This window comes from Muntiacus reevesi, chromosome 4 (genome assembly GCF_963930625.1).
Source record: "Muntiacus reevesi chromosome 4, mMunRee1.1, whole genome shotgun sequence".
NCBI lineage: Eukaryota > Metazoa > Chordata > Mammalia > Artiodactyla > Cervidae > Muntiacus > Muntiacus reevesi.
In genome coordinates this window covers 122770998-122842273 of record NC_089252.1, presented here as the reverse complement: position 1 = coordinate 122842273, position 71276 = coordinate 122770998, and the positions used below count along the sequence as shown (strand labels likewise).

General features: G+C 37.3%; 2 protein-coding genes across 2 annotated transcripts; both read right to left on the bottom strand.

Moving 5' to 3' along the window:
* Positions 1-1209: 1209 nt before the first annotated feature.
* GLIPR1L2 (GLIPR1 like 2) lies at positions 1210-33499 on the bottom strand. Its single transcript, XM_065935055.1, has 6 exons — positions 33269-33499; positions 22496-22741; positions 20572-20675; positions 9343-9428; positions 1630-1656; positions 1210-1547 (listed from the first exon to the last, which is right to left on the bottom strand). The coding sequence occupies exons 1-6, from the start codon at positions 33497-33499 to the stop codon at positions 1210-1212; spliced, it is 1032 nt and encodes a 343-aa protein (XP_065791127.1).
* An 8395-nt stretch (positions 33500-41894) lies between these two features.
* On the bottom strand, positions 41895-70858 carry GLIPR1L1 (GLIPR1 like 1). Its single transcript, XM_065932231.1, has 6 exons — positions 70682-70858; positions 56055-56300; positions 54921-55021; positions 48824-48909; positions 42071-42097; positions 41895-41983 (listed from the first exon to the last, which is right to left on the bottom strand). The coding sequence occupies exons 1-6, from the start codon at positions 70856-70858 to the stop codon at positions 41895-41897; spliced, it is 726 nt and encodes a 241-aa protein (XP_065788303.1).
* Positions 70859-71276: the final 418 nt, after the last annotated feature.

Genomic DNA, 71276 nt, shown 5'->3' with positions numbered 1-71276 from the left:
GCTTTTTTGTATAATTCTCAAGTTCCATTTAAGAACAGGTTTTTAATATAATGGGCTTCCCTTGTGGCTCAGCTGGTAAAGAATCCGCCTGCAATGTTGGATATCTGGGTTTGATTCCTGGGTTGGGAAGATCCCCTGCAGAAGGGAAAGGGTACACACTCCCCTATCCTGGCCTGGAGAATTCCATGGACTGTGTAGTCTGTGGGGTCACAAAGAGTGGGACATGACTGAGCAACTTTCAGTTTCACTTTTAATATAATACAGTTAGTAAGTAAAAAGTTTACACCATTTGATATATTTTGCTTATTTTAGGTATTTTTACTCAGTTCATTTATTAGTACTACAAGTGGTAAGTAATTAATTTATATTACTAACTTATGAACTTTTACTATATATAATAAGTAGATAACTATTATAAAAATTATTTTATTTTTAACTTAAATTTGGAAGCAACCAGATTGCTCTGTTACAACTAAACTTTTGACATTTATTAGCCCTTGGTGTCAACAAATTATATAGTCTAGTAAAGAATTACAGTAAAGCTTTTGAAATACTGAGCATGAAGTAGAAATAATAAAGTTGTCTGCTAACAGCATGTACAAATACCACTTACACCAATCTAAACACATATACTACAGAGATAAATAATGGTATTAGACGTCTTGATAACACATGTAAAGTATCACCACCATCATCACCACCATGAGTAATAATTATGATAGGAGTGATAAAAACAGCAAAATCAAAAATTATCAAATGGCTGTCCTGAACTTGGAATGGTCCTAAACACATTACATGTATAATCTGGCTTAATACTTGAGAAATTTCTTAACCCATTTAAAAAATATTTAAAATACAGAGACAGAAACATATTTAGAAAGTAGAAATTTCATCTTTTATCAGAATAATACAGTGAAAGCTTAAGATTAATTAGACTGGTCAAATTTTTGTTTAGCGTTTCTGTCACCATGTCTTTACTTGTTCTTAGTGTGCAGGAACTTGGTTTATAGTGCTTATTACAAAATACATTTTTTTTTTTTCAAATTTAAGTTTTTTCAATAAATATAGGAAAGAGAAGGGAATAAAAGGTATTACAGCAGTGGTTTGTGCATATTATTTTTTGTTAAAGCTCAGTGGGTTTTTTCCCCAGGGCTTTTTATTTTTTGTCTTTTGTTATATTACAGTTCTATCCTATGAGAGTGGTAAGTCTTATCCCTCCTCTTTTTCCTCCTCCTCCTCCTCTTCCTCTTCTTCCCTCTCCTCTCCGCCCCCCTCCTCCTCCCCCTCCTCTTCTTCCTCCTCTTCCTCCTCCTCCTCCTCCTCCACCTCCTTCTCTTTCTTTCCCCCCTCTTTTGCTGACCCAGTTTCCACAGGGGTAAAAACCATCTCTTCTTCCACTAATATATTTGGAAAATAAGACTGTATTATCAAGACAATTGTGGCACTGAGTGAAAAACACAGCAGTCTCACAAATAAAACCAACAAGCACAGTGGGTCACACACAATTGGCCGGGGTACTTCCCATCTTGGATACCAGTATCGGTAATCTGTAAATAAAGAAGCAATTGAAAGCTGAATTTCACATGAAGTAGTTAAATCGTTCAAGAAATAAAGGACAACAATACATACATATGGCTTGGTCACGATCTGCATTGCCTAGAAAGAAAAAGAAAGTTCACAAACAATTATATAAAATTTCTTCTTTTTCTAGAATATAAGATACTATCCCCAACAATAATAATGTTATTCTTCTAGTTTTCACACCTTCATCTTTAATGTCCCCCCTTCAACCAGTAGCCACTTGTAAGGTACAACATATTTCTTTCAGCAGATTCTCCTGGTCTGCTAGAGAAAGCATGGAAGTATAGGAAGAAGAGGTATGGATTCCAGTACTTATTCTGTTTCTTAATCATGCTGTTAACTTATATAAACACCTTCACTTCTGCTTTCCAAAGATTTTTTCCAGCTTCAACATTCTAGAATTCCATCACATCCTTTTTAAAATATGAAGTACAGTTAATTTAATATTGTGTTAGCTTATTTTTAATCTCTCTTCTCCCCACACCCCCCAAGATCATTCAAAATTAGTCCTCTGAATCTATTTATTTCCCTCATTTAATTCTTATTTTCAGAAGCTTTTGGTTGCTCTTCATCTCATAGATGGCAAGGTTAGCTATAGAGCCTGGTACTCCTTGTTTTTGCTATCTAGACCAATGCTATCACAATATGTTTCAGGAAATAAATTTCCATCCCTTTGCTCATTTGGGCACAGAAGTTCAAACAATCACTCCCAGATTCCACTAGGAAGGAGGCTGGAAAGATAAATGCAGTTTCACCCATAGATACCTTAATGTCAACCAGGGCTTTGTCTTGCAATGATGTAAATCTTAGAGGAAAATTTACAAATCACTCCTCAGGCACCTTGGAGATGAACTGAAACCATCTGTTGGATTTCTTTTTTTTTTTTTTTTTATGGTATTTGTTTTTCATTTATTTCTTTGGCTGTGTTGGGTCTTAGTTGCAGCATGTGGGATCTACTTCCCTGACCAGGGAACGAACCCTGGGCCCCCTGCATTGGGAGCATGGAGCCTTAGCCACTGGACCACCAGGGAAGTCCCTGGATTTCTGAAGCTATGTTAGCCTTCTGTTTTGGTATTATTTATCACTTCATCTTTTATGAAATAATTTCTATTTTAGAAAATCTTTCACTGGGACTTGCCTCGCAGTCCAGTGGTTAAGACTCCGCGCTCTACATTGCAAGGGCTGAAGGTTCGATCCCTGGTAGGGCAGCATGTAAGACGTCACATGCTATACAGTGTGGCCAAAACACAAAAAATCTTTGACAGTACAGTCAGTCTGTATTTTCTCTACTTCCTTTTGTTGGAAAGTGAAAGTCAAAGCCACTCAGTCGTATTTTGCCACTCTTTGTGACTCCATGGACTAAATACAGTCCATGGAATTCTCTAGGCCAGAATACTGGGGTGGGTAGCCTTTCCCTTTCCCAGGGGATCTTCCCAACCCAGGGATCGAGCCCAGGTCTTCCGCATAGCAGACAGATTCTTTACCAGCTCAGCCCAAGAAAACTGGAGTGGGTAGCCTATCCCTTCTTCATGGGATCTTCCGGACCCAGGAATTGAACCAGGGTTTCCTGCATTGCAGGCGGATTCCTTACTAACTGAGCTATGAGGGAAGCCCTTTGGTGTATGTGTATTTATTTATTGCTTATTTTGAGCAATGATGCAATCAGGACATTTCTTTGTATCTTTAGTTTTCATCACTAATTTTCATTGATTACATTCTTCTTTTACTTTTGTACTTGATTTAAATACACTTAAATTTACTAACATCGCTATTGTTTGATTTATCTTCTGTAAATAATATGCTTTGATCCCTGGCTATAAAAGATGATGAAATTAAGCGTGTTTTTTCCCTACTTCTCTCTTCTCTTCCCAAGTTTTATGAATTATATTATTTGTATATCACCAGATTTTATTACCCATACAGTTTGTTTTATAATTATAACCTTCAGGTTTGTTTTAATCTTTGTCTATCAATTAAGTTTCAGTGCTTGGGGATAGTTCTTTCAATGCAGTGTTTTGCTTTACCATTTATCTTTTTTGGTGAAAGCCATTCTCTAGTAGTTTATTGAAGTGCTTATGAGAACTATATACCACAAGCTACTGCGTGTTTCCACAGTATATGTCTATTTGCTTATACATGAAAGTTTGGGCTCTATACAGATTCTTGGTTGACACTTGTATTAAGGACAATGTAGACATCACTCCACTGACCCTTAGGTTTTACTGTTATTGTAGAGAAGTCTGAGGCTGGTCTGGATTTTTCTCCTCTCTGCAGGACTCTCAGTTGCCAGTATGGCATTACTATCACATAAGTATATCAGTCATGTCTGACTCCTTGCAACCCATGGACTGCAGCCCGCCAGGCTTCTCTGTCCATGGGATTTTCCCAGCAGAAATACTGGAGTGGGTTGCCATTTCCTCCTCCAGGGGATCTTCCCGACTGCATCTCCTGCACTGCTGGCAGAGTCTTTACTGCTAAGCCACTGGGAAAGCCCAAAAGCTTCAGGTTTGAGTATGTGAAAGACAGCACTGCTAGTGAAATTTGGACTATTTGAAAGAAGTAGAGATCATTATTCCCCAGAAGTAGCTGCTGGCCAGTGACCTAAATGGATCTGAGATTCACAGTTACCTCTACGGTAGAATGGGAAATTTATGCTTTGCTGCTGAATACCGAGACAGTTTGTGGGAGCTTTCTCAAAGATTCTTAAAAATTGCAGCAATTTTCTGGTAAGCTTTTGAGAATCACCTATTTTGGTGCCCCAGGCTAAGAGGTCTTCAGAGTCTGCTTCCCTGACATTTTAGCTATTTTCCTCTGCTTTTTCATGGCACCTTCTTTGATCTTCACTACCTGAGAGTTTATGGCATATTTCTCACTCTGAACACTGTACTGTCAGAATACTTAGGGTGGCTATTTTTTCTCTTTTCTTCAAAAAAGAGTTTGACTGTTAAACTCTCTAATAAATGATTTTACATTTTTGCTTAGATGCTTAAAGGATTCTTTTTTTCTTCTTACTTACTATGCAATGTCCAAACGGTGACTACTTTCTGTCACTTTTTCTGGCATGTAGTATATACCTTTTTTCTTTACAAGGTTTTTATTTTATTTAAAATTGAAGTATAAGTGACATAAATCATTTGCTACAACACACAACAAAATGATTTGACATTTGTATATTTTGTGACATGATCACCATAATAAGTTCAGTTTACACTCATTAGTATACATAGTTACAAAATCTTTTTTTCTTGGGAACTTTTAATATATACTCTCTTGCTGCTGCTGCTGCTAAGTCACTTCAGTCGTGTCTGACTCTGTGCGACTCCATAGACGGCAGCCCCCCAGGCTCCCCCATCCCTGGGATTCTCCAGGCAAGAACACTGGAGTGGGTTGCCATTTCCTTCTCCAATGCATGAAAGTGAAAAGTGAAAGTGAAGTCGCTCAGTCATGTCTGACTCTTAGCGACCCCATGGACTGCAGCCCACCAGGCTCCTCCGTCCATGGGATTTTCCAGGCAAGAGTACTGGAGTGGGGTGCCATTGCCTTCTCCGATATACTCTCTTAGCTACTTTCAAATATGTAATACAGTATTATAAACTATAGTCACATGATGTTCATTATTACATCCTTTTGACTTATTTATAACTGGAGGTAGAATGTTTTACTTTTGACCCCCTTCATCCATTTCATTCACTTGCCTCTGGCAACCAATAATCTATTCATATCTGCAAGCTTGGTTTTTTTCTTTGTTTTTAATTCCACATACAAGTGAGTTCATATGGTATTTGTCTTTCTCTGACTTATATCACTCAGTGTAATGCCCTCAGAGTCCATTCATATTGTCACAAGTGGCAAGTTCTCCTTTTTCATGGATAAATAATACTGCATTGTGCATATGTATCGCATTTTCTTTACCCATTTATCCACTAATGGACACTAAAGTTATTTCCATATCTTGACTAGTATAAACAATGCTTCAGTAAACATGGCAGTGTATATACCTTTTCAAATTGGTGTTTTCATTTTCTTTGGATAAATGCCTACAAGTGGAATTGCTGGATCATATGGTAGTCATAAGGCTTCCCAGGTGGTGCAGTGGTAAAGAATCTGCCTGTCAATACAGGACATGCGTGAGAAGTGGGTTCGATCCCTGGATTGGTAAAAGCCTCTGGAGTAGGAAATGGTAACCCACTCTACTATTCTTGCCTAGAAAATTCCATGGACAGGGGAGACTGGCAGGCTATAGTCCATGGGGTCACAAAGAGTCAGACATGACTGAGTGTGCATGTGTACACACACACACACACACACACACACACACACACACACACATTAGTTGTATTTTTAATTTTGGGTGAACTTCCATATTATTTTCCATAGTGGCTATCCCAATTTACATTCTATAGAATGCACATTCAAGAATTTCTATTTCTGAAGTTTTTAGTTATTTCTTTAAATATCTATGTATCTATCTATTCTCAGTTTTTAAATAAATCTAGATTTTGGTTTATTTAAATATCTATGTATCGATCTACCCCCAGTTTTTAAACAAATCTGGATTTTTATTTATTTGGTGCTTCCTTGTGGCTGGGTTAGGTTATGCATCTTTGGTAGGAATACCACCCAAGTGATTACATACTCTCCTCATTGAATTTTCTTAGGTGGGGCAGGGTTTTGTTTTTGATACTTCCTGTTGCCAGTGATATTCACTTTGATCATTTTGTTAGGTTGTGTCTGCCAGGCTCCTCCATTGTGGAGTCAGTCTTTAACCCTAATGAAGTACCTCTATGAGGAGCTACTTCCGAAGTACGCAAATAAACTGTTTCTCATACAACTTTTAATTTTTCACTTATTAATTTATATCAGTATGAATTATAGCATCCTGTTTTATCCAGTGAGTTATAATTGACTATTATTATCATTATTTTGGTGCTCAAATTGTCCAGGTTTGACCAGTAAAAGCCCTTTAAGATGGCTTCTGTGTCCTTTATGTTACATGTCTCCACCATCCGTTGAGCACTTCCTTGCTTTCAGGTAGAAAAAGATGTTTTGGGTTTATTTCATGTTTCTCCTGCCCCAGCCCTGGAATCTGACCTTTCTCCAGAGAGTCCTGGCTCCCTTTAGTGCTGACAGGAATTTAGAAACCAAGGTCTGAGTACAATTGTGCTCACTGCATCGCTCAGTCATGTCCGACTCTTTGCAACCCCATAGGCTGTAGCCCACCAGACTCTTCTGTCCATGGAATTCTTCAGGCCAGAATACTGGAGTGGGTTGCCATGCCCGAGGGGATCTTCCTCACCCAGGGATCAAACTCGCATCTCTTACATCTCCTGCACTGGCAGGCAAGTTCCTTACCACTAGCGCCACCTGGGAAGCCCCCGTTGCTTTAGGGCTGAGAGGACGCTGTTCCAAGGCTGTCTCAGGGCTAGGGAATAAATGTATATTGATACACACATATATAAATATTTACATTTATGTTTATTTATACTTATTGAAACTCTTAAGTTCCAGTAACTCTAATTCCAAATCATCACCAAAAGATTTGAGCTTGTTTTCCTCCTTTACATATTCATATGCCATCCTCTGACAGTGAGAAAATCAGCTTCGTTATCCTTAATCTATCTGCTTATTTGATCTATCCTCCAGTATGCTTCTGAGCTTCCCTGATAGCTCAGATGGTAAAGAATCCGATTGCAATACAGGAGACCTGGGTTTGATTCCAGGGTTGGGAAGATCCCCTGGAGAAGGAAATGTCTACCCACTCCAGTATTCTGGCCTGGAGCATTCCATGGACAGAAGAGTCTGGCAGGCTACAGTCCATATGGGGTCGCAAAGAGTTAGAGTTAGATAGAGACTTTCACTTTCAGTTCCCAATAAGATTCTAACCTCCCATCGCTGCTTCTGCTCCCTCTTCTTGCTTGGCCTCTGATACTCCACATCGGGGTGGTAGAGTTGCCAGATTCAGCAAATAAAAATATAGGATGCCTAGTTATATTCAAATTTCAGAAAACAACAGACATGTTTTAGTACAAGTATAGCCTATGTAATATTTGGGATAGATTTATACTAAAAATACTTTTGTTTTTCTGAAATTCAAATTTAACTGGATTCCTAGCATTTCAAATTTTTTAAATTGAAGTGCAGTTGATTTTAAAAGTTGTGCCAATCTCTGTGGTACAGTAAAGTGTCTCAGTTAAACACATATATAAATTATTTTTTATATTCTTTTCCATTATGGTTTATCACAGGATATTCAATATAGTTTCCTGTGCTATACATTGGGACCTTGTTATTTATTTATTTTAAATGTATAGCTTGCATCTACCAACCTCAAACATCCAGTCCATCTCTCTCCCTCCTCCTCTGGATGCCCAGCATTTAATCTGGGAAGCGACAGGCTGATCCTCTACTTGGATCCCTCTCCCACCCTGCTCAGACTCTGAAAGTTAGCTTTGGGCTTCTCCAACATATGGATTCCTTTCTCACCCCACTAGGGCTCTGACCCCTCCCATGCCAAGCCACCTCCCCCAACATTAAAAGCTTCCTCACCTAGTTTGGACTCTGATACCCAGTGTGAGGAGACTGCCCTCAAATGCAGAGGCCCCCTTAGCTGCTTCCTTTTTAACACTTCTCTTCAGGTCAGCCCTAGACGTGAATCTTCCCCCCTTTCTGCCTGGGCTCCCACACAGGTCCAGACCAGACCTCCAGGGATGCCTTCCCCACCTGGTCAGACTGATCCACACACACACAGGCGTCTCCCTCCCACCCCGGGCGGTCCTATCCCCACCGTGCCTGGACTGTGACACTGCGTAGTAAGCCACGCCTGCATGGAGAAGCCATGACTCTAATCTGGGGTCCCAGGCCTGATCTCAAGCAGGCATGCTCACCTCACCCTGTGAGGGCTCTAGCTTTCCACACCCCACTTAGGCTGTCTCCTCACGCCCACCGCATCATGTACGAATTCCTGGTCTTCTTGCTTAGGTGCAACATGTCTCCCTCTGTGTGGATGTCTACCTCTTTCTGACCTACCCAACAGTTTTAGGTCTGGATATTCCCAGGAAGAGAAAGAAAAAGGGAAGAGGAAGAGCAAGGTTTTGCATCTTGATTCAGATGAAGCAAGGGAAGAAATGTTACAATGGATCACTCCAGCAGGGGCATTATAGTGAAATTGTTCACTAGTTTCTTTAACACAAAAGCATAATATGCCCCTGTCTGAATTTACTCCCTACCACATTCCTGTAAGCATCTTTGGTTACATGCTTTCATATTTAGAAAAATGAAAAGGGGAAAAATTTATTAATAAAACATTTTCTAGTTTTATCTTCTGAATATTTTGGGGGAAAAACAAAAGTAAAAGGCTATTATATTAACCATTTGCTATTTTACTTCTTTTTTCTTTTTTTAAAATGTTTTAGAATATCCTATTCTTTACAGCAGTCATTCTCAAACAGGCTGCTATTTCAGGAATTAGATGCAAAGCTTTTCTTCAGAGTAAAACTGTTAGTTCTCATTCCTTCTTTCAGATATTCTAGTATGTCCTTAGGGGCAGGAGTAAGAGTTAGAGAGGGCAGAAAAGGCTGTGCAGTTTTAAAAAATCTAAAGATGTTACTGTTTGATACCACCTTTGATAATATAACAATACCTTTCTGATCTAAGGAACAATATTAACATGACAATGAAAGACTAGTGTTCACCACTTCATTTTCTTGTCATTCAATGCATTATGGAATTTTTTTCATGTTTCAGTTATTTTCTTTAGCTTACTGCATAGAAAATCTGTGCATCTGTCATAGCCGTCACATTGAGAACACATTAATCCTCGTTGATAAGGCCTTCTTGACAGACCTCCTCTACAAAAAAGCAGAAGCATCTTATTAGAAAAAGTCTCAAGTTTCATGTTATCTAAATAATATGGTTACTGGATTTTTAGTTAATTTATAAAGGTTATTTCATTTAAAAAATGGACTCAAGAAAGTACTTAAATTGGATATGTAATCTTCCCAATTTTTCTCCCTAGAAATAGTCTCTTCTGAAAGTAATTCCCATGACTCTTAAACAAAGTGTTATAATTTAAATTTGAGGGAATTTTAAAGCTTATTTCATTTTAGTTTGTAGCAAAATTTTCCTTTAAAAAGTGGATGTTACAGAATGCTTCATAACTAATTGTTTTCTGGTTGGCATAAATATACAAAAAGCTATATATGAATGATATATTAATTTTCTGGAGCATTTGCAAAATCCTGAAATGCCTATTATTCCAAAGATCCAGCTGCATGGATTATTGTGAGGTAATCATGAGAAATATATAAGTGTATAAACAAGCAAATAAAGGAAAATGGGATTTTAGAAAGTTGGTTTAATCCACTGTACAGAGCACAGGGGAGAAGTTAAAAAAATATTACATCAATTGCCCAGAGCTAAGTTAGGAAACTGCTAAGTTGCTTTAGTTGTGTCCGACTCTGCAACCCTATGGACCATAGCCTGCCAGGTTCCTCTGACCATAAGATTCTCAAGGCAAGAATACTGGAGTGGGTTGCCACTTCCTCTTCTAGGGGATCTTCCTGACCCGGGGATCGAACCCAGGTCTTCTGCGTTGCAGGCAGATTCTTTACTGTCTGAGCCACCAGGGAAGCCCAAGTTAGGATGGTGCCCTAAAATAGGTATGAATTGGGAAGCTTAGTTTAAGATATTTAGAATAAGAAGATAAATGGGGAAAAGATGTTTTTGAGTGAGGAGATGGTCATTATTTGTGGCTATTTAAACAAGGCTGTTTACTCAGTGTACAGTTGCAAGTCATGACAACAAACATTAGGCATTTAAGTCCTTGGCCATTCTGGGCCATTTAGAAGAATGGCAAACCTTGGAAATAGACATTCAAAAACTATCTGATATCCTCGAATGGCAAACTTTCGAGTCCATCAAGGATATACAGAGATCTGTTGTTACTTGCAGATCATGTATCATTCTCTAGGGCTACTCTGATAGTTCAACCAGTAAAGAATCTCCCTGCAGTGCAGGAAACCTGCGTTCAATCCCTGGTTCAGGAAGATCTCTTGGAGAACAGCATGGCAACCCACTCCAGTATTCTTGCCTGGAGAATACAGACAGAGGAGCCTGGTGGGCTCCAGTCCATGGGGTTGCAAAAGACTGTTCCACAATCAAATTATTTCAAGGAGGAAATGGATTTTGTCTGGATCCCAGCTGGAATACTAGCCATCAAGAAATCCAAGAATTGATCTAATCACCTTTACCTAATATCCTACACTACTTTTATTGTGTTAACCCCTTTTCACTGAAACAGATGCCTCCGACACAAAAGAGCTTATCCTGTTGTAAAACCACTGGGATGGGGGAACCTTTTTTCCTGTACCAATGCAGAGCTACTCGCTATAAAGACGGCCTTTAAACATCTGGAACATAGGTCAATGACCCTGTGACCATAATGTCTGATAACTCTGGCCTGGAATAACTCTGCAAAGGCAAATAAATATATAAAGAAATACGTTAATTAATCAAAATAAATAAATTCACACTGTGCTAGAATACAGTGGGCCTTCTTTTTCAAAGATAAGATTATAAAGATATTTATATTAGGTAGTCAGAAATGCCAAGCTTTCATGTTAATCTTCCCCTTGTTCTGAGTTTCTAAAAAGTTTAACCTAAAGCAGTCTGAGTCTGAATCTATAGACTATCCCAATAAACTAGAGAAAAATACAATGCAATAAGTAGCAAAGATTATCGTTTAGAGATTCTATCTGGCACCCCTTCTGTACAAGTTCACAACCGCAATTGGAATTACTAGAATGGATTAGAAGAAAACAACAGATAAGTATAATTAGCAAAGTACATTGAAATTTCATAGCTTTCCTGGCAATGCCTGAAGAAACAGATGATAGTAGAGACTTCAGACACCTGCCTTTGCTGAGAAGCAGCCCAGTGGGTCTCTGAGGCCAAGTTATGACTCTGAACGTTGTCCTCTGGACCTTTTCTTAGACTCACATCTGGTCATAGCTTTAGTTTATTGCTGCCGACAGAATATGTGTCCGTTCTTGCCTGGAAAATCCCATGGATGAAGGAACAACGGTAGGCTACAGTCCATGGGGTCGCAAAGAGTTGGACATGACTGAGTGACTTCACTTTCACTTTCCACCCAAGTTGCCTGGGTGGTCCAATGGGTAAACTATTCCTATGCCCAACTTGAAGACCATTATTCAAATTTTATAAGAGATTTACATGTTCCAGTGTGATGTAAACTTTCAACGCCTGCCACTTTCCTCATAAAGGAGGTAATCCAGCTCCATGGACTGACAATCAAGCAACTACAGCTCGTAGGTAGATTCTTCTCTTCAAAGTTCTCCATATGCAGACTCATATAGTCTGTATATTGTCCATGGAACAATGGCCAGAGTACATCAAATAGATGTTGATTTTTCTATATTATACAACCAGAATAACCAGGCCACCTATAAAAACTCCTTTCACTTTTACTCCATCCTTATAACATTGAGAAATGTCATAGTTCTGGCTTCTGATTCATATCCAGATATCTACAGGTTTCCAAGTAGACTTAAAGAGTCTATCACAATAAGCTAGAGAAAAATACAATGCAATAAGCAGCAAAGAAGATTATCTTTTAGAGATTCTATCTGGCACTCCTTCCAATTCACCTATTTGTCTTTGCCAAAAACTTCATGACTATTTCTTGGATGTATTCAAGGTCAAGGGCAAGGTCAAGGTCAAGGTCAAGGACTCTGTTCTTTCCTGCCTCAAATTATCCCTGTATGTGCAAAGCTATCTGGATTAATATCTCTTCCTGTGAAAATCAGTTGGTCTCCTCCCTTTACTTTCACATCTTGCACTTAAAGGACTAGGAACCACAAACACCATTAACGGTTCTTTGAGGCTGATATTATGTAGCTGTACCAATCCTCTCATCTTCCCCAAGATATCATCTTCCTTCTGATCAGGCCTCCTTAACTCATGTTGTTATCTAACTCACAATTTGCTTTTCAGTCAAAATTTTGCCATCATCTACAAATTTGGGATGTAGATGATTGAAGTAGCCAATAACTTGGTCTCTGTTACTGGACATCTTCACCATCATAAATCTTCCTAATGCTCCAAAACTGTCACTTTTGTAGCCACATTCTAGATCTTATAATCTCCTAAAACTTCTCTACTTCTGAACTCACGAAAATCACATATTCCACTCACTGACGGCAACCTCCTATCCTTCCAGGTTGTTAATTCATTTACTCCTGTCACACTTGTCCATTAATTACACTGGTTCCACAAGTCTACTTTCTCTCCTATTTTTCTCCCTATCCATCATGTTGTCTCTTCTCGATCCAGTCTAGATTCATCACTTTGCATACTCTTTCGCTAAAAACCTGGAACTCTCTTGCACTATTTTCCTTTACAGCCACCTGACAAAACCCCCATGTTGGGAAAAGTGAAGGAATCTTACTGTCTGCATGCTCCATCCCTGCTTCAGGGCTGCTGGGTGTTGCTGGAGGAAAATCATTAAATTAGGTAGAGAATATTTCTATCATTCTTTATTCAGCTTCCTCTCTCATTTTCCATAATAGCTATTTCAAATCTTCCCAGTCCTCAAAATTCTTGTTTCACTGTCTTCCCCTTTATTCTTAGGACATGATGTATGCTACTTCACAAAGACACATAACAGCCCTTACATTGGAACTTGAGAAGTTTTCTGTCACTAAATTAGAGAAATATACCTAGCCCTTCTTTTTTGCCTTTATGGTACAACTGAGGAATTGCTCCTCATTCTTTCTAAGGCTAATCTCTTTTAAACTCTTCTGTTTTCTTAGGGACTTGTATCTTTACATATACACTGCTTTTATTCTTCATAAAGAATTGCTTTTATTCTGTATTACAGCCTTCATGTCAATATTTAAGCATGTTCACATCTTCTCCATTTTAAAAATGAAACAAAATAAAAACAACAAACAGTTCTAAGTTCATTCCATCCTAGCACCAATTTCCTCTGCTCCACAGACACAGCTTTTCCTATGTTTACCAATGAACTTCTCTTCAGATATGATATTTTTAAGTCCTGACTTTGCTTGACCTCTTAGAATTTGAAATTATCGATAAATTCATCCTTTTAAAAATATCCTTTCCCCATGCCTTGACTGATCCCACACTCTTCTGCCTTTTCTCCTACCTGTCTGGCTCCTCTTCTTTGGTCTCCTCTCCCACTTACGTTTTACTAACCACCCTTAAATGTTGGCATGACATTCCCCACAGCCTCTTCTCTTCTCAGCCTATGCTGTCTTGCTAAGCAGCCTCATCTACTCCCATGATTTAAATTACCCTATGTATTCTAGCACTCCAAATATATGTTCTATGCCATTCCACACTCATGAGTTTCTGAACTAAATAACCACCTGCTTACTAAACATCTCAAGGTGAGTATCTCACAGCCAACCCAAAGTCATTATGTATAAAATGGAACTCATCATCTTTCCTCCCAAAAGGTTCCTTGTTCCCCTTTGCAATTAATGCCAATACCATTCGTGACTGAGTAATAAATGTGAGAATATTCTTTGACTATTTCCTCTCTTGGATTATTTAAAACAATAAACTACAAATCTTATTATTTACACCTTCTAGGAATTTCTTGAGTACTTCTCCAACCTCAACCCAGACATCCCTTGTTAACGTCTTTTTTCCCAGTCCATGATTTCATACCTGCTTTTACAGCAACTCTTTTCTATTTAAAATACAGATATTGGGTGTATTTGGTTAATGTTGTGTATTTTTTTAAATTTCTTTCCCAATGGTCTACAAGTGTTTTCAGGATAGACACAATGAAAATAATGTGGAATTCTATTGCTTAGTTATTGCTTAAATGCACCTACTACAAATGTATTTAAATAAATAAAAGATCCTGCAGGCAGATGCAACATGTCTAATAACAACCAATTTTTTTTTTCCTCCACCCTACATCTTTTCCTAGCTCTGTGAATAAAATTATCACTTAAGTTTAAATTCTAAACTTAAGTGTACCCCCCTTCAATATTTAAACTCAAGGCTAATCTAATTAAAGCTGTTTTATTTTACTTCACTGTGTTTTGCTTAGAAATGTATTATTTTAAAATTTTATTATTTTTTGATCACACCACAAGGCCTGTGGGATCTCATTTCCCTGAACAGGGACAGAACCTATGCTTTTAGCCGTGAAAGTGTGGAATCTTAACTGGAGCACCAGGGAATTCCCAGAAATGTATGAGTTATTACCTTTGAAATTGAAAATAATCACTAGGAAATGACATATGTAAATACTGCTTCAGTTCACTTTTTCTGATACATTACAAGCTATTTTAAGCTTTATATATTCTCTATAGACTCTACTCTCTATAGATTCTTTTCTTTTGCTTATTGTTTTCTTTTCTCTGATTATTATTTCTGTTCCATTTATTTTCTGTTCTTTAGGAGCACTAATTTATAGATTTTTTTTTGTTCATTTATTTTTATTAGTTGGAGGCTAATTACTTTACAATATTGTAGTGGTTATTGTCATACATTGACATGAATCAGCCATGGATTTACATGTATTCCCCATCCCGATCCCCCTCCCACTAATTTATAGATTTATCAGACTACATGGTTCCTTTCTTTTTCCATATATTTTTACTTCTATTCTCCATCTTTGTGTTATGAAAATTTTCAAGACTGTCATTGACTCATATTTTCCCTATTGCCAAATCTATTTTATTCTTCCATTCTGTACTAGCTTGCTGTTGCTACTTTAACAAATTGCCCAAACTGGGTGGTTTAAAACAATAGAAATTTGTTCTGGAGGTCTGAAGTCCAAAATCAAGGTGCTGTCAGGACTTTGCTCCCTTCAAAGGCTCACAGAGACAATTCCTTGACTCTTCCACTTCCACTTCCGGTGGCTCCAGGACTTCCTTGATTTCTGAATATATCACTCCAACCTCTCCCTCCACAGTACATTGCCTTTTTCTCTTTTGTGTGTCTAGTGCTGAATCTCCTTCTCCTTCTCTCTCTCTTTTTTTTTTTTTCTCCTTCTCTCTTATGAGGATATGAGTAATAGCATTTAGGTCCTACCTGAATAAGATAAGTGCCTCCTCTCAAGATCCTTATCTTAAACATATCTTTTGCCATATAAGGCAGTATTCACTCTTGCCATGTATTAATAAGTTAATATTCACATATTCTGTGAACTAGGACCTGGATACATCCTTTAGTGGGGGGTCACCATTCAGTCCACTACACATTCAATTTGGCTTTCTTATTTTCACTCCTACTAAGTATTTTATAAGATTGTGATGAACTGATTTTTCTACCAACTATTCTTAAGAAAGATAGCTATAACTGCCTACTTTGAGTGCATATCAAATAAACCTTGGGCTGAGGTGCCTAGTATACGAGCCAACGTAGATCCTTCATAAGTAGACTTTCCAATGTCTGTATCGAAGAAAAAATAGTTGTAAAAATTTCAAGACAAAGAAGCCTATGGGACAAATGGGTGGAAAGACGAGCAATCCTAACATCTAGTAGGTTCATCTTATCACTATAGTCATGGCACTAGTTATCTATTTTACACATAGTAATATATATATATATATATATATCAATGCTTCTCCCTCAGTTCAGCCCACTATTCTTCTCCTACTCTGTCTACAGGTCACTCCTGTTATTAAGGTTAACAAATACTATCATCTTATCAAATGGAAATGTCATCTTTCCTTCCTCATTTTTCTTTGTAATTCTTTGAGAAGTATCTCACACAGCTAACCACTTTGGACATCATGACTCATGTTCTTCATGTGGACTCCAAGCATCCTCACCAGTACGATGTTTGGTTCCCTCGTATCTTACTGGCCTCTTCACTCTCCTCTCTCAGCTCTCTTCCTTAGGTTGAAATACTGTATTACTCTAGATCTTAGTACTTAAATTAACTCACGGAACTTCCTCTTCCGTAAGGTGCTCTCATTCAGGACTGCAATTCGTTTCTATGTCAGGGCCTTTATAGCAGTAGTTTACTTCAAACCATTCCCAGAGCAAATTGCACTCATCTCACATGCCAGCAAAGTAATCCTCAAAATTCCCCAAGCTAGGCTTCAACAGGATGTGATCTGAGAACTTCTAGATGTTTAAGCTGGATTTAGAAAACGCAGAGGAACCAGAGATCGAATTGCCAGCAGCTGTTGGATCATAGGAAAAGCAGGAGAGTTCCAGGAAAACATCTACTTCTGCTTTATTGACTACACCAAAGTCTTTGACTGTGTACATCACAACAAACTGTGGAAAATTGTTCAAGAGATGAGAATATCAGACCTGACCTGCCTCCTGAGAAACCTGTATGTAGGTCAAGAAGCAACAGTTATAACCGGCCATGGAACAACAGACTGGTTCCAAATTGGGAAAGGAGTTTGTCAAGGCTGTGTATTGCCACCTGGCTTATTTAACTTACATGCAGAGTATATCACATGAAATGTCAGGCTGGGTGAAGCACCAGCTAGAATAAAAATTGCTGGGAGAAATATCAATAACCTTAGATATGCAGATGACACCACCCTTATGGCAGAAAGTAAAGAGGAACTAAAGAGCCTATTAATGAAAGTAAAATAGGAGAGTGAAAAGGCTGGCTTAAAACTCAACATTCAAAAACTAGGATTATGGCATCCAGTCCCATCATCTCATGACAAATAGATGGGGAAACAATGGAAACAGTGACAGACTTTATTTTGGGGGACTCCAAAATCACTGCAGATGGTGACTGCAGCCATGAAATTAAAAGAAGCTTACTTCTTGGAAGAAAAGCTATGACCAACCTAGACAGCAAGCATATTAAAAAGCAGAGACATTACTTTGCCGACAAAGGTCTGTATCATCAAAACTATGGTTTTTCCAGTAGTTATGTATGGATGTGAGAGTTGGACCATAAAGAAAGCTGAGTGCCAAAGAACTGATGCTTTTGGACTGTGGTGTTGGAGAAGACTCTTGAGAGTCCCTTGGACTGCAAGGAGATCCAACCAGTCCATCCTAAAGGAGATCAGTCCTGAATAATCACTGGAAGGACAGATGCTGAAGCTGAAGCTCCAATACTTTGGCCACCTGATGTGAAGAACTGACTCACTGGAAAAGACCCTGATGCTGGGAAAGATTGAAGGCAGGAGGAGAAGGGGACGACAGAGGATGAGATGGTTGGATGGCATCATCGACTCAATGGATATGAGTTTGAGCACACTCCAGGAGTTGGTGAAGGATAGGGAAGTCTGGCGTGCGGCAGTCCATGAGGTCTCAAAGATTCAGACATTAGTGAGCAGCTGAACAGAACTGAATAAAAACCAATCCACATACTAAAAGTCTAACCCAAGATACAAGTCTATCGCCTGTACCACAGAAACAGTCTCCAATTGTGCTTGTTTCTCTTTGTACCCTTGTTTTCTTATACTGCATTTTCACCATAATAGCAAGAGCAATCTTCTACTGTTTTCTTTTCAAAGGACTTCCCTTGTGGCTTGGCTGGTAAAGAATCCGCCTGCAATGTGGGAGACCTGCATTGGATCTCTGGGTTGGGAAGATCCCCTGAAGAAGGGAAAGGCTACCCACTCCAGTATTCTGGCCTGGAGAATTCGATGGACTCCATAGTCCATGAGGTCACAAAGAGTTGGATATGACTCAACAACTTTCACTTCTACTTTTCTTTTCAAATCATAGTTTGAGATCATGCCACTTACTTGCTTAAAATTTTCTCATAGTTTTGCCAATTGTGTAGAATAAACCCCCAAATCCTAACTTGGCCAATGATATCCTATTTGCTTTAGTTGTCACCTAATTTTCTACCTCTAACCATAATCATTCATTTATCAAACACGCTAAACTAATTTCAAGCTCAGAGATTTTATAGTATGTGCTCTCACTTCTACCTGAAATATTTTTTAGCCATCTCTTCATCTTTTGGCTTTCAGCTCAAAAGCCACCTCCTTTTACAGATATCCTATCTATATTCTGGAGAAGAAAATGGCAAACCACTCCAGTACTCTTGCCTGGAGAATTCCATGGACAGAGGGGCCTGGTGGGCTACAGTCTGAGTCAGACACGACTGAGCGACTAACAATATTATCTATATTCTATAGTAGTTATTCCCTATTTATTCTATGGCATATTTCATTATTTAATTAAGTATCACCTGTTTACATGTTCACTTGTAAATCTCTTCCAAGACTACAAAATAATCATGGTCAGTCTTTATTGTTCTTGTTAGTGGACAGATCAACTTTTAAAAGCTATTCCATGTAGTTGATATCATCCCAACGCTTCCATTTTGTAGGACTGAAAGAAGTCTAAAAACTTTTGCCATTACTCTACATTCCAAATTTGTTTTTCATGCCTATGTTCAAAGTCAGCAAAGCTTCCATTTAGGAAGTGGCTTTCTGAATCTAATTCGACCTACACTCACAGCTCTGTTGTTTTTCCTTTCTCAGTTCAGTTCAGTTCAGTCACTCAGTCATGTCCGACTCTTTGTGACCTCATGAATTGCAGCAGGCCAGGCCTCCCTGTCCATCACCAACTCCCAGAGTTTACTCAAACTCATGTCCATTGAGTCGGTGATGCCATCCAGCCATCTCATCCTCTGTTGTCCCCTTCTCCTCCTGCCCCCAATCCCTCCCAGCATCAGGGTCTTTCCCAATGAATCAACTCTTCGCATCAGGTGGCCAAAGTATTGGAGCTTCAGCTTCAGCATCAGTCCTTCCAATGAACACCTAGGACTGATCTCCTTTAGGATGGACTGGTTGGACTTCCTTGCTGTCCAAGGGACTCAAGAGTCTTCTCCAAAACCACAGTCTAACAGCATCAATTTTTCAGCGCTCAGCTTTCTTCACAGTCCAACTCTCACATCCATACATGACCACTGGAAAAACCATAGCCTTGACTACCTTTGTTGGCAAAGTAATGTCTCTGCTTTTTAATATGCTACCTAGGTTGGTCATAACTTTCCTTTCCAAGGAGTAAGCGTTTTTTAATTTCATGGCTGCAATTACCATCTGCAGTGATTTTGGAGCCCCCCAAAATAAAGTCTGACACTGTTTCCACTGTTTCCCCTTTCTAAGGGAATACAATCATCAATTAGCAATCATTATTCTGTTTTCCTTTCTTTTTTTGGCTCAGTCTCAGAAGTATTTTATTTATGTATTAAGAAGTTCCTTCTTAATCCTAGAATGTAGTTAACTTTTCTTGGCATGTTGATTAGGATTTTTTTTTCACTTCAATTATTCATTTTAACAACATTATTTATAGTATCCTATTGATCTGTAGGGAAACGTGAGGCTTTCTAATAAAGTTCTCCAGAAATAGAGGCTATTTTGGAAGGTAGTTATTTCCCATTATTGGAAAGTTTTTGGGTATAGGTAAATAATTACATGGCAAGTGTTAACAATTCAAGTTTCATATGGATAGCTTGACTAGAAGACTTCTGAAATACTTTTCCACCTCTGAGTTATTATGATTCCTTGTATTTATGAGACTAGCACCAATTAATAATGCAACCTCCAGAGGGTAGTCAATTAAAAGAGTCCTTCATGTCATAAAACTTAGGTGCTCTGGATGTAATTCTTACAACATACATTTCAACATATCTTATTTTCTTTTTATAAAAATTGAAATAAACAATTTTAGAAAATAATTTAAATCCTAATTAGCCTAGGTACTATGAAATAATATCAAACTTAAAACTCACTTTGGAATTAATATTTGGCTATCTACAGGTAAAATTGGTATGCCTAAATTATGACTCATTTTAGTATAGAACTACAAATATTTCAATATAAACTCTTTAATTGCTATCTTATAATTAATTCTTTTATAGTTCACAAAGACATTTAGAAGAATATGTTGAAAGCTCAGTTATATGGTGCAACCAAACTTCTAGGGAGGCTGGAATCTTTTAAAATCCCCCAATTTATTTCAATATTCTTTAAAAAATGTAAAGGAACTTACCCCGGTGCATAGTTGCATATGAAAAGTGCTGCCTGTTTAATGCGTCCAATACTTGAACATAGAGTAACAGCACAACCAACTTTGTAAGACCTGTCCCAAACAAGCTAAAATAAAATTTTCAAAGAAAACATAAATTTAATTCTAAACATTTACTCTGCCATAGTATAATCAATAGTATATTCAATACACATAGAACTTTAACCAAACCAATTCAAGGTATATGAACTATTCTTCATTTGGATGCAGGCAGAAAATTATCATGAATTTAGTTAAGCATTTATAAAACTGTAATTAGAGAAACATTTCAATAGGTTCTACCAATATTGTATTCTTAGGATAAAAAGTCTGAGGAAAAAACTGATCCAGAATAAGGAAGGAAGGATCAATTTTCAACATTTTGTTAAATCTGAGAGTTCCAGGTTATTGGCAGAGAGGAAGAGGGAAATGAGAAGAGAAAAAGCCTTGGAAGAATGGAAGTCATGAGTAGAAAGAAGAAAAAGAGGGGACAGTAAGATTATAGAAGAGAAGGAAAAGAAATACAAGAGTAGAAAGTAACTGAATGTTGCAGAATTTTTCTTTTCTTTTATTGAGGAAATTCTACTATAAAGTAAAATAAAGTCTGGGCTTTTCATTAAAAAAAATGAGTAGAAGAGCTGGTTTCTATAAAATAATTTCTTGCAAGACAGGTCTTGGAATGAAAATAGGAAAACAATTAAAGATATTCCAGAGCCAGAAAATAATTCCTGAGTGTCTTTAATTGTCCTGATACTTTTAAGTGAAGAAAGACAAACATTGTTTTGTTAACCTCTGTGGAATAGGAAGAAACCATTTGTTTTCCTTTTCTCTATAACTATTAGCAATTTTAAAAGTGTGTGACTCCAAAAGAAATAGAGCAATGCATTAAAAGAATAGAGAATAGAATGTTTGCAGCAGTTGAAGTTAACTCAAATGCAGGAGATGAAAGTGTCTAGGAAACTAGATTCAAGGAGGAAAAAATACAGAGGAGTAGGTCAGGGAGGAGACTTGGTTATTTACTCGAAGTAGTGAAGTCATATAAAGGAGTTTAGCTTTGACATGAGTAAGATAATAGAGAGCCTCAAAGAAGAAAGAATTGATCAAAAAATTTTCTGAAACATGATTCATTTGATGGAACAAAAAGACACGAGTTCAACATGAAAAAATTCCAAAATTTTAAGTTCTACATCAGAATTGACTGATTGAAAAATAATCATCTTTTAAATGAGCTTGGAAGTTAATTCAATAGTTTCTTGATTCCTGATACAAATATTTAATGAAGACCTAAATAATGTCATGCTAATGTGTTGAGAATACATGGATGAGAAGACAAGGTCCCTGCCCTTTGCATAGTATTAGATTCATACATTAATGATTATGAAAAATGTAATATATAAAATAATAAATGTATGCACAGGAAATAAAAAGTGGTTCAGCATTCTTGGAGTACAAAGTATCAGGGTGAATTGTTAGATATGAGGCAGGAAAATAATACTATGTATTTGCAATTAAAATGTTTTCATACATACATATACCATAGTATGTGTACTGATTCATGCAAAAAAAAAAATCAAGTCTCTTATTTATGTTTAAATAGTCAATAAACTAGAACTAATTTTTATTTACTGTTTACTTCCTTTTTCAGCATGTGTTATTTTAGAAAGCTACCTTTCATCTTTGGGTATGGAGATTAGATTTACTATATTTAAAGGAATGTTTTAATTGCATGGTTCAAGCAAACAGAAGAAATTATGAACATTCACAAGATCTAGGAATAATCAGAATTTTTATTCTATTAGAGGTAGTAATTTTACCATTTGAATTTATTTATAAAATCGAAACAATCAATAAGAACTTAGTAGTAAAGCAATTAAGGAGTCAATTGAATTAATAATATAAAATTAGATACCTGTAGATAGTTAGAACAGTTATCAGAGCAACTGTTCCTTTCAAAATTGTACTTTTTCCTCTGCTCAAACCAACTTCTGATAGCAATACTTGCAGTAAATTCATTTTCAGGGCCGACCCATATATTTTCACCAATACCATTGAATTTAGGATGGGCCATATATAGTTCTTCTAAATGAGTATTACGCTCAAACACACATTTTTTCCCCCATGCTCTAGCAGTCCGTGACAAAGCTACATCCCAAGTCTGAAAAAAAATGCAAAAGGCAAAGAAAACAAAATAATAATAATGAAGGCTTTTTCAGTGCTCTAAATTATTTTCCTTGAATTCTCATAGCTAGAATTAAGGAAAACAATTCTTATTTTGTGCCTATGAGTCTGATTTGTGGAGTTTATTAAGGAGGAAAAGTGTTTTGAGATAATTATAAATGAAACAACTATTTCCTGAGATGAAGACCTATGCATATTTTGTAATTAGAAAGTCAGATTGTTAGATGATGCAAATGATTATAATATTCTTACCTGCAGTCTATTCAGAAAATGCATATTTTTAACCTCATGCTTTCTATATATAATAATAATTTAACATATTTAAGAACTATTTATTGAGCACTGATTATATACAAACTGTTGTACTTTGAGGAATAAAATGAAGTCAACATAAATTTTGTCCTCTAGTTGCTTATTGTTATTAGAACAACCTGGGATAATACATACATATATATATACACCTACATGTATATATAATTTTAACATATAGAGGTAGTTTGTAAATGTTATACCAGAGGTACATGTAAAGCTTTATGCATGTTTCCAAAAATGTGAGAAAATGTCACAAGATGCTGCCATCTTCCATTTATGGAAACATCCAAAAATGTGTACTTCTGTCATATTTAGAGGCTTAGTATAATGTTCATTGTTTAGTTAAGCACAAGAACAAAAAAAAAACACAAATAGAAAAATCAATAGTTCTAAAACCAACGTGCTAAAAATGTACATTACAGTATATTTGAAAATAAACATTTCTGAAAACATTACTAAATTTCCTTAGAGTTTTCTTGGTTAGTTTCATAGTTTAAACAGAAAATACATTATAGAAAATAAATCAGGCTTTTAGCATATCTCCTCCCTTCCCATACTATTTTCTTTCCCAAAGGTAATCATTGTTCTATCTCCATGTACATACTATCCAAAATAAGATATGTTAGGGTATTTTAGATGAATATTTTATGATTTTTGTCCTTACACAGTTTTAATCATACCACACACAATATTATTGGCCTGCCACATGCAGTTTTCACTCAGAGAGATTATTCCTTATTAGCACAAACAGACCTAACTAACTTTTTAAAAACTCTTCATAGTATTACATAGTGTGGCTAGGAGCATGTAATAAAGGTTATCATTCCACTATTGATGACCCTTCTGATTCTTTCCTATTTATAAACAAAGCTCCATGGACCATCTTTCTACTACCTAATTTTGCATATTGCTTACGCAACACACCATATGCTTATAGTGCACTAATCACTATTCTAAGTGGGTTTTTTTTCATATTGAGATATAATTGGCACACAGCCCTGTATAAACTTAATGTGTATAGCATAATACATGGGCTTCCCTGGTGTTCAGCTGGTAAAGAATCTGCCTGCAATGTGGGAGACCTGGGTTGGATCCCTGCGTTGGGACAATACCCTGAACAAGGGAACGGCTACCCACACCAGGATTCTAGCCTGGAGAATTCCATGGACTGTATAGTCCATGGGGTCACAAAGAGTCGCATAATACATCATGAAATGATTACCACAAAAAGTTTAGTGAACATCCATTACCTCATACAGATATAAAATAAGGAAAAAAAATATTTTTCCCTTGTGATGAGAACTCAGGATTTGTTCTTTTAACACTTTCAGATAACATCAGCAGTAGTAATTATAGTAATCATTAGGACATTACATTCCTAGGATTTATTTACCTTAGAACTGGAAGTTTGTACTTTTTTTTACCACTTTCATCCAATCCCTCCCCCATCCTCAATAACCACAAATCTGATCTCTTTTTCTATCAGTTTTTTTTTTTTTTTAAAGTATAATTGACATACAATATATATCAGTTACTGGTGAACAACATAGTGGTTTGACATTTCCATACATTAAAAAATGATCAACACAACAAGTCTAGGTACATCCTGTCTCTATACAAAGATGTTACATTACTAGTGACTATATTTTCCATGTAGTACACTTAATTTCCCTTACTCATATGTTTTGTCACTGTAAGTTTGTTAATTTTCCTCATCTATTTCACTCATTCCTTGCCCTCTCCTCTGGCAATCAATCACCTGTTTTTCTTTTTATCTGTGGCTCTTTCTGTATGCTATTTGTCTTTCTCTGTTTGACTTATTTCACCTAGCATAATACCTTCTAGGTCCATCCATTCTGTTGCAAATAGCAAGAATTCACTCCTTTTTTATGGCTGAGTAATATACCATTCTATATACCATATCTTCTCTATCCATTCATCTATCCATGGCCACGTAGGTTGCTTCCATTTCTTGGCTATCATGAATAATGGTGCAATGAACATAGGAATGTAGATATTTTTTTGAATTAATGTTTCCTTTCTTCACCCTTTGGAAAAATACCTAGAAGTGGAATTGCTGCCACTGGAATATTTACTGTCATGGTTCTATGATTTGACTTTTTTTCCTTTTTTTTCTGATTCCAAATATAAATGATACCATGCAATATTTGGGGATCCCTGGTGGCTCACAGGTAAAGAATCTGCCTGCCAATGCAGGAGATGCAAGTTTGATCCCTGGGTCGGGAAAATATCCTGGAGAAGGACATGGCAACCAACTCTAGTATTCCTGCTGGGAAATCCTATGGACAGTGAAGCCTGGCAGGCTTCACAAAATGAGTTAGAGATGACTGAGCAACTCAGTTCATTTCAGTTGCTCAGTCGTGTCTGACTCTGCGACCCCATAGACTGCAACAAGCCAGGCCTTCCTGTCCATCACCAATTCCCGGAGCCTACACAAACCCATGTTCCATTGTGTTGGTGATGCCATCCAACCATCTCATCCTCTGTCGTTCCCTTCTCCTCCTGCCCCCAATCCCTCCCAGCATCAGGGTCTTTTCAGCTCTTCACATTAGGTGGCCAAAGTATTGGAGTTTCAGCTTCAACATCAGTTCTTCCAATGAACATTCAAGACTGATTTCCTTTAGGATGGACAGGTTGGATCTCCTTGGAGTCCAAGGGACTCTCAAGAGTCGTCTCGAACACCATGGTTCAAAAGCATCAATTCTTTGGTGCTCAGCTTTCTTTATAGTCCAACTCTCACATCTATACATCTATACATGACTATTGGAAAAAACATAGCCTTGACTAGATGGAACTTTGTTGGCAAAGTAATGTCTCTGCTTTATAATGATTCTTCCAAGGAGTAAGCATCTTTTTATTTCATGGCTGCAGTCACCATCTGCAGTGATTTTTGGAGCACCCCAAAATAAGGTCTGCCACTGTTTCCACTGTTTGCCATGAGGTGACGGGACCGGATGTCATGATCTTTGTTTTTTGAATGTTGAGCTTTAAGTCAACTTTTGCACTCTCCTCTTCCACTTTCATCAAGAGGCTCTTTAGTTCTTCTTCACTTTCTGCCATAAGGGTGGTGTCATCTGCATATCTGAGGTTATTGACATTTTCCCCGGCAATCTTGATTCCAGCTTGTGCTTCATCCAACCCAGAGCTTCTCATGATGTACTCTGCATATAGGTTAAATAAGTAGGGTGACAATATACAGCCTTGACGTACTCCTTTACCTATTTGGAACCAGGCTGTTGTTCCATGTCCAGTTCTAACTGTTGCTTCCTGATCTGCATACAGGTTTCTCAAGAGGCAGGTCAGGTGGTCTGGTATTCCCATCTCTTTTAGAATTTTCTACAGTTTATTGTGATCCACACAGTCAAAGGCTTTGGCATAGTCAATAAAGCAGAAATAGATATTTTTCTGGAACTCTCTTGCTTTTTCAATGATCCAGCAGATGTTAGCAATTTGATCTCTGGTTCCTCTGCCTTTTCTAAACCAGCTTGAACATCTGGAAGTTCACAGTTCAACTAAACATCAATAAAATGTCATCTGTCTTTATCTGGCTTATTTTACTTAAGACAATGCCTTCAAGTTCCCTCCAATTGCTGTAAATGGCAGGATTTTCTTTTTTCTCATGGCTGAACCATGAGATGTCCATTGTCTGTATACAGACTGCTACCTCTTTGTTCATTCACTCATTGATGGACACGTAGGTTGCTTCCATATCTTTGCTATTATGAATAATGCCACAATGAACATAAGTGTATACATCTCTGTGATATTCTGTTGTCCTTTCCTTTGGATGCAGCTATCTAAGTGTGGTACTGCTGGATCACACAAAACTTTAAAAGAAGTTTTTTTGAGCAACCTTCACACTGTTTTCCAAAATTGTTGCATGAATATACATTTCTATTAACAATGCACAAAGGTTCCCTTTTCTCCACATTCTCACAAACATTTGTTTTCTCCTGTCCTTTTATTTATTTTATTGAAAGATAATTGCTTTACACAGTTTTGTTGTTTTCTGTCAAACCTCAACATGAATCAGCCATAGGTATACATATATCCCCTCCCTTTTGAAACTCCCTCCCATCTCTCTCCCCATCCAACCCTGCCAGGTTGATACAGGGTCCATGTTTGAGTTTCCTAAGCCATATGCAAATTCCCATTGGCTCTCTGTTTTACACATGGTAATGTAAGTTTCCATGTTACTCTTTCCATACATCTCACCTTCTCCTCCCCTCTCCCCATGTCTATAAATTTATTCTCCATGTCTGCTTATCCATTGCTTCCCTGTAAATAAATTCTTCAGTACTGCTTTTCTAGATTCCATATATATGCATTAGAATATGATATTTATCTTTCTGACTCACTTCACTCTGTATAATAGGTTCTAGGTTCATCCACCTCATTAGAACTGACTCAAAGGCATTCCTTTTTATGGCTGAATAATATTACATTGCACATATGTACCACAACTTCTTTATCCATTCATCTGTCAATTAACATTTAGCTTCCTTCCATGTTCTAGCTATTGTAAATACTGCTATAGTGAACAATGGGACACATGTGTCTTTTTCAACTTTGATTTCCTCAGGGTATATGCCTACGAGTGGGATTGCTAGGTCATATGGTGGTTTTATTCCTAGCTTTTTAAGGAATCTCCATACTGTCGTCCATAGTGGCTGCATCAATTTACATTCCCACTAACAGTACAAGAGAGTTCCCTTTTCTCCACACCCTGTCCAGAATTTATTGCTTGTAGACTTTGTGATGATGGCCATTCTGACAGATGTGACATGATATCTCATTGTACTTTTGATTTGCATTTCTCTAGTAATGAGTGACACCGAACATCTTTTCATGTGTTTCTTAGCCATCTGTATATCTTCTTTGGAGAAATGTCTGTTTAGGTCTTTTCCCCACTTTTGACTGGGTTGTTTTTCTGGCATTGAGCTGTATGAGGCTACTGGTATATTTTGGAAATTAATCCTTTGTCAGTTGTTTCATTTCCTATTATTTTCTCCCATTCTGAGGGTTGTTTTTTCACCTTGCTTACAGTTTTCTTTGCTGTGCAAAAGCTTTTAAGTTTAATCAGGTCCCACTTGTTTGTTTTTATTTCTGTTACTCTAGACGGTGGGTCATAGAGGATCTTGCTTTGATTTATGTCATCGAGTGTTCTGCCTATGTTTTCCTCTAAGAGTTTTACAGTTTCTGGTCTTTGTCCCATTGTATGTTCTTGCCTCCTCTGTCAAAAATAAGGTACCCGTAGGTGTATCGCTTTATTTCTGGGCTTTCTATCTTGTTCCATTGGTCTATATTTCTGTTTTTGTGCCAGTACCATACTATCTTGATGACTGGAGTTTGTAGTATAATCTGAAGACAGGAAGGTTGATTCCTCCAGCTCCATTCTTCTTTCACAAGACTGCTTTGGTGTAAAGTTAGGTTGTCTATTCAATGTTTTTCTTGAGGTAGCATTGTATTGCTATAAACTTCGCTCGTTGAACTGCTTTTGTTGCATCCCATAGATTTTTAGTTGTCATGTTTTCATTGTCATTTGTTTTTAGAAATTTTTTGATTTCCCTTTTGATTTCTTCAGTAACCTGTTGATTATTTAGAAATGTGTTGTTTAATCTCCATGTGTTTGTGTTTTTACACTTTTTTTTCTTGTAATTGGTATCTAGTCTCATAGCGTTGTGGTCAGAGAAGATGCTTGATACGATTACAATTTTCTTAAATTTACTGAGGTTTGATTTGTGACCCACGATGTTGTCCACCCTGGAGACTGTTTCATGTGCGCTTGAGAAGGTGTATTCTTCTGCATTTGGATGGAATGTCCTGAAGATATCCATGAGATCCATCTCATTATTTATTTATTTTTTAAGAGATCCATCTCATTTAATGTATCTTTTAATACTTGTGTTTCCCTATTAATTTTCTGTTTTGATGACCTGTCCACTGGTGTGAGTGGGATGTTAAAGTCTCCTACTATTGTTGTGTTACTATCAATTACTCCTTTTATGTCTGTTAGTGTTTCTCTTACGTATTGAGGTGCTCCTATGTTGGGTGCCTAAATACTTACAATTGTTACGTTTTCCTCTTGGATTGATTCCTTGATTTTTATGTAGTGTCCTTCCTTATTTCTTGTAAACGTCTTTATCTTAAGGTCTATTTTGTCTGATATGAGGATTGCTACTACAGCTTCCTTTTGCTTCCCATTTGCATGGAATATATTTTTCCATCCTCTCTCTTTCAGTCTATATGTGTCTTGAGGTCTGAGGTGAGTTTTTTGTAGACAATATATATATATATAGGTCTTGTTTATGTATCCATTCAGCCAGTGTGTGTCTTTTGGTTGGAGCATTTAATCTGTTTACATTTAAAGTAATTATTGACATATATGTTCCTATTTCCATTTTCTTAATTGTTTGGGGTTGATTTTGTAGATTTTTTTTTTCTTCTCTTTTATTTCTTGACTATGTAAGTCTCTTGAAAATTTGTTGTAAAGCTGGTTTGGTGGTACTGAATTCTGTTAACTTTTGCTTATCTGAAAAGCTTTTGATTTCTCCATTAATTCTGAATGAGATCCTTGCTGGGTATAGTAATCTTGGTTGTAGATTTTTCCCTTTCAGTACTTTAAATATATCCTGCATTCCCCTCTGGCCTGCAGAGATTCTGCAAAAGATCAGCTGTTAAGCCTATGGGGTTTCCCTTGTATGTTACTTGTTGCTTCTCCCTTGCTGCTTTTACTATTCTTTCTTTGTGTTTGGTCTTTGTTAGTTTGATTAGTATGCATCTTGGCATGTTTCTACTTGGTTTTATCTTGTATGGGACTCTTTGTGCCTCTTGGACTTGATTATTTCCTTTTCCATATTGGGGAAATTTTCAACTGTAATCTCTTCAAAAGTTTCTCACACCCTTTCTTTTTCACTTCTTCTCCTGGGACCCCTATAATTTGAAAGTTGGTGACTTTGATATTGTCCCAGAGGTCTCTGAGATTATCCTCAGTTCTTTTCTTTTTTTTTTTTACTTTATTTGATTCATTCTTCTGCTTCAGATATTCTACTACTGATTCCTTCTAGAGTAGTTTTCATTTCAGCAATTCTGTTGTTTGTCTCTCTATCTCCTGTCTTTCTTGGTGTGAGACATTCTAACAGATATGATGTGATATTTTATTGTAGTTTTAATTTGCATTTCCTGGATGATTAGTCATGTTGAGTACCTTTTTATGTACCTGTTGGCTAAAGCTATAAAATTCTTAGAAGAAACAGAGGGGAAATGTTTCATGACATTGGATTTGGCAATGATTTCTTAGATATGTCACCAAAAGTATAGGTAACATGATAAAAAATAGATGAATTAGTCTTCATTACAATTAAAAACTTTTGTGTATCAAAAGATACTATTAACAGAATGAAAAGACGACCTATGGAAAGGGAGAAAACAGTTGAAAATCATGTATCGTTAAGATATTTTATCTAGAATATATAAAAAAATCCTCTCTTTCTATATATGTGTGTGTGTGTGTGTGTGTGTGTGTGTGTGTGTGTGTGTAATATATAAAGAATTCTACATATGTAAAGAATAAAGATGTTCAACCTAACATCATTAGGGAAATGCAAATCAAAACCATAATGACATGACTTCACACCACTTATGAACTAAAAAAAAAACAAACCAAAAACCCAGAAAACAAGTGTTGGCAAAGATTTGGAGAAATTGAAACCCTGTGTATTGCTAGTAGGAATGGGAACTGTGTAGCCACTATGAGAAAGAGAATATCAGTTCTTCAAAATTAAACAGAATTTCTACCTGTTTTGGCGATTCCATTTCTGGGTATATAACCAATAGAAGTGAAAGCAGGGTATTGAAGAGATATTTATTCACATACCTATGTCCACAGTAGCATTATCCACAATAGCCAAAAGGTGGAAGAAATTCAAGTGTCCATCGATAGATGAATGGGTAAATGAAATATCATATATCCATAAAGTGAAATATTATTCAGCCTTTAAAAGGATGGAAATTCTGACACATGCTACAGCATGAACCCTGAAGACATGCTAAGTGAAACAAGACAATCTCAAAGAGAAACACTTCAGATTCTTATATGACATACCTGGAGTAGTCAAGGTTTCAAGACAGAAAAGCAAAATGGCAGTTGCCAGCAGCAAGAAGGGGATGGGGAGTTAGTGCTTAATTGGTGCAGTCTCAGTTGGGGAGGAGGAAAATGTTCTGGAGATGAGCAGTGGTAGTGATTGCACAACACTGTAAATGTATATAGAAATGTACATTTAAAAATGGTTAAAACCATAAATTTTGTATTATGTATATTTTATAATTAAAAAAACCAATAAAATTTTTGAGTTTAAAAACAAGGTAGAGCAGAACTACTAGGTTACAACAACAGCATGGACATGGGCAGGAGACAGTCAGAATTTGTGTGTTTTGTAGTATCTTTTTTAATATTCAGAAGGAGGTTATAGATGTTGCTTAATTTTGGACTTTATAAAGTATATACACTAAAATGTTGAGCATAACCAATGAAAATAAAATGTATGATTTCCAAACGTGTCAAGGCAAAGTTCTAAGTAGAACATACTATTATGATAGACTATATTATTTACTGGTTATTATTTATATCCTAGTAAAATCCATGGGAAAAATAGACATCAACTTTTAGGAAGAACAGAAGGATAAAATTTTGACTGGGGCTTTAAACTCTACCCAAAACACTATTCCTTCAAAATGTTCACATATGAAGATACATACTGTAGGGACTCAAATTATTCTCTATACTTTAAGTTTGAAATAAAATTTTTTGAGATTAAGAATACAAAATCTATTAAAAGTTGTATTAAAACAATTTGTGACTATTCATTATCAGGAGGAAGATAAATCTTCAAACTTGAAAGAAATAAAAGTAATCACAAAGTGTGAAAGGGTGAAAAATATATATATATATATATCACTCTCAAATATTCTCAAATTCTAACTAAATTCAAAAGATAAAAACTTTACCTTCAGCAGATACAATACTAGTATATTTATATAAGAAAATATATAAAGAGAAGAAGAAACTTAATACAAAAGGTAAAAAAAAATGACCAAGAAAGAAAAAACTATGCCCAATCAAAATAAGGCTTTAAAATTAACATTAAAGGAACGTTCCCTTTTTATAATTTATTAGTTTATCAAGGAATTGAAAACACCCAGTCAGTCAGATGTGGTGAAAACAGAGTAATTCTACACTTTTAATGTTTGCTTACATTGGCACAGTCCTTCAATACAGTACTTCCTATGTATCGTACACATAGAAAAAAACCATTCTTTTTCACATTCCTGGAATTTTTCCTAAAGAACTAATCCAGAAGGAAGAAAATACTGACATCTAGGAAGACAGTCCTTGCGATATTTACAATGTATATTGGAAGCTCCTAATTGCCCTGTAGTTACTTAATTAATTGTGCATTCCTTTTTAATGACAATCATGAAGACTCCACAGCACCAAAGGAAAAGCTAATAAGATATTATAAAGAAATAGCGGGAAATGCAACGGAGAAGTTAGAACAACGTTAGAGAATGCAAAATCAGGTCTGGTCTAGGAAGACGTGAATGAAACACTCTCTGGAGAGCAAAATTTAGGATGGATACCAAAAAACTCAATAGCCATGATAAAAAAAATATTTTAAAAAGGCAAAACTGGTGTGAAAACATCCATGGTAAAACTTCAGAATTTTAAGTAAAAACCGAATCTGTCTTCTCCCTTGCACTATCCTGAGCGTGGCACGCGTGCCTCTCCCCAGTTCAAGCTTAAAATATCCTGGCTTTGCTTAAATTGATACGATTTTCATCAAGAGTAGTTTTGCATTGATTTTCAAATTAAAAAACACTGCATTCAACTGTCATTTTCTCGAATGGAAAGCTCCCTTAAATCTTGCACCCCAGGCGAGAAGCTCTACTCACCCCAGTTCCAGCCCTGTGCAAACCTTTGCTGACAAGAATGCGTTAGAGTGATAGTGGTTTTCATTTCTTGAACGTGTAAACTTTACGTGAATTTTTAAATCCAAACTCTTAAGTGCGGTCCCCCACAACCTTCAGCAGAGCAGTGGCCCAAGCTCTGCGGCTGAGGGGGCGCGTCCTGCAGGGGTTGTCGGAGGTTTAGGCAACCGCCTTAGGGCCTCACCATGAAGCGCATGTTAGCCCCTCGGGGCAAGACGTTGCCCCGGATCTCATTGTGGAGGTTCACGTACTCATTGATAAACCTTACGTCCTCCTCGTCAGGCAAAAGACTCGCATTCAAACCGGAACCCAGCAGTAGCAGCCAGAACTCACACAGCCACACCTTCCAAATGCCAGTCTGCGTCAAAGGAAACCATCGGGCGTACCACTCCACGGAGAAGCGCAGGGCCGCCATAGTCCACCTGCGCGGACAGGCCAGTGCGCACGCGCAGGCTCGCCCCGGCGGCCTACCAGTCAACGGGGAGGGGCGGTGCAGGCAGCGGGGCCCCGCCTCTCCGGGGGCGGGGCGGGGCGGGGCGGGGCAGGGCAGGGCAGGGCAGGGCCTCTCCGGGGGCGGGGCGGGGCAGGGCCTCTCCGGGGGCGGGGCGGGGCAGGGCCTCTCCGGGGGCGGGGCGGGGCAGGGCAGGGCAGGGCAGGGCAAAGGATCAGCAACAGGCAAAACTGCGAAGACTGTGAAAACCATCTGCAGAATTACCCGGAACAGACGGCTGAGTTACGAGAGTGCAGGTTTTTCTCTAAAGTAATGTTGGCAAATATCTAGAGTCGATTTTTGACAGCAGATGATGTGTCATCCTTTATTAATGAGTCGACTACAGAGTAAATGTCAATTGCTGAGTAAATAACCTGAGTAATTTGCGAATTCTGTGATACTGATGAAAATTCAGTCAAAAAAAAAGAAATCCTTGCTAGTTATGTTGGGATTTTAGTGCAAGATGCTCCTTTTATTTCCATCCTGGGGAAGAATATCCTCTTGTAGACCAACTTCCTCATTGAGATTTTCACAATGTTTTAACGATCCTTTGTGGGAAACTGCAGGATAAATGAGAAGAGTGGAAAGCTCAGGAGGTAGGGGCTAGATTAGGGCTCATCGAATTCTCATAAAGTTAAAATGTTTTCATTTTTTTTCTTCCGCCAGCATGTATAGACAGTCTGAAATATCAATATCATCTCTGATAAATTGCCATGATAACAGTCGACAACACTTTTTTTTTTTTTTTTTGGTTTTCATTTGTTTCAGACAAAAATGGCTAGTGTCCCAGCGATTCTTTTTAGCTTCATATATTTTGCTCAAGAAAACTTGCTTTGAAGAATATAAGTTGTAGCCATTAAAAAAAAATTGTTTTGGGGTATACATTTACATATCATATTTTGTCCTGGATAGTGTTAAGAAGATATTCAAAGTCATTGACATAGGGACAGAATTTTGCCACAAAGAAAGCATTGCAGCTGCTTGACAAAAAATATCTTAAAATGCATGTGCTTGAAAAAATTACCTATGGTAGGACTTCCCTGATGGTCCAGTGGTTAAGAATCTGCCTTCCAATGCAGGGGGCACAGGTGCAACCCCTGGTCGGAGAAATAAAATCCCACATGCCTCCAGGCACCTGAAACCTGTGCTCATTAACAAGAGAAAGTCCAAGCACAACAACCAAGACCCAACACAGCCAAAAAAAAGGTGTACACAATAGAAAGCAGCATAGCTCACAAGATGTTTTCATTCATGCCTTTTTTCATTAAATATATATTACCAGGTAGTGTGTTAGGAGGGTGAGAAAGGCCAATGAACAAGGCAAAAATCCTGCTTCCAAGTAGCTTACAGTCTGGAGAACTAGCAAACTGGGGCCTTTTATGCCATGGGATAAACACAAAGCCAAAGTGCTCTGGCATTACCCATGGGACAGCTAACCCCCTTTTTGAGGACTAGGCAAGCCTCTGTGGGGAATGTGACATCAAGAAATTGAAGCACACAAGGTAAAGAGTGCTTTCTTTTTTTTTTTTTTTTTGTAAAGAGTGCTTTCTAAACAAAGCGAAAAGCGTACAATATCCCAGGAGATCAAAAAGGCTAAAAGTGTTTTAGTATGACTAGAGCATATTGTGGGGGTGAAGGCGACAAGTGATGAAAGATGGAATTACTTCATTATATTGATTCTGTTGTTACACTATGAAAATTGCTGTGTTAAAGCACAAGATAAATGGAATAATGCCATCTTAGACTAGCAAGAAGTGTTAGACTTTAGTCCCAATATATTAGACTTTGAATGCATCATTGATAGGGAAGTCACTATGTCTTAGGTAGCTCATTCCATTGCTGGACATCTTACTCATTGATTTAGTATGTATTTCTTTAGACGTCTATGTGTCAGACCTACACTAGGTGTTAGAGATATAAATTCTCAACAAACGAGATTTGTAGTCTCTGCACATGAAGTTTTCAGTTAAAGGCTGTTTTCAGTTGTCAAGTTGTGTCTGACTCTTTGAAACCCCATGGACTGCAGCACACCAGGCTTCCCTGTCCTTCACTGTCTCCCGGAGTTTGCTCAAACTTAGTTAAAGGTGATACAGACAAATCATCGAATAACTGTAATACAGAGTAATAAACGCTATTTTAAAATTCATTTTAAAAATTATTTCAGAAGCTGTTTCATTTGTTCTCTATTGGGGTAAAAAATACATGACAAAATTTAGCATTTTAATCATTTTTAGTGTAAAATTTGTGGTGATTATGTTCACAGTGTTGTTCCCAGAAATGTCAGGTGCAGCTTTACATGCTCAGGAAGTATCAGCTCATTTAAATCATAAATACCTTAAGAAACACATATTATTGTGTTTAAAAATTTTATTGAAGTATAATTGATTTGTAGTGTGCTTAATTTCTGCTTTAAAGCAAAGTGATTCAGTCATAAATATTCTTTTTCATATTCTATTCCATTATGGTTTGTCACAGGATGTGGAATACAGTTCCCTGTGCTATGCAGTAGGAACTTGTTTATCCATCCTGTATGTGTTTGCCTCTGCTAATCCCAGACTTCCAGGCCTATGCTCCTACACCTCCCTCACCCTTGGCAACCACAAATCTGTTATTGTATCAGGGAATGTGTTTTTGTTTTGTAGATATGTTTGTTTCTGTAGTATTTTAGATTCCATGTATAAGTGATATCATCTGATATTTGTCTCTCTGAAGTACTTCACTTACAGTTTGGTAATCGCTAGGTCCATTCATGTTGCTGTAAGTGGCATTATTTCATTCTTTTAATGGTTGAGGAGTATTCCATTCATGTATATATTGCATATATATATGTGTGTGTATATATATAGATATACACTATATGTATATCACATCTTCTTTATCCATTCATCTGTTCATGGACGGTTAGATTGAATCCATGTCTTGGCTGTTACAGATACTGCCTCTGTGAACACAGGGGTGCATATGTCTTCACATAAAAGTTTTGTCTGGATATATGCCCAAAAGTGGGGTTGTTGATCATATTGCAATGCAATTTTTAGTTTTCTGAGGACCCTACATACTGTTTTCCATTGTAGCTGCACCAATACACATTCCTAACAGCAGTGTAAGAGGGTTCCGTTTTCTCCACACCCTCTCCACCATTTATTAGTTATAGACTTAGTAATGGTGACCATTCCGACTGGTGTGAGGTGATACCTCCTTGCTAAGAAACAGATACTATTCTTACCTCCATTTTCCAGATGGAAAAGCTGAGAAAAAGAGAAGTCATGTAATCTGTCTGAAGTCATCCAGCTTGTAAGTGTTAGAGCCGGTGTTCAAACTCAGGTGACTAACACGGTACTACAGAGGAAGGGCGCATGGAGACGTCTGGTTTGGTTTGTGCGAAAAGAGGTCAGGTTTGCTGAAGATGTTTCGCAAATATTCAGCTTTTCAGATCTGTCAGTGAATTGACTGGCATCATGTACTTCATACAAAAAATATTTTAAATGTGTTACATTTTAAAAGTAAAAAAAAACTTTATGCACATAACACTTGAGGATTATTTAGTCACTATTTAACATATTATGTATTAAATTATAGATTATTCATCAGTACCAAAAGATATGTTAGTTTTCTCATAAGTTTTAAGGTTTGTGACTATTGAAACATTGGAATTTTTGGCTATTCATTAGCCCTCAAATAAGTTTTTACTGTCTTAATTTTTAGAGTGATTTACACATTAAGTTTCTTGAAGGCATAAGAGTTGTTGGAGGATAGAGACAGAATCATCTGTTTTTTAAAAAGCATTGTGAAAATTAAGTTTCACTATGTTCTCTCATTAAAGTTCTGCTGCTGGTGTACTTTTTGAATACTCATTTACTTTTCTGTTGTGTCTAACAGAGATATAGCTTTACTTAAAACATCAGGGCAATTTTAGTAAATAGATTTTAAGCACCTTGCTTATCTCAGCTGATTTTGGACTTCCTTGAGTTTTCAGGTTCTTTACACTGTTTTTGAAATTTTAAGAGAATAATACTCTAATTCTGTATCATTTCTGATTTTGATAAAAGCTAGCAAGTTCAAAAATACATTCTTTTAATGTATACGTAAGGAGAATGATCATGAAAGAAGATTAAAGATACTAATGAGTGTGATTTTGTTCTCTGTATGAATGTTATTGGGAAGATATATGGTTTTTACCTTTGACTCTTTTTCTTACTTTTTTCAGTTTTCTATCAGTCCTCATTTGATTGTTCTTTCCTATAATTCAGAAATTCAAGTGATGCTAATGGTACATGAGAAGCATTACAAGAGAAAATCAAAAGGATGCTGCAAATAAAATCCAATATTCAAGAGTGGAAAGATAGACTTTATTAAAATGAAAATAAAGGACAACTGAAAGTGATACTTGCTACATAAATATCAAGGGATTAAAATCACTGACACACCATTAAGACACGTTATCATTTGGGCTTCTTGGTAGCTCAGTTGGTAAAGAATCGGCCTGTAGTGCAGGGAACCCAAGTTCGACCACTGGTTCAGGAAGATCCCCTGGAGAAGGAAATGGCAACCCACTCCAACATTCTTGCCTGGGAAAACCCATGGACAGAGGAGCCTGGTGGCTGCAGTCCATGGGGTCGCGAAGATTTGGGCATGACTGAGCGACTAACACTTTGGAAGGGTCATTTAACATTTCTAAGAAAATGAATAGCTCCATTAGCAAAACGAATGAAGGAGATGAACAGGCAATTGACCACCAAAAACAAACAGGCCAAAACACAAAAGAGCCAAAACTGTGTAGTGGAAATATTCGTACTGCCATCTATTCCTGTCACCTATTTGATAAGGTGATCTGTATGCAACCAGATTCCAGCATGAATTTGAGTCTCTGGAAATGTAACCTGCCTCGATCTACTGGTGAAAGTCAATAAATTGAGTATAAACCTGGGACTATTGATATAAAGTTTTGACTTCTAAATTGACATGAACTCCTGTATTCTGGAGCTTAATGTTTATTTAGCATGGTTGCATGTGTGCAATAACTCCTAGGAATTCTTCTGCTGAAGGACAGCATTCCCCAAGATGGTCTTGATAATTCTCAAAATACATACTTGTCAGTCTTGACATTGCTGTGAGAATGTTTAAATCTACTAGCAGTTCAAGAAATGAAAATTAATAGCAGAATTACTGAGAGGATTATATAAACTATTGCATGTAAATCACTAAGTGCTTAGTACACTGTAAACATTGCTTAATGTTAGTTATTACTATTATTAAGTTAATACTGTTAATAAAAATATCTCATTTTCATTTTCACTTGTTATATGGACGAGTACTAAATTATATTTTTAGCAGCGTTTTACCAGACCTAGTATGCATTCTTAATACATATTTGTAGAATTATTCTTATGATAGTGGTGTGATAGCTATTCTTAGGATAGCTGGTGTGGTTTCACTCGCTACAAGGAGCAAATTCACTGTATGCAACTGCAGAGGGGTTCCTGGTGGTTTTTGACTAGGGGTAATGTCAAGTGGTATGGAGCTTTCCTGAGGGGAAAATGGGAGTTCCTCTGTGAGGGATGATGATGGAATTTGCTTGTTTCTTTTGTTCCAGTATGTGAACTCAGGTGAATTTAATTACAGATTGTTACCTAGTTTTAACCTAGCCAGCTATCGCCAAATAATCATGTCTTGCCAAAAGAGCTGAGAAAATACTGCAGGTCAGTTACAGTTGTAACTGTACAATACAAGGCAATACAATACAAGGGCAAGCACACACTGTTGATTGTTGGACTCATCTTCCTAGCATAAATATCTCCTTAGCAGTCATTTTTGTTTATTTATTTGACCGCATTGGTATCAGTTGCAGCACGTGGGCTCAATAGTCATGGCGCATAGCCCATATGCCCCTCATCCTGTGGGATCCTAGCTCCCTGGCCAGGGATGGAACCCGCATCCCCTGCCTTGCAAGGTGGATTCTTAACCACTGGACCACCAGGGAAGTCCTCTCTTTAGCAGTTTTTTTAAATTCACTTTTACATCATCCTTTTCAGGTTCAATTTTTGTATATTTTAAAAGACTGGATTGGGTTAAAACATATAATACTCTATTGTAAAAACACACATGATACATATAATTACATGATATATTCATACTTCTAGCTCAAGCTTAGGTACATCAGTTTCTGATTTGTAAGGGAATGTCCTGGGTTTATTGTGTTTTCCTATGTCCTAGGAACCCCCTCAGTCCCAAGGAGAACCAGGAATATTAGTTACTCTACAATATTTTATTTTAATAATAGGGATACATAATCAAAAACTACAGAGACTACAGTTTAAACCACCTTTTCACCGTCCTTCAAGGAGCAAGAATGGGATACAATTGGCCCAGTTAAAACTGATGAGTCTGATCACTTCTGGAAACTTCAAACATAGCCTAGTAGGACCAAAAGATCCCTAGAATAATGCACTGTTCAAACCCTGAGTTAACTGCCTTTGGTAATTTGAAAAGACTGAGTATAGAGATGTTTGTCCAGTAATTCCAAACTGTGTGAAATTGGAGGGTCACTTATGGTCACTATTAAAAGCAACATCTTCTCAGAGTAAAGGAATTAAAGTGATGCCAGGCCTTTTAAGGTATCCTGTCAAGAGCCTGTGGTTATGATCACAAGGAAAAGATATCTTGTTGGTCCAGAATTTTCTCTTCTTGCTAATGAGGGGAAGCCCCACTGGTAAGGCAGAGGCACTCCACCTGCCCAGCCTTTGCTCACAGCTTCAGCATAGATAGAAAGCTCTGCATGTAGAAATCCCATTATCTGAGAACTGCCATTACTTACAAGCTCCTGTAGCAGTGCTAATGCAATACTCCCTGACAAATATTTTTTTTCAAAATCAGAGGGTATAATTCTGTAAAATTTCATTTTAAAGTGTGGCCTGTAGAATTTCAATTCATCTGCCTAAGGAAACATATGCTCCTGGATGATTAAGGAATCTAAAGAAGTAATAGAATAATTATATCAAAAATCAAAAGATATTTTAATTATCGGAAAAAGTTTAATTAAAAATCCACAAACACAACAATAAAACTGAAAAGTATACTATGTATATATGTCAATTTACATTTAGCCTATTTCAAACTGCAAGGGTAATTAATTATGTACTCAAATTTTAACAATGCAATAGTTAAGCAAATAGCAATAATTTACTTTACTAACATGGTAATGATTCTCCATACCATGTTGGTACTGAACAGCAGTGTGATAATTAATGCTGCGTGTCAGTGTGGCTAGACTATGGTGGTTGGTATTTGGTCAAACACTAGTCTAGATATTGTTGCAAAGGTATTTTTTAGATGTGATTAACATTTACAGTCAGTTGACTTTAAGTAAAGCAGATTACCATCCACAATGTGGGTGGGCTACAACCAGTCAAAGGCAGACAGATTTCCCAAAGACGGAATTCTGCCATTAGACTGCAATCAGGTTAAAAATACATTTAAAATACATTTACATTTCAAATCATGTAAAAATACATTTACAGCATAAAAATATTATTATTTTTAATATTTATAGCTGAGGGAAGTTGGTGGTTGCTTTAGTTGAGAAGAAAAAGATATAGATCATTTATTTAGTACATAGAAGTCAACAATTCAACATAAGTGACTTAAAAAACTGAATTAATTGAATAATCTGTTTTGCTTGTTTGTTTCTTTTTTTTTGGTCTTCAGACAAAAAAATGCCAGAATGAACGTTTTTTGGTTTATAGAGATGTTGTTAATTATACTACAGATAATTTTGTACAGGACTTTAAAAGGTATACCTGCATCCTGTTATGTATACAGGGTACATTTAAAAATAAAATCTCCTAAAAGAGATTAAAATTTCCTAATTCTCCCTTTTTGAGTTTAACTGTTCTCATCATTTTCCCCAACTATTGACTATGACCATAATATAACATTACAGGCTATTTGAAACTTTCCTTAATAACATTTTGTTTCTGAATAACAAGGGAACTCTTAAAGAGAACTACTGGCATTTAAGGAAAATACCTACTATCTGAAATGTTTAATTCTTTAAGTGTACTCTAACTAAAAGACCATCTAGAATATTAGAGAACAAGACTCTTGATATATGTAAAATAATTTTTAAGTCACTTAAGTTTTGTTTTGTTTTATTGCTACCCTTTTATATTATAGTACATCTTTTGAGTTAAAAACACATTAAATTTAGATAACAGATAAAGCATTTAGAAGCCTTAGTAATTAAACAGGTAAGAGTTACAGTTAACCATAATCTATTTCTTTATTGTCATGTCAGAGAATTTCCCTTGTACATAAAAGACAATTAAAATATTGTCAGAAGGACAGAAATTAGGTACAATGGATTACATGCTATCAGCTGACATGTCCCTGATGGGTTCCAACTTGGATATCCTGTCAATAAAAACAATATTTAAGAGCTCAGTTTAGTTTCAAGGAAAGGAAGTAATTGAATAAATACTGAAAGATTTTGATACATACTATGAGGTTTATCACGTTCTTTATTACCTAAAATAGAAAAAAAAATTATACATTAAACTAATTCATTTGCTTTTCTGGCTTTTAGAATAAGATAGTCAACTTAGAGAGTTTAGCTTGGTTTTTTCATTTAAGAAAACTGAAGCCTCCTCTGCAAATCCCATAGTACTTAAAAATCTGTAAGATGCTCCCTGCCAACAATGTCATGTCAACAAATATTTCAAGAACATCTCACATATTGAAGGCAAAAGGCCTGAAACAGACAAAACTATATACAGTAGTTAATTTTATTTTTGACACTGCCATATCCATTTAAAGTCCCAGAAAAATACTATATTTCCTTCATATTGAGGATTTGGATATGAGGATTCTGCAATTTATTATGAGTTTGTTTATTTCATTTATTTTTATTCATTTATTCATGTTTGTGTGTCTACTATGTATTAAGCATGACTCTAGGCTTTGGATATAATGGTTATTAGGAAAAAGTAAAGTTCTTTTCCTTATAGAAGTATCAGGGGAGAAAATCTATCATCAACTTTAAAATTGAATAAATGAATATAGGAGATTAAAATATACCATCAGAGAAAATGATTAGTATGATAAAAAGGGTCAAGAGATAGAAAATAATGAGCAACTTAGTTATGGTCATAGCTAAAATTTATTGAGAGCCTACTTGATTTTGGGAAGATCTCCTGGAGGAGGGCATGGCAACCTACTCCAGTGTTCTTGCCTGGAGAATCCCATGGACAGAGCAGCCTAACTGGCCACAGTCCAGAGGGTCACAAAGAGTTGGACACGACTGAAGCAATTTAGCATGCATGCACTTTATTTTGGTCCCAAACCACTCTGTATGGTTTATCATATTTAATCCTCTTAGTCACCTCCTGGGTTAAGCCATCTGATTCCAAGGTCTATACATATAACCATTATGCTGTATGTCTGCCCCTCAAAAAGGAAGTAAAAAAAGATAGAAATTGACTTTCTATAGCAATTGATCAATAGAAGTCAAAAGTCATAGGTCTTAATAAGTGGAACACAGCAGAGTTAGCAAAGTTAAAAATAGAGTGTTATTAAAACGGATAAAACAAAAATGTGTGAATCCCCTCAAAACCTGAGTATCATAACATTTAAAGAAGTTAAGTTAGTAAACATCTGTAAACACACACACACCACAACAAAATAGTTTTACAGAAAATTTCTCCCAAACATTCAAAAATAAATAATGAGAATCTTACACAAACTGTAACCAAAATATTAACAGAAGTATTGTTCCCAACTTTCAACTTCTTTTATGAGGCTACTACAAATTTGAAGTCAAAATCATATGAGGAGATATGGAGATGGAAATTATAAGCCAGTCATAATTCTGAAATTAAATCCAAAAACTACAAGTAAAATGTTAACAAGAATTTACCTTCTATGAGGGAAACTTGGGAGCTCCCTGATAGCTCAGTTGGTAAAGAATCTGCCTGCAATGCAAGAGACCCTGGTTCTGTTCCTGGGTTGGGAAGATCCACTGGAGAAGGGATAGGTTACCCACTCCAGTGTTCTTGGGCTTCCCTTGTGGCTCAGTTGGTAAAGAATCTGCTTGCAATGTGGGAGACCTGTGTTCGATCCCTGATTTGGGAAGATCCCGTGGAGAAGAGAAGAGTGAAAGAGGAGAGTGCAAAAGTTGGCTTAACGCTCAACATTCAGAAAACTAAGTTCATGGCATCCGGTCCCATCACTTCATGGCAAATAGATGGAGAAACAATGAAAATAGTGGAAGACTTTATTTTGGGGGGGCTCCAAAATCACTGCAGATTGTGACTGCAGCCACAAAATCTAAAGAGACTTACTCCTTGGAAGAAAAGTTATTACCAACCTAGACAGCATATTAAAAAGCAGAGACGTTACTTTGTCAGCAAAGGTCTGTCTAGTCAAGGCTATGGTTTTTCCAGTACTTATGTATGGATGTGAGAGTTGGACTGTGAAGAAAACTGGGCACCGAAGAATTGATGCTTTGGAACTATGGTGTTGTAGAAGATTCTTGAGAGTCCCTTGAACTGCAAGGTGAGCCAACCAGTCAATACTAAAGGAAATCAATCCTGAATATTCATTGGAAGGACTGATATTGACACTGAAACTCCAATAGTTTGGCAACCTGCTGTGAAAAGCTGATTCTTTGAAAAAGTCCCTGATGTCAGGAAAGATTGTAGGTGAGGGGAGAAGGGGACCACAGAGGATGAGATGGTTGGATAGCATCACTCACTCAATGGACATGAGTTTGAGTAAACTACAGGAGTTGGTGATGGACAGGGAGGCCTGGCTTACTGCAGTCCATGGGGTCCCAGAGAGTTGGATGTGACTGAGTGACTTAACTGAACTAAACTTAAAAATTCCATTTGTAACATCAACACCTATAGATCACCAGGCAATCTGAGATGTAAGACCTTACTGAGAAAATTTCAAAGTGTAAAAGATATATAAATGAAAGTGAAAGTTTCTCAGTCGTGTCTGACCTTTTGTGACCCCATGGACTGTAGACCATCAGGCTCCTCTGTCCATGGAATTCTCCAGGCAAGAATACTGGAGTGGGGTGCCAATCTCATCCTCAGGCCATCTTCCTGACCCAGGGATTGAACTCAGGTCTCCTGCATTGCAGGAAGAATTTTTTATGTGTGAGCCACTAGGGAAGCCTTGAAAAGATATATAAAAAGACCCAAATAAACAGCATTTATTAACTGAAAAGGTCAACACTGTAAAGTTATTTCTTCTTCAATTTATCTCTAAATTCAATGTAATTCCATTCAGAATTTCAAGGTCTTCTGTAGAACTGATAAGCTTATCCTAACATTAATTTTCAAAAGCAAAGGGCAAGAAATAGGCAAATGATTTCTGAACAATTTGGAAATGGAATGAGTTGGGGGAATACCTGCTACCAAGTATGAAAGCTTATTTACTGTAGCCTTGGTAGCTTTTAAGTTGCTATTTTGGAGACCCACAGAATACAGCTCTCTAAATCTCCAGGATGAAATCATTTGTGATTGACAAAATCTCTCATCAAGCATAAAATACAAATAAAATAATCTTTTAGTATTATTATTTTATTATTAGAAAAACAATGTGTAAGAGCATGAGACATTTGCAACAGCAACAAAGACGGGAAGGTCCAGATTTCAGAAGAGAAGATCCATAAAGAGGAGGGTTGACGTTACAAAGGATGCTCTTTCCTTGGGGCCATTTGTTGATTCTGGGCCCAGGTCTAGGACTGAAAAAGTGGGCTTTGTCCAGGAAGAAGTCACTTCTTAGTAAACAGAGAAATCAGCAGAGCTTTTATTGGTCTTAAATAACTAGAGAAATAAAATCGGAGAATTGAGTAGTTCAAAATCCTGGTGGGAGGTAGAGGTGGAGGAAATAAGCCCAAGATATGCCCATTGGAAACTGTGAGAGGTAAGGGGCTAAAAACCTAGGCTAAAAGCCTTTGGAAACCATAGTAGATCTTTCAGTAATTTCTGTGTGTTAAAGCAATGAGAAAAACAGTGGGAAAAATAAAACAGTAAGAAAAGAATTGGAATTCAAAAACAAGTAGGTAAAGGCAACAGTGAACACACCCATCTCCCATTGGAAAGCCTTGGACGTCTCTGTTCTTGGAGCAGAGCAAACAGACCTAGATCATGCCTTAGGTAAATTCTAATCCAGCTTTGACCAAGTTGTGTTTGAATTGAGATGAACCACCTTAACTCTATTTGTTCAGTAGAGGAAAAGATAGAACTCTACATTTTTTGTTTCACACCATATTATCAGGTATTTAACTTATTAGGCACATCAAGTGTTTCCACAATCTACTGCTGTGGAACAAACTTCCAAAACTTAATGGCTTAAAATGGTTAACAACTTACTACTATTTCTCATGATTAGCTAGGTTGGCAGATTCTACTAGGCAGTTTCTGTCCTATATTTAGTGTTATCAGGGTTCAAGGATGAGGCTGCATTTAGCTGTTGCTCCCATTTGGGGTTTAAACAGAAAGATGCCCTCTCCTCATCCAGGGCCTGACTTCTTCATTGGGAAAGCATGGCTTTTGAGATATGCTGGATAGCTTTCAAAAGAGCAAAAGCCAAAGCTGCCAGTTTTCTTAAAGGTGTGGTCCAGAAATGGCACAACATCAGGTCCTTATTCAAGGAGAGGAGAAATAGTCTGGGCTTCTTGATGGGAGGAGTGGTGTGCATGGAGGGGAGGGAGGAATCATTTATGGTCATATTTAAGAACATCAAGAAACAGAGCATGTCACCAAAATGAAGAGAAAAAACAATTTTGAAACTAGAAACAGACTTACAGGAGATCTGGATGCTGGAGTTTTTAAATAGGGAATTCGAGTGTGTAATACTGGAACTGACTGTGCCAAAAGGGGGACTAACCAAAGATATTGTAGAAGAGAAAGGCAAGAGCCAGATCACACTTGGGTTTGTTGGCCTCAATGCATAGAATCTGGTTTTCCTCTAGTTGCAAAAAGAAGCAATTGAAGAATTTTAAGAAAGTGATTTTATCTGATATTTTCTTTTGTTTCCTGTTTTTTTTGGGGGGAGGGGAGTGAAACAACTTGGAATAGAGTAGGAAGAGAAATGGGGGGCTGCACTAGTTCAGGCAAAGAGATGGCAGTGATCCAGATCCTGGTAAGGAAGGGGAAGTGAAAGAAAAAGACTGTATCACTTTATCTTTGTATCTTGTAGACTAGAAAACTTAACAGTTTACAAATATGAACCACTTTGAGTGAAATCTCAATTTAGAGAGACCATTCTTCCAATTTATTATTATTTTTTTTTCTTTTTAAATTGGAGTATTGTTGCTTTCCTAGCATCAGAGTCTTTTCCAATGGGTCAGCTCTTTGCATCAGGTGGCCAAAGTATTAGAGCTTCAGCTTCAGCATCTCTTCTTCCAATGAATATTTAGGGTTGATTTCCTTTAGAAGTGAATGGTTTGCTCCTGCAGTCCAAGGGACTGTCAAGAATCTTCTTCAGCACCACAATTGGAAAGCATCAATTCTTCTGTGCTCAGCTTTCTTTATTGTCCAACTCTCACATCCGTACATGACTACTGGAAAAAACCAAAGCTTTGACTAGATGGATCTTCATCGGCAAAGTGATGTCTCTGCTTTTAGTATGCTGTCTAGGTTTGTCATAGCTTTCCTTCCAAGGAGCAAGCATCTTTTAGTTTCATGGCTGCAGTCACTGTCCATAGCGATTTTGGAGGCAAAGCATCCACCTACGGATGCAGGAGAAGGAGGCAGCAGAGGATGATGGTTAGATAGTATCACCAACTCAGGGGACATGAATCTGAGCAAACTCTGGGAATAGTGGGGGACAGAGGAGCCTGGCGTGCTACAGTCCATGGGTTCACAAAGAGTTGAACACGACATAGGGACAAACAACAGCATAATTGCTTTACGATGTCGTTATAGTTTTTTCTATGCAGCAAAGTGAGTCAGCTATATGTTTACATTTATCTTCTTTTTGAATTTCCTTCCCATCCAGGTGGCCAAAGAGCATTGAGTAGAGTTCCCCATGAGGTACAGTAGTTTCTCATTCATTATCCATTTTGCACACGGTGTCAGTAGAGCGTATATGTCAGTCCCAATCTCCCAATTCATCCCACCACTGCCCCTTTCCCTCTTGGTATCCATGCACTTGTTCTTTACATCTGTGTCTCTATTTCTGTTTGCAAATAAGATCATCTATGAAAATAAACACAAACAAATGATACCTAATTAAACTTAAAGGCTTTTGCACAGCAAAGGAATCTATACACAAGATGAGAAGACAGCCCTCAGAATGAAAGAAAATACTTGCAAATGAAGCAACTGATAAGGGATTAATATCCGAAATATACAAACAGCTCAATATCAAAAACTTCAAAGAATTTTTTTACTTGATGTATGACATGAATATGGAATCATACATAGCTCATAATTGGAAAGATTGAGGAGCTATTACAAAGTGAATACACCTGGATAACCACAGCACAGGTCCAGAAAGTCCTCTGGTATGCTTTTCTAATGACTAACTCCTCTTCCTCTCCAAAGGTAACCACTATCCTGACTCCAAACTTAGATTAGTTTTGTATGGTTTGAACTTTATATAAATGGAATAATTTAATAAGCATTTTTGTGTCTGTCTTCTTTTGTGGCACCACGTCTTTTACAGTTTTTAAATTATCTCTTCTCTTCACCCCCTTACTCGGTCCTCAAACAGGAATTTATGCTTATCCTTAAAAAGTAGCTTTGTACTCGGAACTTGTCTGCTCCGAGAATCAAACATTTATACTTAAAATAAGTCTTTGCCCTGAGAACCAAAAGACTGATGAAGGAAGAAAAACAATTTGGCTCTAAATCACAATTAGTTTGGACATTGATTGTGAGTGAGTCACTGTTTAATAATAACTAGTAAAAGGAGGTAAAACAGAAACAAACGCAACTAAGAACAGCATGCCAGTCGATAGCATTTTGGGTGTAGCAGCATATGATCTGTTATACCTTACTCCTTCCAGTCTTTTAGCCTGAGAGAAAATAATCAGTAACAAAGGGAGGGATCATCTGGATTGAAATATGACCATTTATGAAAATGCTTTGTATCAACAAACAAACAATCAAACAGAAACAACCAAATTTTATCCTCTCTTATAAAATTGAGGGTCAAAATTTAAAAATATAATGTATTTCTGGGAACTTTGTATTCCAAAGAAAATGCCCTGATTATTTTTGTTTCCTGTTTTCTTACGGCAGAGTTTGTTTTCGCAAGTATCTCCTTCACACATAGAGCAGGGTGTTCCATTCATGTAAGGGGACACATTTGGATAGTTTCCTCTGTAAAAAAGAGACACAGTGATTAGGTAAGTAGGTATTAATGTCTCTAATTTTGTGTATGCATTTATGCACATTGTTTTGGTCCCTAACCATGAATGTTGACAAGGAAAAATAACAACAACATAGGCCCCAATTCTGTACTTTTTTTCTTTACAAAAGAAACTATTAAATTATTAAAGTAAATATTAAAGTTATTCTTTACAGGGTGTCCCCAATCCTTGTAGCAGTTATATTCTTGAATATTCTCTAGGACACAAGTTAGATGCAAACCCAATATAATTATGTATGTGACAGCCACAGAGATTCTGCTATAAACACTAATTATCTCTTGATTTTCTTAGTGGAATAAGGAAATTTGAATCGGTCATGAAAACATATGTTTTATAGTTTAATTTAAAAGCACAGTAATATAGTACTTTGATGATGCACCAGAAAGATTTGGCAGTTATTTTGCCTAATTTTCAGTAATATAAGCTGATACATGCTAACAAGACTCTCTTTTTTTCTTTTCCCATTTCTATGTCTGTGGAAGACTTAGGAAAGTGTTACTTATCTAGAGTACACAAAGAAAAATCTAAGAACATATGTTGTATTCCTTTAAAGAATATGTCCCAATTTATTTATTCATTCAACTGTTGATGGACTTCGGGTTGTTCCAGTTTTGGGGTATTACTAATAAGGTTACTATGCATATTTTGATATTTCAGATAAGTCTTTATATGGACATACATTTTCTTGGATATATACCTAGAATGGAATGAATAGATCATACAGTAGGTGCATATTTAACTTTTAAAGAAGCTGTCAGAATTTTTTTTACAAAGCAGTTGTAGCACTTTATATTTCCACCAGCAGTGTGTGATAATAGCAAATCCTTAGCCATTCAGATTATTGTGTACTGGTATTCACTGTGGTTTTAATTTTGTATTTCCCTAATGATGAATGATTTTTGAGCATATTTTTCATGTGCTTATTTGCCATCTCTGTATCTTATTAATCTTGGGTTCATTTTTCTATTGAGCTTTAGGTGTTTCTAGGTATTAAATCTTTTTAAAATTAATTTATTATTTTAACTGGAGGCTAAATACTTTAAAATATTGTAGTGTTTTTTGCCATACATTGACATGAATCAGCTACAGGTGTACATGTGTTCTTCACCCTGAACCCCCCACCCACCTCATTCCCCATCCCACCCCTCAGGGTCATCCCAGTGCACCAATCCTGAGCGCCCTGTCTCATACATCAGACCTGGACTGGTGATCGGTTTCACATATGATAATATACATGTTTCGATGTTATTCTCTTAAGTCATCCCACCCTCACTTTCTTTCACAGAGTCCAAAAGTCTGTCTTTACATCTGTGTCTCTTTTGCTGTCTTGTATATAGGGTCATTGTTACCATCTTTCTAAATTCCATATATATGTGTTAATATACTGTATTGTTGTTTTTCTTTCTGACTTACTTCACGCTGTATAGGAGGCTCCAGTTTCATCCATCTCATCAGAACTGATTCAAATGCATTTTTAAACGGCTGAGTAATATTCCATGGTGCATATGTACCACAGCTTCCTTATCCATTTGTCTGCTGATGGGCATCTAGGTTGCTTCCATGGCCTGGCTATTATAAACAGTGCTGCGATGAACATTGGGGTGCACGTGTCTCTTTCAGATCTGGTTTCCTCAGTGTGTATGCCCAGCAGCAGGATTGCTGGGTCATATGGCAGTTGTATTTCCAGTTTTTTAAGGAGTCTCCACACTGTTCTCCATAGTGGCTGTACTAGTTTGCATTCCCATCAACAGTGTAAGAGGGTTCCCTTTTCTCCACATTTGGTAGCACCCATTTTGACTGGTGTGAGATGGTTCTAGGTATTACATCTTAAGAGTTCTTCCTACATACTTCATACAAGGTCTTTGTTTCACAAAGACTTTCTTCCAGTCTCTGACTTGTCTTTTCGTTTTCTTGCCAGTTTGTTTGAATAGCGGTCATTTTTAATTTTAATGACATTCATCTTACCAACTTATTTTTTTATGGATCATGCTTTTGATGTGGTAGCTAAAAAATCATTGGCTATCTGAAGGTCACAAAGGTTTTATTTATGTTTTCTTCAAAAAGTTTCACAGTTTTTGCCTTACATTTGGATCTATGATCCATTTTTAGTTAATTTTTGTAGATTGCATGTTTTGTAAATCCAAGTTTACTTTTTTTTATATGTGAGTGACAGAGCACCAGTTATTGAAAAATCTTTCTTACATTGCATTTCCTTGTACAGTTTTGAAAATTCAGTTGAACATATGTGGGTCAACCATGTGTCGGGTTTATATGGAGTCTATGTCCTATTCCACTGATCTATTTGTCTAAACTTTACATCAGTATAACAATATCATGATTTTATTAATTTGTGAAAACAATAGTGTTATGTACTTCAGATTTGTTCTAGTTGTTTTAACTATTCTAAGTCCTTTGTATTTTCTTATGAATTTTATGATCTGTTTGTCAGTTTCTATTACAAAAGCCTGTGGGATTTTTATTGGAATTTTATTGAATCCATAGTTCAATTCAGTGAAAAGTTACATCTTTACAATCTTGAGTCTTTTAACCCATTAATTAGGTATAGTGCTCTATTATTGTCTTTGTTATTAATAATTTCTCTCATGACTATTACATAATTTTTAGTATATTAGTTCTTCATGTCTTCTGCCAGATTTATCCCTAAATAATTTATATTTTTTGATGCTCTTATAAATGGTATTGTTATTATAATTCAATTTATGGTTGCTCATTGCCAGTATATGGACATGTAATTATTTTCCATATTGATCTTGTACCCTGAAAAATTGCTAAACTTACTGATTAGTTGTAGAAGAGTTTTCATAGATTCCACTGAATTTTCTTTATAGACCTAGAGACCAATAAGTCAGTAAAGAATGACCCATAGGTCATATCTGGCTTGTGGTCTGATTTTGTGTAGTCGGTGAACTCAGAATTTTTTTTTAAATTATTTTTATTTTAAGGGGTTATTTAATTCAAAACAGAACAAAGATGAATATGTAGCAGAATGTATGTGTCATGCAAAGCCTAATATATTTACTGTCCAGTACTTTACAGAAACAAAATTTAGTACTGGTATAGTGTTACCTATAGACTTTTCATAGATACACTTTATTAGATTTAAGACGTTCCCTTGTATTTTTAATTTTCCAACAACTTTCATCAAGAATGAATGTTTGACTCTTTCTCAGTCTATTGAGATCATATAATCTTTATTTATAGGTTGATTATATGGTGAATTACACTGATTTTAGAATGCTAAAACAGCCCTAAATTACTGGAACAAACTCCCTTTGAATAAGAGGTATGATGCTTTTACTGTATTGGATTCAGCTGCTAAATTTTGTTTAGAATCTTTGTACCTATGTTCATAAGAGATACTGAATAAGCTCAGAATAGGTATTTCTCCAACGAAGAATGCAGATGGCCAACAGGGACATGAAAAGATGCTTAACATTGCTAATTATTAGAGAAATGCAAATCAAAACTGCAATGAATCACTCCACACTAATCAGAATGGCTGTCATCAAAAATAGATGCTGGAGAGGGTGTGGAGATAAGGGAACCTTCCTAGTCTGTTGTGGGAGCATAAGTTGGTACAACCACTATAGAGAGCAGTACAGAAGTTCCTTAGAAAACTAAAACCAGAGCTCTCGTATGATCCTACAGTCCCACTCCCGGGCACACACCCAGAGAAAACCACAACTCAAAAAGATAAGTGCTCCGCAGTGTTTTTTGCAGCACTATTTACAATAGCCAAGACATGGAAGCAACGTAAATGTCCATCAACAGATGCATGGATAAAGAAGATATAACGTCTATCTGTATCTATATATCTATTAATGTCTATCTGTATATTTGAATCACTTTGTTGGGCAACTGAAACTAACACAACATTGTAAATCAGCTACACTTCAAAAAAAAATAAATTACTTCTGCACAGATCAGAAAAAAAGAGAGATTGCTCTGTAGTTTCCACTTTATTTCTCCTTTGTAATTTGGGTCTCTTTGAAGGACTATTGTTTGCTAAAAAGTCTACAATATCTGATATTAACATAGATCCTTCTACTTTCTTTCTATGAATGTTAGCATAGTAAAACTTTTCCCATTCTTTTATTTTTAATCTACCTGTGTCTTTTAATTGAAATATGCTTCTTGTAGGCAGCATATAATTGCTTCTTGATTTTTATCCCATCTTCCAGTCTTTGCCTTCTTATTTGGGTATTTGTATTTACATTTGATGTGATTATTAACATAGATTCAAGGCTATCAGATCTTATTTATTCTATTTGTCTCATCTGTCCTTTATTCTTTTTTTTTTTCTTTTTCTGCTTTCCTTTGGATTAATGGAATATATTTTTAGATTTAATTTTACCTGTTTGGCTTATTGATTTTACTGTTGGTTTGTTATGTGAGGAGCTACTTTAGGGTTTATAGCATGCATCTTTTACTTATCACAGTCAATTTAAATTATTCCTCTTAACACTGAGTAGAAGAACCTTATGGTAATTCACAACCATTTTCTCCTCTCAGCCTTTATGCCATCATTGTCACAGATTTTAACTTTACCTATGTTATAATCTTCACATTTCAATTATCTTTGATTAAATAATTATCTTTTGAAAGGCACAAATAAGGAGAAAACATCCTATGTATTTAACCTCTATAGTTACCATTTCCAGTGGTTCAAACATCTTTATTTCACTTTTATTTTTGAAAAATATTTTCACAGAATATAGTATCCTTAGTCAACAGGTTGCTTTTTTTTTTTTTTTTCCTTTCAGTGTTTAAAGATATTCCTGTCTCTCTCTTGCATTGTTTCCAGTGTGAAATCTGGAAATCCTTATATTTGCTCTTCTGTATGTTAACACATCTTTATTTTCTGATTGCTTTTAAGATTGTCTCTTTATTACTGGCTTTGAAATGTTTCATTATAAGGTTAATTGATATAGTTTACCTCACCTTTGTTGTGATTGGGGCTTGTTAGATTTGTTGGTTCTGTGAGTTTGTAATTTTCCTTAAGTATGCAAAGTACTGGGCCATATTTCCTCAAATATTTTTCTGTCCGTTCCTAATTCAGGAAATCAATTCCCTCTAAAGTTATGTCACAGCTAACTGATGCTCTTTTTATCACTTTTTTTGCTTTTTTGGATTCTTTTTTTCCCTCTGTGTATCCTGCCTTGAATGGTAAAAATAAGTGTTCTACAATTTCTCTGGTATTTATAAAAACTGTACTCTACCCCAAACTTCTAGGCCATCTGTCATTCTTTTTTTACTTGTTACTGAGAGGGAATGGAAGAAAATACAGAAAGAGATATACACATTTGTACCTCTCCATGGCAACTTTAACAAATATCATGTCCTTTTTGCCAAACCTGTATATTTATTCTTAGCCTATATTTTAATCTTTTCTGCATTTTATTTTTACATTTTTGTTAAAGAGTTGGATTATTAACTACTAAATCTTATTCCTTGTACAGATATGCTGAATTTGAGGTCCAGAATTTTATTTTTGGAGATTCCCACTAGGCTTTTGTTTTATTTCATTTAGATATGCATTTTCCAGCGAGGCAGCCAAAAATTTTTGGTACTCTTTTCTTAGAAGAATGTGCCTTTTACTCTTATTCTCAATCATTTACTCATTCAAGTTACATTAGCATCTGCCAACCTATTTCGTGTTCAGTATGTAAATATTACTGTGGCAATGTTATTTTACAATATCTATTCTCTTACTTAACAAGTGATCTCCATCATTTCCTCTCTCAAGATTAAGTCATTCATGATCAGCATAATTTTTCACACATTCTGTTTTATTTTATCTCTTTCTTTTGATTAGCATTATAGAGGGAGACTGTGCTTATCAAAAATATACTTGTCTCTTTTGTATAGCATCATACTTTTGCAAACAATCATTTAACATGTACTTCAACTTAAAGTATTTTTAATAGCAAAATAACTTACGCAAGTGCATAGTTACATACAAATAGTGCAGTGTCAGGGCTCCCAAGATTTGGACAAATTGCAACTGCACAACCAACTTTAAATGAAGAGGCCCAAACTACCTATAAAGAAAGGAATTTTAAAATGAAATATGCAAAACTACTCTACACAAACAGTGCATTATGGGAACAGGCATAAGGAAAGTCAATCAACTGTGGGAAAACTTCAACTTGCCTTCTACATGGGCAACTGGGCTCTGGGAAGAGAAGAGTGAAAGATAGACAGACATATTTTTAAAAGAATGACTACAGTGGAATATTACTCAGCCATAAAACAGAATGAATTTGAGTCAGCAGTATATTAGCACATCTTTATGTAATCTAGGAATGTGGTGCTGATGAACCTATTTGCAGGGCAGCAATAGAGATGCAGACATCCAGGACAGACCTATGGACACAGCAGGAAAAGGAGAGGGTGGGGTGAACTGAGAGAGTAGCACTGAGACATATGCACTACTGTATGTAAAGTAGCTCGTGGGAAGCTTCTGCACAACACAGGGACCGCACCCCAGTGTACTGTGACAACACAGAGGAGTGGGGTGGGGATTGGGGTGGGAGGGAAGATCAAGATGAAGGACATATATGCAGACTTATGGCTGACTCGCATTGTACAATAAAACCAACCCAACATTGTAAAGTAAGTATCCACCAATTGAAAAATAAATTTAAAAAATGGCTAACATTTTTCCAAATTTAATTTAAACTGTAAACCTATAGTGCCAAGAGACTCAGTAAACTGCAGCACAAGAGACATGAAGAAAACTGAAAAATTTTGAAATTGCTTGAGACTTGTAATAAAGGAAAAAATTTAAGGCAGTCTGGGAAATCAAGACACATTACATACAGAGGAATAAATAAAAGAATTACAGTAGATTTCTTGTTGGAAACAGTGCAAGTGAGTTGATAATGGAGTAAGATTATTAAAAAAAAAAACTTATTGCATAGAATTCTATTCCCATTAAAAATATCTTCCAAATGAAGGTAAATTTTCCAGATATTTAAAAGAAACTCTAAGGAAAGTGCTAAAAATTTGTCTTATGATTAAAATATGCATATGTAAGAATTAATAAAATCTGAGATTGAAGCACACATATACCTGTGTATAATGGCCGCAAATTTTGGAACATGATTTTGTATTAAAATCATAAAATTTTCTTTCATCATACCACATATCAACAGCAAATTTTGCTACAGATGTGGTTAATGGACCTAACCAGAGATTTTCTCCAGCAAGTTGAAAAGTTGGATGGCATTTAAATACTTCTGTTGAACAGGAGTTGTGTTTGAATTTACACTTCTTTGCCCATGCTTCAGCAGTCTTTGCTAAAGCTTCATCCCAACTCTGAAAGATAAAAATAATTTACATTGAATTATGTATATTTGTCTGGGTTAAAGTTATTCTAATGACTATAATAAATTAATTTTTATGTAATTGTTGTTACCGAAACAGAGTTTTTAGTATTTATTATGTTCACAACTATTTCTATTTGGTTCTGATTCAGAAGCACTTATTTAGTACACATTGTATGTCAGTTCATTTTTGTACTTCCATCTAGCAGATGGCTTGGTTCAGCGAGATACTCAACAAATACAACTGAATGTGATTTAAAGAAGTTGGAGTTCACAATCTAATAATTGAAGAAGGTTACACAGATATATCATAAGTAAACTATGAGCACATTTATAATTAAAAAGAGAAAAAGTCTCTTAGCACACTAAGTATAGAATTTCCTTAATTTGATCAAGAGTATCTACAAAAGAAAACCAAAATCCTATAATAAACATTAATACCTAGTGGTAAAATATCGAAAGCTTTCCCATAAGATTGAGAACGAAACACAATGTCTCATTATTTCTGCTTAAAGTTGTTCTGGAGTTTAGGCAGTATAATTAAAAAGGGGAGATATAAATATATAAGACAAGATATAAAGTGTATAATGATTTGACTATCTCATTATTTACAGATGACACGCCTGGGTACACAGAAAATTCAAATGAGTACAGAAACAAACTTAAAAGTAGTAAGTAAATTTATCAAAGTTGTCAGATACCAGGAGGAGGAAAAGATAAAAATTGTATTTCCATATACACTCCAGAATCCAATAGCTTCAAAAATATCAAATATATATATAATTAAATCTAATAAATCATATAAAAATTATCTCCAAACTGAAAACCACGAAACATTACTAAGAGAAATATTAATGGACAAATAAATGGAGAGATATTAAATATTCATGGGCTGGAAGATTCCATACATACTTAAAAAACACTGGTCTTGAATATATTTCTAACGAAAATCTAAGTAGGTTTTTGAAGGACGGCAAAATGATTATAAATTATTTATGAATTCAAAGAACCAACACTAGTGAGTTCAGTTCAGTTCAGTCGCTCAGTTATGTCTGACTCTTTGTGACCCCATGAACCGCAGCACGCCAGGCTGCCCTGTCTATCACCAAATCCCAGAGTCCACCCAAACCCATGTCCATTGTGTTGGTGATGCCTTACAGCCATCTCATCCTCTGTCGTCCCCTTCTCCTCCTGCCCTCAATCTTTCCCAGCATGACGGTCTTTTCAAATGAGTCAGCTCTCTGCATCAGGTGGCCAAAGGATTGGAGTTTCAGCTTCAACATCAGTCCTTCCAACGAAACCCAGGACTGCTCCTCTTTAGGATGACTGGTTGGATCTCCTTGCAGTTCAAGGGACTCTCAAGAGTCTTCTCCAACACCACAGTTCAAAAGCATCAATTCTTCTGTGCTCAGCTTTCTTTATAGTCCAACTCTCACATCCATACATGACCACTGGAAAAACCATAGCCTTGACTAGACGACCTTTGTTGGCAATGTAATGTCTCTTCCATTTAACATGCTCTCTAGGTTCGTCATAACTTTCCTTCCAAAGAGCAAACGTCTTTTAATTTCATGGCTGCAATCACCATCTGCAGTGATTTTGGAGCCTAAAAAAATAAAGTCAGCCGCTGTTTCCATTGTTCCCCATCTATTTCCCATGAGGTGATGGGACCAGATGCCATGATCATAGTTTTCTGAATGTTGAGCTTTAAGCCAACTATTTTACTCTCTTCTTTCACTTTGATCAAGAGGCACTTTAGTTCTCTTCACTTTCTGCCATAAGGGTTGTGTACTGCATATCTGAGGTTATTGACATTTCTCCCGGCAATTTTGATTCCAGCTTGTGCTTCTTCCAGCCCAGTGTTTTTCATGATGTACTCTGCATATAAGTTAAATAAGCAGGGTGACAATATACAACCTTGACGTACTCCTTTTCCTATTTGGAACCAGTATGTTGTTCCATGTCCAGTTCTAACTGTTGCTTCCTGACCTGCATACAGATTTCTCAAGAGGCAGGTCTGGTGGTATGGTATTCCCACCTCTTGAAGAATTTTCCACAGTTTATTGTGATCCACACAGTCAACGGCTTTGGCATAGTCAATAAAGCAGAAATAGATGTTTTTCTGGAACTCTCTTGCTTTTTCAATGATCCAGTGGATGTTGGCAATTTGATGTCTGGTTCCTCTGCCCTTTCTAAATCCAGCTTGAACATGTGGAAATTTATGGTTTACATACTGTTGAAGTATGGCTTGGAGAATTTTGAGCATTACTCTACTAGCATGTGAGATGAATGCAATTGTGGAGTAGTATGAGCATTCTTTGGCATTGCCTTTCTTAGGAAACAGAATGAAAACTCACCTTTTGAAGATGGTGGAGGGATATGATAGGGAGACCACCTTCTCCCCCACTAATTCATCGAAAGATCATTTGAACGCTGAGCTAATTCCACAAAACAACCTCTTAACGCTGGTGGAGGACACCAGACACCTAGAAAGGCTGCCCATTGTCTTTGAAAGGCAGTAGGACAAAACATAAAAGATAAAAATAGAGACAAATGAGTTAGGGACGGAGATCCTTCCCCTTCCCCTTTTTGGGAAGGGTAGTGAAGGAGGAGAAGTTTCCAAACACCAGGAAACCCTCTCACCAGCAGGTCTGCAGGGAGTTTTGGAATCTCAGATGGCAACATAATCAGGAGGAAAAAAAAAACAAACCTCACAGATTAGGTGCCTAACCGAACTTCCAGTGGAGAAGTAGCCCAGACGCTCATGTCCGCCACCAGCAAGCAGGGGCTGAACAGGGAGGCGCGGGCTGCATTGCTTAGGGTAAGGGCCGGGCCTGAATGCCCTGAGGAACATCTGAGGGAGCTAACATGAGATAGTAACCCAAACTGTGGGGTAGCCAGAGAGAGAGGGAAAAAAAAAAGAGAAAGAGAGAGAGAGAACTTTCCCACAAAAAGCTCTAACCTAAGGCACTGCCAGCCCGCTCACAGAACAAAGGACTGAGCGAATACCAGAGGAGAGCTAGCTGGCTGCGGACCAGACCATTCCCAGCCGCAGTCAGAGAGGCAGGCCGGGGCAGCCAGAGCTGGAGGGAGAGGGGCAATCTCAGCCCCAGTGTCAGCATCCTCTACCGAACTGCAAGCAGGCTCCTGGTTGCTAACCATGTCTTCCCGGGATCCTGGATGGTTGACACCCGCCAGGAGGGCCACAACCAGAGATGAGCTCCCCAGAGGAGACACACGGCACACCAGAGAGGGCGCTCCCGCTGCACACCCAGGAGACGTAGTGGCTGGGGCAAGGGAGGTGAGAAGACGCACTGCCCACCTGGGGAGAGTGCGCGCGCCAAGCACCTGGTCGCCTGAGCTGCTCGGACCAGGGAAGGGCTCAAAACTCAGGCCCAACTGAGTCTGTGCCTTTGCGGAGTACCCCAGAACCTGAACCTGAGCAGCTTAGACCTGGGGAATGCACACAACCCAGGGCCTGCTTTAGACCGTTTCCCTGCAGAGCAACCTGGAGCCTGAGCAGTGTAGGCGGGGAAAGCACACACGCCGTGAGCGGGGGCAAAGCCAGTGTGGCCCAGGCACTGCAAGCACCCCCCACACACACCAGTGATATTTGTTTGCAGAGCTCCTCCTTCCCCACAGCACGACTGAACAAGTGAGCCTAGGTAAGTGACCACCTTCGCCCCCTTGTGTCAGGGCAGAAATTAGACACTGAAGAGACCAGTAAACATAGGAAGCCAAAATAAAGAAGAGGGAACTGCTTTGGAAGTGACAGGTGCAACAGATTAAAACCCTGTAGTTAACACCGACTACCTAGGAAGGGGCTTATAGACCTTGAGAAGAAATATAAGCTGGAACAAGGAACTATCAGAAACTGAACTGACTCTACACTGCTCTCAACAGCTCCAGAGAAATATAGTAAAATAGATATATTTTACTAGTAACATTTTTTTAATTTTTAAAATTTTTGTTTTATTTTAAAATTCTTTATTACTCCTTTAATTTTCATTTTTATAACCACCTACCTTGTTAAAAAAAAGCCCTATTTTAAGGCAAATTTCATATATTTATTTTTATAATTTTTGTGACTTTGTTTCATTTTTTAAATATTGTATTTTTGAGAGTCTAACCTCTACCTTAGATTTTTAATCTTTGCTTTTTGGTATTTCTTATCAGTTTTGTACCTTTAAGAATCCAATCTTCAGTACCCATTTTACTTAGGAGTGTGATTACTGGCTTGATTACCCTCTCCCCCTTTTGACTCTCCTTTTTATCTCCCATGTCAGCTCTATCTTGTCCCTCCCCCTTCTCTTCTCTACCCAACTATGTGAATCTCTTTGGGAATTCCTGGCTGTGCAGAACATTTAGGGAACTGATTACTGGTTAGATCTGTTTCTCTCTTTTTCATTCCCCTTTTTCTCCTCCTGCTCACCTTTATCTCCTTCCTCCCTTTTCTCTTCTCTATGTAACTCTGTGAACTTCTCTGGGTGTTCCAGACTGTGGAGAGCACATGGGGAATTGATTACTGGCTAGATTGCTCTCTCCCCTTTGGATTCCCCCTCTTTTCCTCCTGGTCATATCTATCTCCCTCCTCCCTCGTCTCTTCTCCATGTAACTCTGTGAACCTCTCTTGGTGACCCTCAATGTGGAGAATCTTTTCTCGATTAACCTAGATGTTTTATCATCGGTGCTGTATGGATGGAGAAGTCTTGAGGCTACTGTAAGAAGAAGACTGAAAGTCAGAGGCAGGAGGCTTAAACCCAAAACTTGAGTACTCCAGAAAACTCCTGACTCCAGGGAACATTAATCAACAAGAGCTTATCAAAAAGCCTCCACACCTACACTGAACCAAGCTCCACCCAAGGGCCAACAAGTTTCAGAGCAAGACATATCAAGTTAATTCTCCAACAACACAGGAACATAACCCTAAGCATTAAAATACAGGCGGCCAAAAGTCACACAAAACCCACAGCCACCTCAAAACTTACTACTGGACACTTCATTGTACTCCAGAGGGAAGAGATCAGCTCCACCCGCCAGAACACTGACACAAGCTTCCCTAACCAGGAAACCTTGACAAGCCACTCGTCCAACCCCACCCACAAGGAGGAACTTCCATAATAAAGAGGAACCACAAACTTCTAGCATATAGAAAGGCCACCCAAACACAGCAGTCTAAACAAGATGAAAAGGCAGAGAAATATTCAGCAGGTAAAGGAACATGATAAATGCCCACCAAACCAAACAAAAGAGGAGGAGATAGGGTTTCTACCTGAAAAAGAATTCAAAATAATGATAGTAAAAATGACCCAATATCTTGAAAACAAAATGCAGTTATAGATAGTCTAGATACAAGGATTGAGAAGATGCAAGAAATGTTTAACAAGGGCCCAGAAGAAATAAAAAAGTCAATCAATAATGAATAATGCAATAACTGAGATCAAACTCACTCTGGAGGGAACCAACAGTAGCATAACTGAGGCAGAAGAGAGGATAAGTGAGGTGGAAGATAGAATGGTGGAAATAAATGAAGCAGAGAGGGAAAAAGAATGAAAAGCAATGAGGACAACTTCAGAGACCTCTGAGACAATGTCCAATGCCCCAACATTTGAATTGTAGGAGTCCCAGAAGAAGAGAAAAAGAAAGGCCATGGGAAAATACTTAGTTGAAAACTTCCCCCAAATGGGGAGGGTTAGGGTTAGCCACCCAACTCCAAGGACTCCAGAGAGTCCCATATAGGATAAACCCAAGGCAAAACACCCCAAGACACATATTAATCAAATTAACAAAGATCAAACAGAAAGAACAAATATTAAAAGGAGCAAGGGAGAATTAACAAATGACACACAAGGGGATTCCCATAAGGATAACAGCTGATCTTTCAATAGAAACTCTTCAGGCCAGAAGGGATACGCTTAAAGTGATGAAAGAGAAAAACCTACAACCCAGATTACTGTACCCAGCAAGGATCTCATTCAGATATGAAGGAGTATTCAAAAGCTTTACAGACAAGCAAAAGCTGAGAGAATTCAGCACCACCAAACCAGCTCCTCAACAAATGCTAAAGGAACTTCTCTAGACAGGAAATGTAGAAAGGGTGAATAAACTTGACCCAAAACAACAAAGTAAATGGCAACGGGATCATACTTATCAATAATTACCTTAAATGCAAGTGGGTTGAATGCCCCAACCAAAAGACAAAGACTAGCTGAATGGATACAAAGCAAGATCCCTATATATGCTGTCTACAAGAGACCCACCTCAAAACAAGGGACACATACAGACTGAAAGTGAAGGGCTGGAAAAGGATATTTCAAGCAAATGTAGACAAAAAGAAAGCAGAAGAAGCAATACTCATATCAGAGAAAATAGACTTTGAAATAAAGAAAAGAGACAAAGAATAATGAAAAGAGACAAAGGACACTACATAATGATCAAAGGATCAATCCAAGAAGAAGATATAACAATTATAAATATCTATGCACCGAACATAGGAGCACCACAATATATAAGGTAGATGCTAAGCAACAATTAGAATTGGACATGGAACAACAGACTGGTTCCAAATAGGAAAAGGAGTATGTCAGGGCTGTGTATTATACCCTGCTTGTTTAACTTATATGCAGATACATCATGAGAAATGCTGGGCTGGAAGAAGCACAAGTTGGAATCAAGATTGCCAGGAGAAATATCAATAAGCTCAGATATGCAGATGACACAACCCTTATGGCAGAAAGTGAAGAGGAACTAAAAAGCCTCTTGATGAAAGTGAAAGAGGAGAGTGAAAAAGTTGGCTTAAAGTTCAATATTCAGAAAACTAAGATCATGGCAACTGGTCTCATTACTTCATGGGAAATAGATGGGGAAACAGTGGAAACTGTCAGACTTTATTTTTCTGGGCTCCAAAATCACTGCAGATGGTGATTGCAGCCATGAAATTAAAAGATGCTTACTCCTTGGAAGGAAAGTTATGACCAACCTAGATAACGTATTAAAAGCAAAGATATTACATTGCCAACAAGGCTCCATCTAGTCAAGGCTATGGTTTATCCAGTGGCGATGTATGGATTGAGAGTTGGACTGTGAAGAAAGCTGAACACTGGAAAATTGATGCTTTTGAACTGTGGTGTTGGAAAAGACTCTTTAGAGTCCCTAGGACAGCAAGGAGATCCAACCAGTTCATCCTAAAGGAGATCAGTCCTGGGTGTTTATTGGAAGGACTCATGTGAAGCTAAAACTCCAATATTTTCGCCACCTCATGCTAAGAGTTGACTCTTTGGAAAAGACCCTGATGCTGGGAGGGATTGGGGGCAGGAGGAGAAGGGGACAACATAGGATGAGATGGCTGGATGGCATCACCGACTCGATGGACGTGAGTCTGAGTAAACTCCGGGAGTTGGTGATGGACAGGGAGGCCTGGCGTGCTGCAACTCATGGGGTCGCAAAGAGTCGGACATGACTGAGGGACTGAACTGACTGATTGATGAAAGGGGATATTAACAATAACACAATAATAGTGGGAGACTTTAATACCTCACTCACACCTATGGATAGATCAACTAAACAGAAAATTAGCAAGGAAACACAAACGTTGAATGATACAATGGACCACTTAGACCTAATTGATATCTATAGGACATTTCAGTCGAAAACAATAAATTTCACCTTTTTCTCAAATGCACATGGAACCTTCTCCAGGATAGATCACATCCTGGGCCATAAAAGTACCCTTGATAAATTCAAAAAAATTGAAATCATTCCAAGCATCTTTTCTGATCACAATGCAGTAAGATTAGATGTCAACTACAGGGGGAAAAAAAAAACTATTAAAAATACAAACATATGGAGGCTAAACAACATGCTTCTGAACAACAAAAAAATCACAGAAGAAATCAAAAAAGAAATCAAAATATGCATAGAAATGAAAACACAACAACCCCAAACCTATGGGACTCAGTAACAGCAGTGCTAAGGGGAAGGTTCATAGCAATACAAACTTACCTCAAGAAACAAGAAGAAAATCAATTAAATAACCTAACTCTACACCTAAAGCAAACCAGTAAAAGAAGAACCCCAGGGTTAGTATAAGGAAAGAAATCATAAAAATTAGGGCAGAAATAAATGAAAAACAACAACAACAACAACAACAAAGGTGATCATAGCAAAAATCAATAAAGCTAAAAGCTGGTTCTTTGAGAAGAGAAATAAAATAGACATACCATTACCAAGACTCATCACGAAAAAAAAGGTAGAAGAATGAAAATTAGAAATGAAAATGGAGAAATCACAACAGAAAACACAGAAATACAGAGGATCATAAGAGACTACTATCAGCAACTATATGCCAATAAATGGACAACTTGGAAGAAATGCACAAATTCTTAGAACGGTATAACTTTCCAAAACTGAACCAGGAAGAAATAGAAAATCTTAACAGACCCATCACAAGCATAGAAATCAAAACTGTAATCAGAAATCTTCCAGCAAACAGCAGCCCAACACCAGACAGCTTCACAGGTGAATTCTACCAAAAATGTAGAGAAGAGCTAACACCTATCCTACTCAAACTCTTCCAGAAAATTGCAGAGGAAGGTAAACTTCCAAACTCATTCTATGAGGCCACCATCACCCTAATACCAAAACCTAAGATGCCACAAAAAAGGAAAACTATAGGCCAATACCACTGATTAACATAGATGCAAAAATACTTAATAAAATTTAAGCAAACAGAATCCAACAAGACATTAAAAGGGTCATACATCATGACGAAGTGGGCTTTATCCCAGGGATTCAAAGTTTCTTCAATATTCACAAATCAATTAATGTGATGCACCACATTAACAAATTGAAAGATAAAAGCCACATGATTATCTCAATAGATGCAGAGAAAGCCTTTGACAAAATTCAACATCCATTTATGATAAAAGTCCTCCAGAAAGCAGGAACAGAAAGAACATCAGTTCAGTTCAGTTCAGTAGCTCAGTCGTGCCCGACTCTTTGCGACCCCATGAGCTGCAGCACGCCAGGCCTCCCTGTCCATCAGCAGCACTTGGAGTCCACCCAAACCCATGTCCATTGAGTGGTGATGCCATCCAACGATCTCATCCTCTGTCGTCCCCTTCTCCTCCTCCCCTCAATCTTTCCCAGCACTGGAGTCTTTTCCAATGAGTCAGCTCTTCACATCAGGTAAACCCACAGCAAACATTATCCTCAATGGTGAAAATTTGAAAGCATTTCCCCTAAAATCAGAAATAAGATAAGGGTGCCCACTCTCACCACTACTATTCAACATAGTTTTGGAAGTCTTGGCCACAGCTATCAGAGAAGAAAAAGAAATAAAAGGAATCCAGATTGGATAAGAAGAAGTAAAAGTCTTGCTGTTTGCAGATGACATGATCCTCTACATAGAAAACCCTAAAGACTCCACCAGAAAATTACTAAAGCTAATCAGTGAACATAATAAAATTGCAGGATATAAAATTAACACACAGAAATACCTTGCATTCCTATACACTTACAAAGAGAAACAGAGAAATTAAGGAAACAATTCCATTCACCTTTGCAATGAAAAAAATAAATACTTAGGAATAAATCTACCTAAAGAAACAAAAGACCTATATATAGAAAACTATAAAACACTGATGAAAGAAATAAAAAATGACACAAATAGATGGAGAAATATATCATGTTCATAGATTGGAAGAATCAATATAGTGAAAATGAGTGTACTATCCAAAGTAATCTATAGATTCAATGCAATCCCTGTCAAGCTACCAATGGTATTTTTCAGAGAACTAGAACAAATAATTTCACAATTTGTATGGTAATACAAAAACCCTTAAATATCCAAAGCAGTCTTGAGAAAGAAGAATGGAACTGAAGGAATTTGGATGATTTGAGAGAATAGCATTAAAACGTGTATATTATGTAAAACAGATAGCCAGCCCAGGTTTGGTGCATGAGACAGGGTGCTCAGGGCTGGTGCACTGGGATGACCCTGAGGGATGGGATGGGGAGGGAGGTTGAAAGGGGGTTCAGGATGGGGAACACATGTATACCCATGGCTCATTAAAGTCGATGTATGGCAAAAACCACCACAATATTGTTAAGTAATTTGCCTCCAACTAAAATAAATAAATGTTAAAAAAAAAAAAAAAAGGAAACTGACTTTTTCCAGTCCTGTGGCCACTGCCGAGTTTTTCAAATTTGAGGGGTATTGAGTGCAGCGCTTTCACAGCATCATCTTTTAGGATTTGAAATAGCTCAACTGGAATTCCATCACCTCCACTAGCTTTGTTCGTAGTGATGTTTCCTAGGGCCCACTTGCCATCATATTCCAGGATGCCTGGCTTTAGGTGAGTGATCATACCTTCATGATTATCTGGGTCAAGAAGATTTTTTTGTATAGTTCTTCTGTGTATTCTTGCCATTTCTTCTTAATATCTTAATATCACTTAGCATAAGATCCTGCAGATTCTTCCATGCTTTCACAATGGCATGATTTTCTTCTTTTTTTTAAGGCTGAATAATATTCCATTGTTTGCATATACAGGCTTCACTGAGTGCTCAGTTGGTAAAGAACCTGCCTGCAGTGCAGGAGGCCCTGGTTTGATTCCTGGGTTGGGAAGATCTGCTGGAGAAGGGATAAGCTACCCACTTCAGCATTCTTGGGCTTCCTGGTGGCTCAGCTGGTAAAGAATCCACAAGCAATACAGATTTTTCTTTATCCAGGCATCTGTTGATGAACTCTTTGTTGTGTCTATCTCTTTGTGACCCCATGGACTGCAGCATGCCAGGCTTTTCCATCCTTCACCATCTCCCAGAGCTTGTTCAACTCATGTCCACTGAGTGAGGGATGCCATCCAATCATCTTGTACAGGGTGGCCAAAGTGTTGGAGCTTCAACTTTAGCATCAGCCCTTCCAATGAATATTCAGGAGTGATTTCCTTTAGTATTGACTGGTTTAATCTCCTTGCTGTCAAGGGGACTCTCAAGAGTCTTCTCCAGAACCACAGTTCAAAAGCATTAATTCTTGGGCTCTCAGTCTTCTTTACGGTCCAACTCTCATATCCACACATGACTACTGGAAAACCCATAGCTTTGAATAGACTGACCTTTGTCAGCAAAGTAACATTTCTGCTTTTTAATATGCTGTCTAGGTTTGTCATAGCTTTTCTTCCAAGGAGCAAGTGTCTTTTGATTTCATGGCTGCAGTCACCATCTGCAGTGATTTTGTAGCCCAGAAAAATAAAGTCTGTCACTGTTTCCATTGTTTCCCTATTATTTGCCATGAAGTGATAAGACTGGATGCCATGATCTTAGTTTTCTGAATGTTGAGTTTTAAGTCAACTTTTTCACTTTCCTCTTTCACCTTCATCAAGAAGCTCTTGGGTTGTTTCTATATCTTGGTTATTGTGAATGAATGAATATGGACATGCAGTGATCTCTTCAAGATCCTGACTTTTTTCTTCAATTTTTGGGGGGTATAAACCCAGAAGTTGGATTTTTGGATCATATGGTAGTTTTATTTTTAATTTCTTGAGGAACCTCCATACTTTTCTCCATAGCTGCAGCACAATTTTAAATTCCCAAGAACAGGGTACTGTGATTCAAATTGTTTTACAACCTCACCAAAACTTACCATAAAATTTATGTGTTATTTTTAGTTATTATCAGCATAAGAAATGTTTGTAGGTAAGAAGAAGAACAATCTGAATATAAAAGCCATTAATTCAACAAAAAATAGGGATGAAAAGATAGCAAAAGGATCATAAATCTATTTACAAAACCAAGAGGATCAGTAGATATCCTCTTATTCCTCACACTAGTAAAGCAATTATCAGAAGAATGACTTTGGGAGCTCTTGTTCTACTGCCTGTAAGTGAGTTAGCTGAGTTTGGGGGCACCCCTTTGCCCCAGACAGACAGGATGAATCCTAATTCATTTTCTCTACAACCTGTGTCAGTATGAGATTAAACATTTTGTTTCACTAAGCCAATCTTTGTTTCACTGAGATTTCAGGGTTTATTTCGTACAAAAGCCCAGCCTAGCATCTTGTAAAACTTACTGCTGGAAGTGGGGTGCAGCCATTATAAAAATCCAAATTCATACCACTTGAGACCTAGGTAGGAGGGATTCCTGCTCTTGGTCCAGGCTTTATAAGACATCACATAAAACACACACACACACACAAACACACACTTTTCCTCATTTTAACCTTAGCACGGGTTTAATGTGACCCACAACACTGAATGTCTGCCTCTTTTGCCACACGTTTTAAAGCAAAAGACTTCTGTATCAGAATGGTAAAAGGCTTGTGAATATTGTTGGTGATGACACTAGAGACAGACACTACTTCAGAGTCCAAGAAACAGTTGAAGCGCTTAGGTTAAAAGATCAACTTGTCAAATCCTTCATTTCAGTGTGAAAGCAGTAGATCCATGAATAACATAATATTGCTTGGAAGTACTACTGAAGATCTGTTTCATCACTTCTCCATATTCCCTGATTTCAGGTATAAAGGAGACATTTTGCAATGGTAAAATGGTAACAAATTTCTATTACTGTTGAGTAGGGATGCGTGTAGTTCTTTAGGTCACTTAAGTGAAGAATGACATCAGTTCTTCACATTGTCCCCTAGATGGGCATAAGCACCAGAATGGTAAATAATCTTATATTTATAAAAATATTTAAGAAGACAATTAAATTTCCAAAAACATTTTAAAAATATTTAAAATACTTAAAATTGAAGACCATTCATTATAACTTTAACCCAACCTCTATATATTTATAGCTATAAAATTATAACTGTAAATTTAATAGAAAGTTTTGATGATTTTAGAAGAAATGAAAATTTACTTAATAACATCAATGAAAATGAGCAAAATTATTCTGACCAAATCCAAATCTGAGCAGATTAGATGAAATTTCTGAAACCACATATTCTTTACTAAATGAAAATTTAACTGCTGAACCACCAATGACACATGGGCTTCCATTTTTATACTTCTCCTAAGTCACAAATGTTAGTGGCAAGTTTGCCTGAACTATGCTGGCAACTACAGTTAGTTGACAAGCAGTGAGGATATTAATGTCAGGGGAATAATGGCAATCCATGTGATTCAGAAACAAAATATCTGAAAAAAATGTGATCTATTATTCAGGAGGCAGATCATAAGTTCAAGCTGAAGCTGAGCTCAGTAAACCAAATATTGATAGTATCTGGTGGTTGTTGTGTGGGTTCAACAAGTTATCATAAAAGTAAATCACTGGCAAGTTTGGAAGAAGAAAGAGAATCAGGAAATGTGGGGCTTTTGAGAAATGGAAAAGAAACTGCTTCTATATAGCATATTATAATAAAATTTTAAAAAGACTTTGAGAGAACAAGCTGTAAAGCGTTCATATGATTAAAAAGCCTCAGGCCAAAAAGAAGTCTGTGACTCCCAGGAAATCCTCCTAAGTTTTTAAAAACTCCTTAGCAAATGGAACAGGTTCAGACTGTACCAATTTCCCCAAAATTCATGTTTCAAGGATACTGCCATTAAGACGAAAAATAAAAGTACCAGGGTGAGAAATCAAAGAACGATTCAAAAACTTCTCCAAGCTGTACTTTAAGCATGAGTATTGGGACTTAGAACTGACTGGAGGTATAAGGCCAAAAGACCCTCAGAATTCTGCAGACAGATGTATTCCCAAAGATATTGTGAACCTGCTATGAAAAAGCAAATGAATGCAAGATATATTAAATGACACTTAGACCTTACTGGTGGCAGAAAGCAGTCTGAGAAGGCTATATAACCCTCAAGAGAGCATAACTCCCAAAGTCAACTTCAGATGGGTCCAAGGAGAATGAAGGATAAGGAAGGATATTTTTAAAGAAAGATAGATGGACAAGGGAACTCCTACCACCTCTAATCAAATAACTTTTCTGACCTCCAGTATAGCAGCTCTTCTAACACCTGCCCTAAAGATTTCAGAATTGCTCTGAACCAATGTTTTCTGTGTGGTTCCCACTTGTTCGTTTTCTGAATGGATAAAAGTTTGCTATAGTCTTGTCTATGCGTTATCATTGCAAACTGTTTATGTGTGGGACAGACAGTCACTAGGCCAAGAATATCCACAAGGATCCACCACCGCCTTGGGTCCAGCAAACCTGCACAAAAGGGAGCCAAGTCTAGGCAAGCAACAGCTTCAAATCTCCTTTCTCATGCACTCTTGTCACTACCTTGGAAGAGACAGTTCGGTCAAGGCGTACATTTTAGATGCATGCTGAAAGTTCCAGACTGAATTCATACAAAGGAGTCCATGAAACTCATTGCCCAGATACCTTAGGGTGAACCAGAGAAGTAGATCCTAGCCTAGGTTCTTCCTCACCATGTATTTCATGTTGGCCGCAGGGGGCGAGACGTTGGTCCGCGCTTCATTGTGAAATCTGACGCACTCCTCTATAAACGTCTCATTCGTGATGGAGGGAACCTTGGGAGGCGATTTACTGGCTACCAGACAGAGACCTAAGGTCCATAGATAGCTCAGTTTCTTCCTGAGGATCATGGTGGGACGCAGAGAACGCTCTGGCTCGCAGACCCGTAACGGCTCAGTCAGTCTGGCTTTTCTGGCTCCTGGAGTCCAGGCTCTTCCGGCGGCTCTGACTCCTGGCGGGGGCTTGCGGCCGGTGTGGGCATGCGCGGAGCGGGGGCCCGGTGCAGAGGAGCGTGACAGACGGCCCATTCGCCTGTACAGAAAGTCCTAGGCTGCAGAATAAAGCCTTGAGTCGCTCTGTGGTGCAGTTTTACCCATTCAAGCACCCATTCAAGGTGCTTTCTGTGGATCCAATCCGGAATCACTGCAGAGGGGGCCTGGATTGTAAACCAGATTGCAACATGCACGCAACGCATCTATGGAAAAGGGCAACGTGTATAGGATGCAGACAGTGGACCGGGCCTGTGCAAGCAAAACCCTATAGAGTGGT

What these genes read in the sequence shown, in the direction of transcription:
- GLIPR1L2 (XM_065935055.1), bottom strand. Translation starts at nt 33,499, where the DNA reads ATGGCGGCCCTGCGCTTCTCCGTGGAGTGGTACGCCCGATGGTTTCCT. An exon ending in ATATGCAACTATGCACCGGG is followed by an intron (nt 9,429 to 20,571) that starts GTAAGTTCCTTT and finishes GCTTTTTTGTAG; the next exon opens with AGGAGGTCTGTCAAGAAGGC. An exon ending in AGATCGTGACCAAGCCATAT is followed by an intron (nt 1,548 to 1,629) that starts GTATGTATTGTT and finishes CTTTATTTACAG; the next exon opens with ATTACCGATACTGGTATCCA.
- GLIPR1L1 (XM_065932231.1), bottom strand. Translation starts at nt 70,858, where the DNA reads ATGATCCTCAGGAAGAAACTGAGCTATCTATGGACCTTAGGTCTCTGT. An exon ending in CGGCCAACATGAAATACATG is followed by an intron (nt 56,301 to 70,681) that starts GTGAGGAAGAAC and finishes TTTATCTTTCAG; the next exon opens with AGTTGGGATGAAGCTTTAGC. An exon ending in AGAACGTGATAAACCTCATA is followed by an intron (nt 41,984 to 42,070) that starts GTATGTATCAAA and finishes TTTTATTGACAG; the next exon opens with GATATCCAAGTTGGAACCCA.